Source organism: Hibiscus syriacus, unplaced genomic scaffold (assembly GCF_006381635.1).
Source record: "Hibiscus syriacus cultivar Baekdansim isolate YM2019G1 unplaced genomic scaffold, ASM638163v2 tig00110430_pilon, whole genome shotgun sequence".
Taxonomy (NCBI): Eukaryota; Viridiplantae; Streptophyta; class Magnoliopsida; order Malvales; family Malvaceae; genus Hibiscus; species Hibiscus syriacus.
Genome location: NW_024062734.1, coordinates 311,906 through 383,994, shown reverse-complemented (window position 1 = coordinate 383,994; position 72,089 = coordinate 311,906). Strand labels below are relative to the sequence as shown.

Below are 72,089 nucleotides of genomic sequence, written 5' to 3'. Positions count from 1 at the left end.
TCATCTTATATCATTAGCTAACATTTGGTGTTAGCAAAATTTCTGGGTATTTTGTTTTTGGTTCTTACCGTCGCAATAACGAGTAGGAGATCCCGGTTGTGTTTAAGTTTCCACGTATCTAAATCTCTCTCCAAAAACAAAGAAAAAATAAAACATTGGATAGTCCCAACAAAGCTGTAAAAAGAGGCCACTTTCATCACTTGTGGATAATGTTTGACGGTCCCCACCTGACAAAAACAAATGTTTGTGTTACTTAAAAGACACAGGAGAACGAGGTTTCCGGTAAACAAACCAAACACTGATCTTAAATTGTTGTTGTACCTGAATAATATTCCATATTGAAACGGACAAGTTAGCAGCCGCAAGCAAAATACCGCCGAGAACCCAACGATCCGGCGTGGAGTAGAAAACAAAAAGTTTAGGTATAGCTTGAAGCGGACGGGCAAGGGAAACAGGTGATGTTCGTATAAATGGGCCTCTTTATAGTTCTAAAAAAATGAATCCCGCGAGTGAGATCAAAGTTCCCATCATTTTGGCTTGGCTGCTTGAGCTTCTCCAATCTAGCTTTGTCGTCCTGTGATGATTATGAGATTTCAGCCAACACTGAAAGATGTTTATGGACATCATTTTGATTTATTTTCACTTTATCTAAGAGCCCTACTATATGATCGTCACGTAACATGGAACCGGATTAGTTCAAGATATAATATATAAATTTACTCTTAACGTTTAATAAAAGTCATTTTAGATTTTTTTCAAAGCACTTTTACTCCCGACATTTTATTTTGGGGTAAAATACATTTGGTGAGATAAAAATCGTTAGTTGATACTTATCGTGGATGTGACAAGTCTTATATGTCCAGAGTGATGACGTGATATGTTCTATATCATTAGTTTGAACACATGACATGTGTCATATCTTCACTTTGAATACATAACATACGAAACATCATCGTTTTGAACATATGACATCTATTACGTCATGACTTTGGGTATGTGAGTATGTCTGTATATGACAATGTTACGTCATCATTTTAGACACGTAATAATGTCATTCATCACTTTAGACACGTAATAATATCATATCATCAAAAACATAGATAAAAAAATTATTTAGTCAAATATTCGATGCATATTTTTGATATTATGTCTTAATTGAAATACTTATATGGTTTACCGTAAGAGTATTAATGTAACATCCTAAATCAGGGTCAGTGACTAAATTGCAAATTTTAAAAACTATGTGCTCGATTTCGAAATAAGTTAAAAGTTCATGGATTTAATTGAGGAAAGTTGATGTTGGATTTAATGGTAAAGTTTGGAAATAACAAGGGTATTATGGTCTTTTCTAAGAGAAGATTTTTATTCTCTTTTTAAGGGATATAAAAACGTGGGAAAGGAGATAATTTCTCGAGAGTATTCTTCAGTCTTCTTCCTCCTCCTCTCCACCATGAAGCCTTGTATAAGGTAAGTGGGTCTTCAGTTGGTTAATTCTTTCGTTTTAAAGATTGTTTTGATTCTTGGGATGCTAAGAAAGATTAAGGAAAGCTTTAGGTGGCTTAAAACTCAAAGATTAGCAAGTTATGAGAAATTAAGAAAAATGAGTTTTTAAGTGAATTTTTGAAATAAAAAGAGTTAATAGATTTTGAAGTTTAATTTGACTTGTTAAGGGTTAAATTAAGAGATATGAAGTGATAGAATGGGTTTTAGAACATGTTGAAAATTTAGTGTGATTCTTGAATGTCATGTAAATGATAGAATTTTGAGTTTAAAGAAGTGATTATGGAGTAGAAATGAGTTTAAGTATGTGTATGAAAGTTAGGAATATTAAAGGGAGTGAAGTATGAAGTGTTGAGCTGAAAATGAAGTGATTTTCAAGCTAAAAATATGATTTCTGGGCAAGGGGAATCAGTACCCATTCAAGGGGAACCGATACCCCTTCAAACGAACAAAAATTTCCAGAATGTCATGAGGGAATCGATACCCCCATAGTAGGGAACTGATTATCCCTAAAGGAAAATTATGAATATTGGTTTAATAAGTTTGTTTAAGTTGTTAGTATCAAATTACAAGGTATAGGTATATAATAATTGTCTTAAAACGTATAATTATGTAGATTCAGAGTCTAATCAAGTTCCGGAATCATTGACAAGTAAGATCGATCAAGGGGAAAGATAAGAGATTGGAATTGACTAGTGAGGTCAGGTGAGTGCATACAAGTTAGTTTATGATGTTTAACGGAAATAAGACTTGCGACATGTCTATTTCCTATATTAGAAGGCCTGAATGTATGATCATATGCATATGTTTGATTTGGGTATATGTGATATATATATTATAGTATGTATTAAATGATTTGTATGAATGCATGCAGTGTGATAAGTTATAGGAATTAATATGAATGATCTATATGATTACATGAGAATGTGAAATAGGTTATATGATAGGTGACCATACATGTTACATAGTAAATGTGATCAATTATAAGAATCAATATAATATATTTATATGATTACAGGAGAAGGGTGATGAGTTAAATAAGATTAGACTATAGAGAAATATGAGAATAATATATTAGTGAAGGGAATTGAGTATAAATGATGATGTCAAACTATAATATAAGTGTTATAGAGAAGAAGTATATTTAAAGAGAATTATGTTATAGGATTTAAGTAAAATTTAACTAAATAAATAGATTAAACTGGTATAAATGGAAAATGAGATAAGTTAGGTAGCATTTACCTAGGAGATAACATAAGATTATATGAATAAGTAGCATAAATGACATAAGGAAAACTTATGTGTTATATGATTTAAGCATTGAAATGAACAAAAGATATATTCGGGTGAAGTTATTCGGTGATATGAGTATATGCCATTATTATACAATTTAGATGAAATACTAAACATGAATAAATGTGATTGTGTGAGAAATGATATAAAATATATGAGAACATGTATATATGAAAGTAAACTATGTGATTATATGTTATATGAATACAAGAACCTGAGATATGTAACATGTGAATTATATGGAAATGATCTACGTGTAAGTGAACTATGTGACTATGTGATTATATGAAAATGTGATAATGAGCTATGTTAAAAAACTATGAGACTACGTGCCCAGGTAATATGAATATGTGAACATGTGAAATGACATAAATGATAATGCCCATTTTATGTGTCATGAGAGTTAGGGGTATAGTTGGCATGCCAAGAGTCAAGGGTCTACGCGGTCCTTCGGGACATATATATATTCTTTGGAACATGTGTGAAGTCTTGTGAGACACATACTTGATCCCTAGTATATGTATATGATTCTTAAGGAATGATATGTGGTCCTTATGGACATTATTATATGGCACTTCGGTGTATTTCTACACGACACTACAGTGCAATTCTATGTGGAACTTCGGTGCATTTATACGAGCTGTGGTGACAGCATTAGTGCACAACCTCTATAGACTCACATATCTATAGTTCTCACATGTGTTTATGGGCTAATAAAAATAATAAGATAAATAAACTTGGTATGATTATATGTTTATTTCGTGTGAACTGATATATGTGCTATGATGTGATAATTAAGGATATTATGGATAAGAGTATAAATTATAAGGACTAATGTACAAATTGATAATAATAGAAATGATTGTACATAAATGTATGTTTTGATATAATGAATATGTGTGTTTCTCGTGACATGGTACAAGTGCATATATATGTTGATGTATATGTAAATGAGCTATATGATTTGATAGCATAAAACAGTCATGAATGATTAGTGGGTATGAATTTCATTATATGTGTTTTTTATGCCTCACTAAGTCATCGACTTAGTGTGTGATTGTTTCACACGTAGATTACAGAAGCAAGAAGAGAAGAGAAGAAGAGTAAGACATGTCAGCACCTCTCTTACAAAATTTCAGATCAGAAAATAGAGGATTTAAATGTTTTTGGTTATTTTTAGTATAGTTGGCATGTACTAATTGGTTGAATTAGTTATGCTCTGATTGATTTTGGGTATTGCGGTCAATTTATGTAACTAAACCGCTTTTACTTTAATGAAAGATTTAAATTTTCTTTGAATTTTGTCAAGAGTCAAAGTTTGAAAAGTCAATGTGACACCTCAGACTCGTTTCCGGGTCGGGTACGGGTTGGGGGTGTTACATTTAATGGTATCAGAGCTAAGGTTTAGCCGATTCTCGGCATAAACCGAAGTCCAAAGTGTCATAAAATATGTACATGCCAACATAAGGTGAAAAATTCTGATCTGATAGTGTAAGGAGTGTGTTGTCTTGCTAATAGAATTAGATTGCTAAGTTATAATAGAAGTATGATTATAGTAATTTCGAAGTGAAGTAAGAGGTGATATTCCTGATTGTGATAGCAATTTACCTGCCCTGGCTAGGCAGGGGGAAGAGTGGACACTTCAGGAAGTGCCTCATAAGATCAAAGACCGATTTCAGAAAGTTGAAATCATATTAGAATAGTGATAGAAAGTTTTCACAGGTATGAATCGGAAAAGTGATATGAAGTATTCTTATTATTTCATGGATACGATTGAATATGGTGAACAAGTGTCACCATAAGAAAGTTAAAAGATCTAAGGATGTGGCTAGAATTGTAGAAGAGTTCAAGAATAAGTGAATCAGTGACCAGGTTATAAGATAAATGCAAACAGTGTGATGAATTTGAAACAAAGAGATTCTACTGTGTATAAGACAAAATGTGGATATTATAAGGGTTTGCATTCTAGATGAAAAGAGTTAGCGTTGGCTAACCAGACTATGTGACGAAAAGTGTATTGGAGTTAAAAGATTTGAAGATATTGTTAGGATAAGTTAACCGAATATGAAACGGATATGGATATAATTGTGTATCTCGATCATGTAATTGTGATGTAGTGAAGGAGATAAGAATTCGTATGGTTAAAGAAATTTATAAAGTACTAGAAAAGTTTAAGAATCAAATATCAGCAATCAGTTTATAAGACAGAGAAATTTAGAATGCTTGAGTTTGAAAACAAAGGAATCGTAACGTGTAGGGATATGAATGTAGTTTGATAAGTCGAATAAATTATTGTTAAGTTATTTGAAGGAAAAATGATGTATGTAAGTGAGGTATATAGGGTTTGTGCCTAGACGAAAAGAATATTATTGATGTTAAAATTGTTCTTTTCAAGAAGTGATGAATTGTATTAAAGATCTAGAGAGATCTCAGAAGAATTAAGAGAATTCGTATCTCATAAAAATCAACATTATCGAAGAGAGACATAGATTATGATTGTCAATTACAGACTCAATTTGAATTAGTTGTAATCCATAGCAAAGGATCAAAACTTGATGAAAGACAAATACGCTTGAATAGTAGAGTCTGGTACTAGAAGATTAAATAAGGAGTTAAGAATGAATATGAAGTTAAGTCAGAAGGGAAAGTAATGAATTGGATTAAAAGTTCTACTAGAAAATAAGTAAAGTAGAATTATTTAAAAAGGATCAAGTGATATAGGTGCATTGATGTTGGATTTATAAGATAAAGGAAATTGTAATGCCTGAGTTTGAACCTAGGAAATTGCATTGTGAATGAGTAAGAATGTGAGTTGAATGAGTCAAATAAATTAATGCTGAGTTAGTTCGACTGGAAAGAGTAAAGGATTAATATGTTTGAAGGAAGTCAAGTATGTGTGTATTATGATTTGAATAAGGACTTTATGAAGAATAAGGTATGTGCAAGGAGTGTTGATTATCAAAGTTATGAAGAGATGATAAAGATTAGTAATCAGTGATGAGCATAAGTGAGAGGAAAAGAGTATGTGAGCATGAACGAAAATATATATATGATTTGTGTATAAGGAGATTTTGATTTTTGAATGAATAAAGGAATAAGGAAATAAGGTTTATGAATGGAAAAAGTTTAAAGAATTAGATGTGATAAAAGTTATGTTTCTTGGTCAAGGAGTTTTAGTCAGAGGAATAAAGAATAATTTATATGTATTAATGAAATTTAAGAAGTAATTAAGCGTTGATGGAATAAAAGTTCGTTATTACTGCAAGGTAATTAAAGATTGATAAGGAATTTGATTGATTAATGATTTTGAGTGATAAGAACCGATGATATTGGTTATATGATAAGTGACATGATAAAGGATGTAAAAAAAAGGTAGTTGAAGAACTAAGGGAAAGAAAGATTAAGTAAAGGAAACAACATGAGAACATTAGCAGACATGTTCTTATCAATATGTGCAGTGAAAATTCAAGGACGAATTTTCTTTAAAGGAGGGGAGATTTGTAATATCCTAAATCAGGGCCAGTGACTAAATTGTAAATTTTAAAAACTATGTGCTCGATTTTGAAATAAGTTAAAAGTTCATGGATTTAATTGAGAAAAGTTGATGTTGGATTTAATGGTAAAGTTTGGAAATAACAAGGGTATTATGGTCTTTTCTAAGAGAAGATTTTTATTCTCTTTTAAGGGATATAAAAACGTGGGAAAGGAGATAACTTCTCCAGAGTATTCTTCAGTCTTCTTCCTCTCCTCTCCACCGTGAAGCCTGTATAAGGTAAGTGGGTCTTCAGTTAGTTAATTCTTTCGTTTTAAAGCTTTTTGATTCTTGGGATGCTAAGAAAGATTAAGGAAAGCTTTAGGTGGCTTAAAACTCAAAGATTAACAAGTTATGAGAAATTAAGAAAAATGAGTTTTTAAGTGAATTTTTGAAATAGAAGGAGTTAATAGATTTTGAAGTTTAATTTGACTTGTTAAGGGTTAAATTAAGAGATATGAAGTGATAGAATGGGTTTTAGAACATGTTGGAAATTTAGTGTGATTCTTGAATGTCATGTAAATGATAGAATTTTGAGTTTAAAGAAGTGATTATGGAGTATAAATGAGTTTAAGTATGTGTATGAAAGTTAGGAATATTAAAGGGAGTGAAGTATGAAGTGTTGAGCTGAAAATGAAGTGATTTTCGAGCTAAAAATATGATTTCTGGGCAAGGGGAATCGATACCCATTCAAGGGGAACCGATACCCTTTCAAACGAACAAAAATTTCCAGAATGTCATGAGGGAATCGATACCCCCATAGTAGGGAACCGATTCCCCCTAAAGGAAAATTGTGAATATTGGTTTAATAAGTTTGTTTAAGTTGTTAGTATCAAATTACAAGGTATAGGTATCTAATAATTGTCTTAAAATGTATAATTATGTAGATTCAGAGTCTAATCAAGTTCCAGAATCATTGACAAGTAAGATCGATCAAGGGGAAAGATAAGAGATTGGAATTGACTAGTGAGGCCAGGTGAGTGCATACAAGTTAGTTTATGATGTTTAACGGAAATAAGACTTGCGAAAAGTCTATTTCCTATATTAGAAGGCCTGAATGTATGATCATATGCATATGTTTGATTTGGGTATATGTGATATATATATATATAATAGTATGTATTAAATGATTTGTGTGAATGCATGCAGTGTGATAAGTTATAGGAATTAATATGAATGATCTATATGATTACATGAGAATGTGAAATAGGTTATATGATAGGTGACCATACATGTTACATAGTAAATGTGATCAATTATAAGAATCAATATAGTAGATTTATATGACTACAGGAGAAGGGTGATGAGTTAAATAAGATTAGATTATAGAGTAATATGAGAATAATATATTAGTGAAGGGAATTGAGTATAAATGATCATGTCAAACTATAATATAAGTGTTATAGAGAAGAAGTATATTTAAAGAGAATTATGGTATAGGATTTAAGTAAAATTTAACTAAATAAATAGATTAAACTGGTATAAATGGAAAATGAGATAAGTTAGGTAGCATTTACCTAGGAGATAACATAAGATTATATGAATAAGTAGCATAAATGACATAAGGAAAACTTATGTGTTATATGATTTAAGCATTGAAATGAACAAAAGATATATTCAGGTGAAGTTATTCGGTGATATGAGTATATGCCATTATTATACAATTTAGATGAAATACTAAACATGAATAAATGTGATTGTGTGAGAAATGATAGAAACTATATGAGAACATGTATATGTGAAAGTAAACTATGTGATTATATGTTATATGAATACAAGAACCTGAGATATGTAACATGTGAATTATATGGAAATGATCTACGTGTAAGTGAACTATGTGACTATGTGATTATATGAAAATGTGATAATGAGCTATGTTAAAAAACTATGAGACTACGTGCCCAGGTAATATGAATATGTGAACATGTGAAATGACATAAATGATAATGCCCATGTTATGTGTCATGAGAGCTAGGGGTATAGTTGGCATACCAAGAGTCGATGGTCTATACGGTCCTTCGGGACATATATATTATTCTTTGGAACATGTGTGAAGTCTTGTGAGACACATACTTGATCCCTAGTATATGTATATGATTCTTAAGGAATTATATGTGGTCCTTATGGACATTATTATATGGCACTTCGGTGCATTTATACGCGGCACTACGGTGCAATTCTACGTGGCACTTCGGTGCATTTATACGAGCTGTGGTGACAGCATTAGTGCACAACCTCTATAGACGCACATATGTATAGTTCTCACATGTGTTCATGGGCTAATAAAAATAATAAGATAAATAAACTTGGTATGATTATATGTTTATTTCGTTGTGAACTGATATATGTGCTATGATGTGATAATTAAGGATATTATGGATAAGAGTATAAAATTATAAGGACTAATGTACAAATTGATAATAATAGAAATGATTGTACATAAATATGTATGTTTTGATATAATGATATGTGTGTTTCTCGTGACATGGTACAAGTGCATATATATGTTGATGTATATGTAAATGAGCTATATGATTTGATAGCATAAAACAGTCATGCATGATTAGTGGGTATGAATTTCATTATATGTGTTTTTTTTATGCCTCACTAAGTCATCGACTTAGCGTGTGATTGTTTCACACGTAGGTTACAGAAGCGAGAAGAGAAGAGAAGAAGAGTAAGACATGTCAGCACCTCCCTTACAAAATTTCAGATCAGAAAATAGAGGATTTAAATGTTTTTGGTTATTTTGAGTATAGTTGGCATGTACTAATTGATTGAATTATTTATGCTCTGATTGATTTTGGGTATTGTGGTCAATTTATGTAACTAAACCGCTTTTACTTTAATGAAAGATTTAAATTTTCTTTGAATTTTGTCAAGAGTCAAAGTTTGAAAAGTTAATGTGACACCTCAGACTCGTATCCGGGTCGGGTACGGGTTTGGGTGTGTTACAATTAAGTTTCTTATACATAGTTACGTTTTCCTAAAGTTTCTGATTTTAAACTAATATAGGAGAAATTATTAAATGGTTTCGGCTTACCAAGTTATTTGTGGTCACAATCAATAATATTTTTCTATATCATTTTTTAAGGTGAATCTTCACCTCTTTCTTACATCTCATCTCTTTCCTATATGTAATTAAAAAGTGAGTGATTATTTAGAAGTTAATTTAAATTTTGTGGTTGCCATTCATTAGTATCATAGATAACATGATGAGCCGGGTATATGAAATAATTTCTCTTGAAATACACAAATTAAAACAAATAGATAAAATATAATATATTTGCTATGTTAAAAAATGATTAAAATATGAAGATGGGTTGGGAGAAAATTAAGAACCTGAGAATAATGGAAAGCAAGAAGGAAAGACAAGGCAGTAGGAGCCCCGTGGCGCATACAACGATCGGTGAACTATAGCTTAGCCCAAGGAATGCAAGGTTCTGAGATACAGCAATCCTACAAATCACGGCCCCCAGAAAAAAGTGGTAAACTTTCACATCGAAGAACATGAAGAAATAGCTTATGAAACCAAATAAAGGGAAGAGATAGTTTACCCTGTTAAACCCAGGAAAAATATACGGAGTGGGAAGGTGAAGAGCGACTGTTGTTTACTGCAACGAATGAGAGATTAACAAGCGGAATGGGAAAAAAAACTAAGTTTTTAATACGTTGATAAAGGAAGATAAAGACCTTTCCCTACGATGATAAAGGAAGGAGAAAGGGAGTAGCAAAGATGAGCCGATCGCATTGGTATAAACCACAAATACAAAAGGGCTAAGCCCTCCTGCTAAGGCAGTTTTGGCCAATATCGTCAATGCTATGGTGCATGCCTCCATTATTACCATCACCGTGAACGGTGCCACTTCTCTCATTCTCTCTCTAGTCTCCTCAACCATCTCTCACGTTTGGCCGCTAAATCAAAAAACAAACCAGGAAGAAGAAGAAGAGATGAGCAAGTAATGAAGTTGTTATTGTTTGGCCTTGTGCTTGGGGGGATGTAATTTATAAAGAAACAAAAGGGCTTTCTTTTGAGAGGAGGAGGCAGCGAGAGAGTAGCTTTTGGGACATGGGTGAAGCTGCTTGTTGGGTGAAATGGCGTCTCGGTTATCAGAGGTAGAGATGCTGACGAGGGATAATTGCCATTTTTTCTTTGTTTTCTATTTTTTTAAGTAACAAGAGTTGGCTACATGTTTTGCTCCAATTCGTCAGCAGTAATAGAAAAATATTAATAAGATGATTCACTGTAAATAAATACTATGATGTTAGTGTATTTGGAAAAAATGTTAATGTCTCGATCAAATATAAAGTATATAAACTGTGGATTGTTGTTTTATTCTTAGGTTAAATTACATCATATATCACCTAAATGTAGGTGGTCTATAGTTCACATCATTAAAATTTCGATTGTTTCAATTATGATACTAAACTTTAATTTTCGCTTCAATTATATCGTTGGATCGTTAACTCAATAATAATACAACAAAAACCTAAACGTTGAGAAGTATTATTTTGAGAAGATAAATAACATATATCAAAACTAGCCTTATCGAACACTGTTAGAGTAGATTGGTATATTAGAACTTTGAATCTTCAAATGATTTTTTTATTGATTTTGATCGAGTTTCGTAGAAAATCTATTAGAGAAGAAGAAAGAGAAGTGAAATACAACCGTTTCGATATTGATCTTTTCGTGAATGACAATGAATGACGGATAACGATCAACTAACATCAAAGATCCACGGAGTTAACAATCGTTTATAAGGACCAAAATGATAGGCAACCTAAAGTTTATTGCCTAATCATGTCATTAACGATTTAACATTCTAGTACTTACATTGAAACTAAAAAGGAAAGTTCAATATTAAAATAAAGACATTTTAAATTGTAGTGGTAAAATCAAACTAAAACATGGGGACTAAACCCTAAGGTAAACTAAGATGGAGTAAAATAAAAATAAACCCTACATTTGTAGTTAACCAAGGGGCCATTAACTAAACTGTTTTGGATTCTATGGTTGACGGTGCGGTTCACAATCAACATGACCCTACCTTAAAGCATTAAAATAATGCATAGTGACCCAAACTTGTGTTCCAACTCAGTATGATTTATCCTACAGGCCCAAGGAGATTCTCAGTAGAAGCAAACAATCTTAGGTGTGGAATTGGATTTCTTTTGTTAGGATCCACCTAAGATGGTCAGAAAAATAAAGATTAAATAAGGAAATTATTTAAATATTGCACTTCGAAATTACGATTTTCAGTATTTCATTTGCTTACATAAGTCAGTTCATTCTACTTTATGAAGCCGACACCTGCTATTATCCAGTTTTAGATAATTCTCGTGTGTCATCGTATTAATTTATAGTAAACATACGAAAGCAATTTTAATTATTCATTATGTATTAAAATCATGTTAATTCTTCGATTTCATTATGCATAATTATTCTACTTTTATTTCATTTCTAAAATTATCGAATTCAGTTGCCCCAATGATTAACTATTAGAGTTCGATTCGGTTAATGTTTAGTTTTTCTTATCGTATCTACTTTCCAATTCGTTTTAATGTTAATATGTTTATATAGAATAAATTTTGGAATTCGAACTCATACAAAATAAAAATATATATTTTTATTAATTGTATCTTAATGGGTTTTTTTATTCAAATAAACTATTGTCTAATGAAATGATAAATTATTCATGAATATATTAATTCTTTTATTATTAACCAATTGAGTTAGATGAAATTTTAGATCTTTTAAATAATATTAAAATTTTAAATCACGATGTTATGGATATAAAATATTAGGTTGAGAGGGTCACCTCGTAATGATTTATATAATATTCAATTTAAATTGATAATGATAATCAATGAATTGTATGTACAACTTGTCGCTAAACTTATGCTAAAATGATATTTTGGTCATTGAACTTTCAAAAGTTACAGAATAGTTGTTAAACTATTACAATTTTAAGGATGAAATAAATATTTTAGCATACAAATTAAATATTTACCTTTTTTTTAGTATTTCCACGTAATCAATTTAATGGAGGTAACGATGGGGTGATCATTTTGTTACAAATTGATAGTATTAGTAATCATTTGTGTAATTTACCCTAAATATATTTTTTCTTTCTAAATACTCTCAATCATTTCACAATGAACGCTCCATCACTTTGCTGCAGCCGCTAATACTCGAACTTATGACCTTTAAAAACAATAACGATTTCTTTAACCACTGAAATAAATTGGTTCGTGCTATTTATCTTATTTTTTTTATAAAGCAGATAAAAATCAGAGCTAGTTCATGGTTCGTAGTCGTTCCCTTAGAATAATACCAGACAGAATGTGGGGATGTGCCAAGCATACATCAATAGTGTTAAATATTCGAATGAATTAGCACCCATGCAATACAGGCTGCAGGGATGTCAAACTTATAATCCTTCAATTTCCATCATCTTTTCTTTTTATATTCAGAGTCCGTAAGTTATCTCTTTCCACAGCCTCTGAAAATTCCATCCACCAATGGAATTCAGTGCCGAAGTGAAGAAAACGAACAAAAGGACTAGGGTTTTCCCTACATACTAACGTTTGATCGAGTCGAGTAAAAAATTTTCAAATTAATTAAGTTGACGACTCTTATTTTACAACTCAACCTTGATTTGAATTTTTTTCGAGTTGAGTTGTTCAAATTTTTGTTTAAACTTAATTGTAAATATTTATAATATTATGATATTATTTCATTGCAATTTAAACTATCTTTTATAACCACAAAGAATAAATATATATTTCTTCATTTTTTTCATATGTATTATACATATATTGTATAGAATTAAGAGACTCAACTCAAACTTAAAATCAATCATTTAATTATTAAAATTTTTGAGTTATTGAAGTTATTTGAGTTATATTTTATAACTCGACTTGAATATGAAATTTATTTGAATGTTGAGTTTATAAAATTACGAGTCGAGTTGAATCAATTCAAATGGAATGGAAAAGATCAGTTTTCGAGTCGAGAGCTTTGCTCACCTCTACTACCATGTCCATGACCTGAAAGAAAATAACATGTTTATGCATTCACATTGTTTATATCATTAGACTTCTTCCTTACTTCAGCTACTGGGAAAATGGTAATACTAACTAAAACTTGGAAAAATGAAGTATGGGGAAACTGTTGACGTATCAGACGAGTCGTTATAGGAGAAAACATTCAGATTGTCAATGTGTTGACAAAGATATTATAATTCTAAATTTAGGTATTCAAGCTGTCTTCTCTAACCATAGAGGCAGGCCTGACCCAATACATGTGTCAGATGAGTCTTAGCCCAGAGCAGCATGTTTGAGTGGATCAATTTTCTAGTGCTTATAGTGTGTATATATATATTTGGCCAAAAAAAATTAGCAAGAGTGTTTTCTAGGGCATCAGCATAATCCAAGAACTACAAGACAAGACCGAAGTTTGCAGTTTTGTTTAGCAAGAGAGTGTGGCCCGCTGGTTGTGTGGCTGAAGACTTGAAAATGAATAAACTTCAGTTCAAATGGATAAGATTTTTAGAGACAATACTATGTGTCCATAATTCTTAGGCTCCCCAATTTTATCTCTGCTTTTGCTGCTGCCAGAAGCAAATGTTGTTTACTGTTTACAGTTTACTGTTTACTGTTGGAAATTCAGTTGAATTTGATGTGCAAATAATAGTATAACAACATTTAGTTTTCGACAATTCCATTAGATCAATGACAAAAAATATTCATCTTTCATGCATGCAAAATGATCATTCAAATAACCCCAGAATTATTACAAACTAGTCTGGCAGTCAACAACATTGTTGTCTTCGTTTGGCTTCTGACTGATTTGAATCAGAGTTCTGCCATTAATGGTGGGGTTTTTTTTCCTTCTTAAATACAAAGGCAGGTACCCATAAAAAATGAAGCAAGAACCTTATTTCTATACAAATTTATACATAGAAATATGTGTGTGTGGGGGGGGGGGTTTAAAGTTACATGGGGGAGTGTTGAAACTTTGTCATGCTGCTAAAAGTTTGTCATTCATCGTTTTAGGTGATATTTGTAGCCTTGTAGGTTTTGGTTTGTATTAGTATTGATATTGTTTGACTATAATTTCTATTACATTTTTGTTTTAAAAATATATTTATGTTTTGTTTATTATACGGTACAAGTATAAGGGCATAAAATTATTATATCGCCCAGGACTTTAAAACTCATTGAACCGGCCCTGCATAGAGGCGCCAGCCCATGTTTGAAATCTTCATACAATGGCTTCTGGCCTATGAACTAAGGGCAGAAAAAAGAGAGAGCCATTGTGGATTACAACGTATATGGGGACTGTAACATCCCAAATTAGGGCTAGTGACTAAATTATAAATTTTGAAAATTATGTGCTCGATTTCAAAACAAGTTATAAGTTCAAGGACTTAAATAGGAATATTTCAGTATTAGATTAAATGGTAATTATGGAAAGTTTGAAGGGTATAATGGTAATTTCATAAGAAAAGATTTTTATTTCTCCTTTATAAAGGAGATAACACATGGGGAATAAGGGAAAAAAAAGAAAGGTTTGGAAAGCTGGGTTCTCTTCTTCTCCATCGTGGCCATGAGCTTCAAGTAAAGGTGAGTTTTCCAGATGGTTAATTTCTCGTTGAATTTTTGATTTGGTTATGATCATTAGATAATACTTAAGCTTAAAGAAAGCTTAAGTCAACTTTAAATCAAGGGATTAAGGAGTTAAGAGAGATTAAAGATTAAGAGTTTTTGAATGAAAACTTGGAATATAGTTGATAAGTAGAATTGGAAGCCAAATTTGACTTGTCATTAGTCAAAATAAGAAATTCAAAGTGTTAGAAACGAATTTAGAACATGTTGATAAATTGATAAGATTCTTGGTTTCTAAATTTAAGATAAAAGATTGGATATTAAGATGAGTTAAAGTGATATAAGTTGGCTAGAATAAGAGTAGATAAGTTTAAAGGACATAAAAGAGGTTATATAAGAAGAATTAAGTGAGTTTGGGTAAATTTTCATGCTTAAAATTGATTTTTGGGCAAGAGTGTATCGGTATCCATTCAATAGGTACCGATACCTCAAAAGTAAAATATGGGGAAGATGTTCAAAGGGTACCGATACCTTGAGGAGTGTATCGATACCCCATTGAAAAGGAAAATTTCGAATGTAATTTGTGTACCGATACATAGGCAGTGTACCGATACACCAATTAAGGGATGTATCGATACCCTATAGTGTGTACCGATACACTTCAAAGGGAAAATGAAAATATATATTTCTTTTAGTTTAAGAAATGAAAATTAAAGTATGCCAAGTGGAATGCTGATACGTATATTATATGTGTGATTATGCAGATATCAATCGAGAGCAATGTCCAGACAAGGTGTCAGGTAATAGCCATCAAGAAGAGATAAGGAATTTATATTGATTAGTGAGGTCAGGTGAATGCACATTAATTAGTATATGTGGTTTCATGGGAAATAAGACTTGCGATAAGTCTATTTCCAATATGCATGAATTCATTGATAGAAGTATGTGTTTGTTATGATTTATATGTGTGCATGAGTATATGTGTTAATATGTTATTATGTATGTTATATGAATCGTATAAGTATATATGTTAGTGTGATAATTCATATGGAACAATAAAAATGATCTATATGATTATATAAATATATGAAATAAGCTATGTGATAAGGACCAAAGAAATGAAATGAACACGTGATATAGGATATAAGCTAAAGAATCATTTGATATAAATATAAGGGAGCATAAGATAATCAAGTATAAAGTATATTATATGGTATAAATGATGATATCAAATTATAGGACAAGTGTTATAGGGATGAATTATACTTAAAGGAAACTATGATATAGAAGTCATGTGAAATTAAACTAAATAAATAAATTAACTTAGTAAATAAATAATATTAGATAAGTGATATAAATTATATGTTATAGTATAGATTATATGATCTGTATAAATTCAGGATAATGTAATAAATTAAATGACTGGGTATAAATAATTATGTGAGTAAATGGGAAAGGGAGACAATATAAGTATTTATATATGAGATTATATGAACATATAGTATAACTATATGAGAAAGATTAATGTGCTTAGATGAACTATGATATATGAATTACATGGTAAAAATTTATGAAGTCATAGAAAAAGGTTACAAGAGTAATGTAAACTTGAACTAAGGGAATATAGCAATTTGGCATATAAATGAAGTATATAAGTGATATATGTTAGTATGCTACAATATATGTTATATGATCTATGTGAACAAAAGAAAAAAAAATATGAGCTAGGTGATATGTATATATAAATGATTATATGAACATGTAATATAAATTAGGGACTGATGATCTAGGTGTTTATATGTCTATAAGAAGACATAAGAACAATATATAAGCTATGTAATATAAACTGCGTGATTATGTAAATGCTATGTAACATTATCTATGTGAAATAAGCTACGTGATTACATATGTTTATATGTTAAGTGAAATATGTAACACCCCCAACCCGTACCCGACCTGGATATGAGTCAGAGATATTACATTGACTTTTAAAACACAACTCTTAACAAATAATAGCAAAATACTTGAACTTATATTAAGAAAATACGATAATATACATATGGTAATATAAGTTTACCAAAATTTACATAACAAAATGACCTACTGATTAAGTTGCTTCTGATCTGATGGTTGCAGGAGTAATGATGTCCAGCTGCTTAACCTGTCTCATCTACTTTCTCGGATCATACGTGTGAAACACTCACATGCTAAGTCATTGACTTAGTGAGGCAATGTAATAATAATAACAAGGAAATGTAATGAAAATGTCATAATGATATGAAATGGGATGAAAGCGTATACTTAATCCATGTAGTTTACATCACCATTATCCTTACCTGTAAGCATATAACTTTAACATTCATGAATTTGTATTAATAAATTTATTGGCCCATGATATCATATTGAGAACCTAAGGTATGTGAGTATTGTGAGGTTGTGCACTATGCTGTCACCACAGCTCGTATAAATGCACCGAAGTGCCGCATAGAATTGCACCGAAGTGCCGCGTAGAATTGCACCGTAATGCCATATAATAATGTCCATAAGGACCACATAGAATTCCTTAAGAATGATATACATATACTAGGGATCAAGTATGTGTCTCCCAAGACTTCATACATGTTCCAAATAATATATATATATATATATCCCGAAGGACCGCGTAGAATTTTGTCCCGAAGGACCGCGTAGACCCTCTACCCTTGGCATGCCAACTATACCTGTAGTTCTCATCTACATAACATGGGCTTTTACATTTCACGTAGTTTATATCGCGTAGACATGTAAATTCTTACCTTTTCACATAGCTCATATAACTTTTCCTGCACATTCATGTCACATAATGCATTTTATATGAATTCATGTCATGTCTCATAATACAAATATGATCATGTATCAAGATATAAAATCTAGACTTATCACAAGTCTAGAATTGAGTATATTTCTATAATCATACTATACATATGCACTCACCTATATTTCCTTGCTTTTTCCTCGATCGATCTTACTGGGCAATTGTTCGTGAACTTGATTAAGCTCTATATCTACATAGTAATTCGTTGATACTTAATAGTATACTAATTAATATATTCTAAACTATCATTTCTTAGGCTAAAAGAAAAGATATTTCCATCTTTTAATGAAGGTATGCATCGATGCACTATACAGTGCATCGATGCATTCCCTATCGGTGCATCGATGCACTACCTGTGCATCGGTGCATAAATGACATTCGATGTTTGCATTTTAAGGGGATGCATCGATGCACTCCTTCTGCATCGATGCAATATTGCATTCGATGTTTATTTATTTGAGAGTGCATCGATGCACATTAAAGATGCATCGATGCACACAACCCAGAAATCCCATTGCAAGCACGAAATTCACTCTTTTCATCTCAAATCTTCATCTTTCATCTCCTTTAATATTTCTAACTCTTATATACCTACTTAAACTGATTAATACCCATTTAATACCTCTTAACCTTACAAATCCAATCATTAATACCGAATTCAAGAATCTTACTCAAATTTCAACATGTTCTAAATCTAGTTCTAACACTTCATATCATTTACTTCCATTCATGACAAGTCAAATTTATCTTCTAAATCCATTTGTACATCCTTATTCAAGATTTCACTTATCCACTTCTTATCTTTAATCCTTCATAACTCACCAATCTTTGAGTTTCTGTAATATTTTTCATCTCCATAATCTTTCCTAAAGCTTCATAAATTAAACCCATACTTTAATTTGAAGGATTAACCAAAAGAAATCAAACTTACCTTAGTTTTGGGTGCTTCACGTTGAAGAAGAAAATGAAGAAGGAAGAAGAATCAAGAGTTATCTTGAAACTCTTGTTTCTTTCCCTTGGGTATTATAATACCCAATATCTAATATTTAATCATTACCTTTGCTCAATGACCCTTTTACCCTTTTAATTCCCATTCACTTATTAATTCATCCTACACCAATATCTTTTAATTAATTCCTTCACTTTTCAATTTATTTAATTTGATCACTAAAATTTTAAAATCTTACACTTTAATCACTAACCCGGTATTGAGGATGTTACAAATCTCCCCTCTTTAAGAAAATTCGTCCTCGAATTTTCATTGCACAAACATATGGGGGTATTGATAACACATATCCTCTTCACGCTCCCACGTTGCTTCCTCTACTTTGTGATTCCTCCAGAGAACTTTGACCAACAGAACTGATTTATTCCTCAACTGTTTAACTTCATAAGCCAATATTCTTACTGGTTCTTCTTCATAGGTCAGATCTGATTGAACCGCTACTTGTTCTGGTGCAACTATATGAGAGGGATCAGACCTATACCTTCGTAACATGGACACATGAAAGACATTATGAATTTTCTCCATCTCCGGTGGCAAAGATAACTGATATGCCACTGGTCCTATCCTCTTAACAACTTCATATGGCCCGATGAATCTAGGACTTAACTTTCCTTTCCGACCAAATCGTAAGACTTTCTTCCAGGGAGGTACTTTCAGAAATACTTTATCTCCAGCTTCAAATTCAATCTCTTTTCTTTTAAGATCAGAATAGGACTTTTGCTGATCAGATGCCACTTTGAGGTTATGCTGAACTTCACACACTTTCTTCTCTACATCTTGAATTAAATCTGGACCAAGTACACTTCTATCTTTGAGCTCATACCAGTTTAATGGAGTACGACATTTCCTCCCATATAACGCCTCATAAGGTTCCATTTTAATACTGGATTGATAACTATTGTTGTAAGCGAACTCTTCCAGTGGTAAATATTTCTCCCACGACCCTTTAAACTCAATAACACATGCTCGCAACATATTTTCCAATATTTGAATAGTTCTCTCTGATTGTCCATCTGTCTGAGGGTGAAAGACCGTACTAAAGTTAAGGCGAGTTCCCAACGCTCCATGTAGGGATTTCCAAAATCTCGAAGTAAATCAAGGGTCTCGATCAGAAACTATAGAAACAGGCACTCCATGCAATCTAATAATTTCTCTAATGTATAACTCCGCATATTTTTCCATAGAGAAATTAGTTCTGACGGGAATGAAATGTGCTAATTTGGTCAAACGATCAACGATGACCCAAATTGAATCTCTTTTGTTCGGAGTCAAGGGTAACCCCGAAACAAAATCCATCATCATATTATCCCACTTCCATTGAGGAATGGAAAGGGGTTATAATAATCCAGACGGAACTTGGTGCTCAGCTTTAACTTGTTGACATACCAAGCAATTAGACACAAATTCAGTGATACTTCTTTTCATTCCTGACCACCAATACCTATCCTTCAAATCCATGTACATCTTGGTTCCACCCGGATGCATCGTCAATGGACTACAATGAGCCTCTGTCAATATTTCTTTCTTCAAATCCTCATTGTCCGGTATCATAATTTTTCCTTTATAAAACAAATTCCCATCCGACTTAACCTCAAAATCCTTAATCTCTTTATTCTTTACTTGCTCTATTCTTTTCAAACACATTTCATCTTTACTTTGTAATTCTCCAATTCGTTCCAACTATTCCGGTTTAAACTTTAGTTCCGCACATAGACCACCGTCTCCAGTTAAAGATAATCTTGCGTCCATAGCTCGTAAGGCTACAAACGTTTTCCTACTCAAGGCATCAGCTACCACGTTAGCCTTCCCGGGGTGATAATCAATTATCACATCATAATATTTTAAGAATTCAACCCATCTCCTTTGCCTCAAATTAAGTTCTTTCTGAGTCATAAGGTATTTCAAGCTCTTATGATCTGTATACAAATAATATCGTTCTCCATACAGATAAGGATGCCAAATCTTGAGAGCGAACACTATATCAGCCATTTCTAAATCATGGGTGGGGTAATTCTTTTCATGTGGTTTCAACTGTCTCGATGCATACGCTACCACTTTCCCTTATTGTATTAACACACACCCTAACCCATTATAGGACGCGTCATTGAACACTATGAAATTCTTGCCAGTTTCAGGTTGAACTAAAACAGGAGTTTCTGTCAAAATTTCCTTTAAAACTTCAAAACTTTATTGACATTCAAGAGTCCAACTAAACAGTACGTTATTTCTCATTAGCTTTGTTAGAGGCAGCACAACCATCGAAAAATTCTTAACAAATTTTCGATAATAACCGACAAGTCCAAGAAAACTCTGAACTTCAGACACATTCTTAGGAACTTCCCAATCCATTATAGGTTTAATCTTTTGAGGGTCCACCCTAATCCCATCTGCGGAGATCACATGCCCCAAGAAAATTTCTTCATTTAACCAAAACTCACATTTGGATAATTTAACATACAACTTATCTTTTAAAATTTGCAAGACGATCCTCAGATGTGCGCTATGCTCTTCATAGGATTTCGAGTACACCAGTATGTCATCAATAAAGACAACAACGAACTGGTCCAAGTAGGGTTGAAAAATCCTGTTCATAAGATCCATGAAAGCAACAGGTGCATTCGTTACTCCAAATGGCATTACAATGAATTCATAGTGACCATATCTCGTTCTAAAAGTTGTATTCGGAATGTCTTTCTCCTGAATCTTCAATTAGTAATAACCAGAACGTAAGTCAATCTTCGAGAATACTGAAGCTCCTTTTAACTGATTAAAAAAATCGTCAATGCGTGGGAGAGGATACTTATTCTTGATTGTCACTTTATTGAGCTGTCGATAGTCAATGCAGAGACGCATTGATCCATCATTCTTTTTAACAAATAACACCGGAGCTCCCCAAGGTGATACACTTGGTCGGATAAATCCCTTCTCTAGAAACTCTTGTAATTGATTCTTTAACTCTTGCAGTTCTTTTGGAGACATTCGATACGGTGTCATTGCAATCGGAGCTATTTCCGACATTATTTCAATTTGGAACTCTACCTCTCTACTTGGAGGTAATCCTGACAACTCAGCAGGGAAAACAACAGGGAAAACATCAGGGAACTCTCGAACTATTGAAATCTCTTCTAATATTTTCTCTTGAGCTCTTGAATCTATCACATTTGCAAGAAAACCCTAACATCCTTGTAGCAATAATTTCTTGGCAGACATCACTGATATTACATTTACTAAGGGATTACACATTTCACTGATCACATTTACTTCTATTCCTTCTGTACTATTCAGGTTTACCTTTTTCAATCTACAGTCGACATTCCCATAGTAATGAAACAACCGATCCATTCCCAAAATCACTTCAAACTCGTCAAAGGGTAATTCCATCAGATTAGCATGAAATTCAATTCCCTGAATCTTTATGGGACACCCCTTACAGACCTTATCCACCCGAGCACTATGCCCTAACGGATTAGTTACTATCATTACATTACTCGTAGCTTCTAAGGGAATTCTCAATTCTTTTACTAATTTACTGGTAATATAAGAATAATTAGAACCCGGATCAATCAGCACAATCACTAATTTATCATACAACTAAAAAGTACCTGCTATAATATCAGAATCATCACGGTAATCACTTGTCTTTAAATTGTATACCCGAGCAGTGGATCGAACTTCCGGTTGCACAGAGGATTCAGACTGGTTCCTTCCTCTACCTCTTCCACGTCCTCTTTGTGAGGCAGAACCAACTCTTTCAAATGATGCAGGTTCACCAACTAATAACGGGCAGTCCCATATAAAATGTCCAGCCTCTCCGCATCGAAAACAAGTCCCTAATGCCATACGACATACACCAAAATAGTTCTTCCCACAATGCTGACATTGTCTCGCTTGACCTTGACTGGCTCTCCCAGTACCCGATCCCACTGACTGTATCTGTCTAGGTCTCACTTGACTTGCTCCTCTAGCAGAGGATGCAAATGATTCTAATCTAGCTTGTGATCGAAATCCTGAATCTCTTTCTCTTTTTGGTGGTACTGAGCTGGAAGAAGCACCCGTCCTCTTTGATGTTTGAACCCTTGAGTCCCCAAATCTTTCATTCTGAGCTCTTTCAAGAGCTTTTGCATGATTAATCACCTCTTGAAACGAGGACAAGTTTAATACTATCAATATTTCTTTAAGTCTAGGGCGCAAGCCCTCCACAAACCATTCATAAGCATCTTTTTCAGTAAGCACAAGCTCAGTTGCAAACCTACTCAGCATATTGAACTCACATTCGTACTCATATACAGAGCGACTCATCTGCTTCAAATTATAAACTCCTGCTTCATTTGCTGAATAAACTGATCTCCAATATACTTGTTTTTAAATTCTTCTATAAATAAAGACCAAGTCAACTGGTTGTTTGACATCCTCTTGGTGAGGTTCGTCCACCATATCCCCGCCTGACCCCTCAATAAAGATACAACTCCATCTAACTTCTCCACTTCGGAACAGTGGAGACCATCTAGCATGATTTTCAAATCATTCAACCAAAGATCCACTGACACTGGACCTTCCTCAGCTTGTCCCTTAAATTCGGGAGCTCCTAAACCTCTCAACTCTTTTGCTACATTCATTCTTCAAGTTAGTGGAACAGAAGGTTGAAGACGCATCAGAATAGCGTCTAACGTTCTGAAGAACGTATCCTGATCTTGCACAGGCACTCCTTGAGATGCCTGTTCTTCACATTGTCTGGCCAGGGCAGGTGAATTACTACTTTCAGCAGGCCTATCTTCTCCCGCTTCACTTTGGGAGCTATTATGTCCGGACATCTAATAAAATAAACACATTGTTCTATTAGCAAAACATCATACTCATACTATACCAGATCAGAATTTCTCACTATATGTTGGCATGTATTCCACCTAAAGACTCTATAGACTCTGGTTTATACCTAGAATCGGTTAAACCATAGTTCTGATGCCATTCAATGTAACACCCCAACCCGTACCCGACTCGAATACGAGACAGAGATATTACATTGACTTTTAAAACATAACTCTTAACAAATAATAGCAAAATACTTGAACTTATATTAATAAAATACGATAATATACATATGGTAATATAAGTTTACCAAAATATTCAGAGCATACACAACTTAACCCTTTAATTACATGCCAACTTCTATTTACATAACAAAATGACCTACTGATTAAGTTGCTTCTGATCTGATGGTTGCAGGAGTAATTGTAACATCCTAAATCAGGGTCAGTGACTAAATTGCAAATTTTAAAAACTATGTGCTCGATTTCAAAATAAGTTAAAAGTTCATGGATTTAATTGAGGAAAGTTGATGTTGGATTTAATGGTAAAGTTTGGAAATAACAAGGGTATTATGGTCTTTTCTAAGAGAAGATTTTTTTATTCTCTTTTTAAGGGATATAAAAACGTGGGAAAAGAGATAATTTCTCCAGAGTATTCTCCAATCTTCTTCTTCCTCCTCTCCACCGTGAAGCCTTGTATAAGGTAAGTGGGTCTTCAGTTGGTTAATTCTTTCGTTTTAAAGCTTGTTTTGATTCTTGGGATGCTAAGAAAGATTAAGGAAAGCTTTAGGTGGCTTAAAACTCAAAGATTAACAAGTTATAAGAAATTAAGAAAAATGAGTTTTTAAGTTAATTTTTGAAATAGAAGGAGTTAATAGATTTTGAAGTTTAATTTGACTTGTCAAGGGTTAAATTAAGATATATGAAGTGATAAAATGGGTTTTAGAACATGTTGAAAATTTAGTGTGATTCTTGAATGTCATGTAAATGATAGAATTTTGAGTTTAAAGAAGTGATTATGGAGTAGAAATGAGTTTAAGTATGTATATGAAAGTTAGGAATATTAAAGGGAGTGAAGTATGAAGTGTTGAGCTGAAAATGAAGTGATTTTCGAGCTAAAAATATGATTTATGGGCAAGGGGAATCGGTACCCATTCAAGGGGAACCGATACCCCTTCAAACGAACAAAAATTTCCAGAATGTCATGAGGGAATCGATACCCCCATAGTAGGGAACCGATTCCCCCTAAAGGAAAATTGTGAATATTGGTTTAATAAGTTCGTTTAAGTGGTTAGTATCAAATTACAAGGTATAGGTATCTAATAATTGTCGTAAAATGTATAATTATGTAGATTTAGAGCCTAATCAAGTTCCGGAATCATTGACAATTAAGATCGATCAAGGGGAAAGATAAGAGATTGGAATTGACTAGTGAGGCCAGGTGAGTGCATACAAGTTAGTTTATGATGTTTAACGGAAATAAGACTTGCGACAAGTCTATTTTCTATATTAGAAGGCCTGAATGTATGATCATATGCATATGTTTGATTTGGGTATATGTGATATATATATTATAGTATGTATTAAATGATTTGTGTGAATGCATGCAGTGTGATAAGTTATAGGAATTAATATGAATGATCTATATGATTACATGAGAATGTGAAATAGGTTATATGATAGGTGACCATACATGTTACATAGTAAATGTGATCAATTATAAGAATCAATATAATAGATTTATATGACTACAGGGAGAAGGGTGGTGAGTTAAATAAGATTATACTATAGAGTAATATGAGAATAATATATTAGTGAAGGGAATTGAGTAATAATGATGATGCCAAACTATAAGATAAGTGTTATAGAGAAGAAGTATATTTAAAGAGAATTTTGGTATAGGATTTAAGTAAAATTTAACTAAATAAATAAATTAAACTGGTATAAATGGAAAATGAGATAAGTTAGGTAGCATTTACCTAGGAGATAACATAAGATTATATGAATAAGTAGCATAAATGACATAAGGAAAACTTATGTGTTATATGATTTAAGCATTGAAATGAACAAAAGATATATTCAGGTGAAGTTATTCGGTGATATGAGTATATGACATTATTATACGGTTTAGATGAAATACTAAACATGAATAAATGTGATTGTGTGAGAAATGATAGAAAATATATGTGAACATGTATATGTGAAAGTAAACTATGTGATTATATGTTATATGAATACAAGAACCTGAGATATGTAACATGTGAATTATATGGAAATGATCTACGTGTAAGTGAACTATGTGACTATGTGATTATATGAAAATGTGATAATGAGCTATGTTCAAAAACTATGAGACTACGTGCCCAGGTAATATGAATATGTGAACATGTGAAATGACATAAATGATAATGCCCATGTTATGTGTCATGAGTGCTAGGGGTATAGTTGGCATGCCAAGAGTCGAGGGTCTACGCGGTCCTTCGGGATATATATATATATATATATATATATATATATTCTTTGGAACATGTGTGAAGTCTTGTGAGACACATACTTGATCCCTAGTATATGTATATGATTCTTAAAGAATGATATATGGTCCTTATGGACATTATTATATGGCACTTCGGTGCATTTCTACGCGGCACTACGGTGCAATTCTACGTGGCACTTAGGTGCATTTATACAAGTTTGTGGTAACAACATTAGTGCACAACCTCTATAGACTCACATATCTATAGTTCTCACATGTGTTCATGGGCTAATAAAAATAATAAGATAAATAAACTTGGTATGATTATATGTTTATTTCGTTGTGAACTGATATATGTGCTATGATGTGATAATTAAGGATATTATGGATAAGAGTATAAAATTATAAGGACTAATGTACAAATTGATAATAATAGAAATGATTGTACATAAATATGTATGTTTTGATATAATGATACGTGTGTTTCTCGTGACATGGTACAAGTGCATATATATGTTGATGTATATGTAAATGAGCTATATGATTTGATAGCATAAAACAGCCATGCATGATTAGTGAGTATGAATTTCATTATATGTGTTTTTTTTATGCCTCACTAAGTCATCGACTTAGCGTGTGATTGTTTCACACGTAGGTTACAGAAGCGAGAAGAGAAGAGAAGAAGAGTAAGACAGGTCATCACCTCCCTTACAAAATTTCATATCAAAAAATAGAAGATTTAAATGTTTTTGGTTATTTTGAGTATAGTTGGCATGTACTAATTGGTTGAATTAGTTATGCTCTGATTGATTTTGGGTATTGTGGTCAATTTATGTAACCAACCCGCTTTTACTTTAATGAAAATTTTAAATTTTCTTTGAATTTTGTCAAGAGTCAAAGTTTGAAAAGTCAATGTGACACCTTAGACTCGTATCCGGGTCGGGTACGGGTTGGGGGTGTTACAGTAATGTTGTCCAACTGCTTAACCTGTCTCGTCTACTTTCTCGGATCCCACGTGTGAAACACTCACACGCTAAGTCATCGACTTAGTGAGGCAATGTAATAATAATAACAAGGAAATGTAATGAAAATGTCATAATGATATGAAATGGGATGAAAGCGTATACTTAATCCATGTAGTTTACATCTCCATTATCCTTACCTGTAAGCATATAACTTTAACATTCATGAATTTGTATTAATAAATTTATTGGCCCATGATATCATATTGAGAACCTAAGGTATGTGAGTATTGTGAGGTTGTGCACTATGCTGTCACCACATCTCGTATAAATGCACCGAAGTGCCGCATAGAATTGCACCGTAGTGCCATATAATAATGTCCATAAGGACCACATAGAATTCCTTAAGAATCATATACATATACTAGAGATCAAGTATGTGTCTCCCAAGACTTCATACATGTTCCAAAGAATATATATATATCCCGAAGGATCGCGTAGACCCTCTACCCTTGGCATGCCAACTATACCTATAGTTCCCATCTACATAACATGGGCTTTTACATTTCACGTAGTTTATATCGCGTAGACATGTAAATTCTTACCTTTTCACATAGCTCATATAACTTTTCCTGCACATTCATGTCACATAATGCATTTTATATGAATTCATGTCATGTCTCATAATACAAATATGATCATGTATCAAGATATAAAATCTAGACTTATCACAAGTCTAGAATTGAGTATATTTCTATAATCATACTATACATATGCACGCACCTATATTTCCTTGCTTTTTCCTCGATCAATCTTACTGGGCAATTGTTCGTGAACTTGATTAAGCTCTGTATCTACATAGTAATTCGTTGATACTTATTAGTATACTAATTAATATATTCTAAACTATCATTTCTTAGGCTAAAAGAAAAACTATTTCCATCTTTTAATGAAGGTATGCATCGATGCACTATATAGTGTATCGATGTATTCCCTATCGGTGCATCGATGCACTACCTGTGCATCGGTGCATAAATGACATTCGATGTTTGCATTTTAAGGGGATGCATCGATGCACTCCTTATGCATCGATGCATTAATTGCATTCGATGTTTGTTTATTTGAGAGTGCATCGATGCACATTGAAGATGCATCGATGCACACAACCCAGAAATCCCATTGCAAGCACGAAATTCACTCTTTTCATCTCAACTCTTCATCTTTCACCTCCTTTAATATTTCTAACTCTTATACACCTACTTAAACTGATTAATACCCATTTAATACCTCTTAACCTTACAAATCCAATCATTAATATCGAATTCAAGAATCTTACTCAAATTTCAACCTGTTCTAAATCTAGTTCTAACACTTCATATCATTTACTTCCACTCATGACAAGTCAAATTTAACTTCTAAATCCATTTATACATCCTTATTCAAGATTTCACTTATCCACTTCTTATCTTTAATCCTTCATAACTCACAAATCTTTGAGTTTCTATAATATTTTTCATCTCCATAATCTTTTCTAAAGTTTCATAAATCAAACTCATACTTTAATTTGAAGGATTAACCAAAAGAAATCAAACTTACCTTAGTTTTGGGTGCTTTACGTTGAAGAAGAAAATGAAGAAGAAAGAAGAATCAAGAGTTATCTGGAAACTCTTGTTTCTTTCCCTTGGGTATTATAATACCCAATATCTAATATTTAATTATTACATTTGATGAATGACCCTTTTACCCTTTTAATTTACATTCACTTATTAATTCATCCTACACCAACATCTTTTAATTAATTCCTTCACTTTTCAATTTATTTAATTTGATCACTGAAATTTTAAAATCTTACACTTTAATCACTAACCCGGTATTGAGGATGTTACAAAATAAGTGACATGAATTATTATTATAAATGATAAGGATCATGTTATGCGTTTAAGAGAGCTAGAGGTATAGTTGGTATGCCAAGAGTCGAGGGTCTACACGGTCCTTCGGGACATATATGTATACTTTGGAACATTTATGAAGTCCTTTGAGACATATAATTGGTCCTCGGCATATGTATATGATTCTTAAGGAATTTCTATGTGGTCCTTATGGACATTTCTACGTGCCACTTCAGTGCATTTCTACGCGGCACTTCGATGCAATCTTACGTGGCACTTCGGTGCATTTATACAAGCTGTGGTGACAGCATTAGTGCACAACCTCTATAGACTCACATATCTATAGTTTTCACATATGTACATGGGCTAACAAAGAGATAACAATAAACATACTACATGTGATGTATAGATTTTTATGATATGAATGGTATTACATGATTTATATGATGATGGATGTATTGATTGATCAAATGTATGATATGACATGATGTGTATAAATATGATGGACAAGACCATGTGATTAAAGGAATGAATGAAAATCAATATTGATAACAATAAAGATATGAATAATGATAAGGATATTATATATATTTATATGTGTGCAAATGTTATATGTATTATTATGTGAATCTGTATGATAGTAATAATTGTTCAAGCATTGTGTTGTATCACATGATATGTATATGCATTAATGAATTAGTTATAGTTTATATTAGGTCTTTTTATATGCCTCACTAAGTCCACGACTTAGCGTGTGGGTGTTTCACACGCAGGTTTTGCTGAGCTGATGGGTCGATGAGAAGCAAGACATGTCAGTTCTTCTTATTGAAGGTCAGATAAGAAGAGAAAAAAATAATATGTATTTTAGTATATAAAAATTTTGTTGGCATGTATTTAAAAGAATAAATTGTATAAGCTCTGATCAGTTTTGAAAACGTTTTGAATAGTTATATGTAAATTATTTAGTATGTTTTAAATTAAGTTTGAATTTTTCTCTATTTGAAATAAGAAGATGGTTTGAAAAGTCAATGTGACACCTCAGACTTGTATCCGGGTCGGATACTGGTTGGGGGTGTTACATGGACAAATAGAAAGGGGGCATTTCAGATTTGAATATTATGAGCTGAAACAAGACTTATGAGCAATGTTTCAACATGACTTATGAGCAATGTTTCAGCGTCATACAACAGATGAAGATATGGCTAATTCAAACCGACCTTCGATACCAGCCTGATGTAATCCATTGCTGACAGTTTAACTTATATCTGAACGACTAAAGAACATATGTAATTAAATATGGTTGATTTTTATGCTTTGTGATAGAATTTTAAATCATGATGCAAGTCAATAACTATAAGGCAAGGAAGAATACTCGCAGCAGTTAGCTCTTCTGCTCTTTCTTAGGTCAATGGTTTACTGTGTCCATGATTTCACATTGTTTCTATTGGTCTTCTTCCTTGGTTTTGGTACAGGCAAAACAACTAACTAAAACTTTTGGTACAGACAATTTGACCTAATTTCTTCTAAGGAATAGCCTGATTTGGGTAATCGATCGGTTGAGGACTTGAATGTAGATGGTAACATCGAACAAAGACTCTTGAAGCTAAAAGTTAAAAGCAATTACCAATGTTGTTCTTCAGATAATGATGACGCATGGATAATGATATACAAAGAGCGTGGAAAAGTAGTTAACTTTAGGCCATTATTCATACATTAAGCATTACAGAATTGAATTTTGTGTTGCATGGTTGTGGTTGGATTTTCTGTCATATGGTAGTGGAAGTAACATGGATGCAATGAATGTTCTGAAAATTTTAGTCGAACGTAGCTTGATGGCTGATAGCGATCGAATGAGCTAATAATGAACGAGTGCAGTGTCTAAAAATTTCGATTGTGATAATATTTCTTGATCCATCACTGATTCGAATATTTGAACTTTATGCACACCTCTTTGAGGACATTGCTCGGGAAAATTCCAACTTCATTGTGTTTCCAGGTCAGCTAGTATGGATTGCCACCATTTACACGACCAAATGAAAAGAAAAAGGTTCAGTTGTGCAGCCCTATGAAAGTGACATTAGACAGAACAGTATTTCAAAATATTGGCACTCTGCCGTATGGAATTTCCCTTGTGATTTAAGACACCAGACTACGTCCAAGCATAGGTTAAAAAGATGTCAATTATTTGAGGTTTTGTCTTTTCCTTAACAATTGGGCCGAGTCGGTTGTTTTCCTTTTCCCACTCACATATATGGCATCAAAAGGAAAATATTTAATTTTTATTGGTCGGGTCTGTGACTCCGTTCCGAATCTAATATTTTGGAATACTCTTAAAGATCGAAAGATAAAAGTTTTGGACTATAATTACACATTAGTACTCCGAAAAGATAATATTTTCGATTGTTAGAGATCCCGACCAACTTAAAGAGATGGTGTATGCATGGATGATCAGGAAAAAACATGTCATTTCAAGGTAACTAGCATATCAGTGCTGAGGTTAATGGTTGCGAGAAAACTTCCAGGGAGCACTACTTTTGTTAGCAGAGACAAATCAGAACTGAATAATACTGCCCCATTGTAGCTATACTGAAGGCACGCAACATTATTATTGATGAGGTACACGGTCCCTTGTGCCCCGATGGCTATCAAGATTTCAGTCGTCTTTTCCTAGCTTTACCCATATGTCATTGAATTTGCATGCCCTTTAATACACTCAAAATTTGGTGATTCCTTGATGTTATTATTGTCAACCATCAGAATGGAAATTTAACAAATAACTGGAGTTTAAATTTCTGAGTAGGTTACCTAAAAGATTGTATCAAATGATTAATATCATAAGCGATCAGATATTTTCTTTATCAGTATGAGCATATTACATATATATGCTTGGATCAATGATCTGTAAATTGTTTCGGGAGATCAACGGTTTAGATCTTTTAAGATTATATATTAACTCAAATTCTAACTATAAAGTTCCAACGAGTAGTATTAGAATCATGATTTTATTTATTTATTTATGAGTACCTAACAATTAGAGTGACGTGTATTATATGGGAGGTGTCGTGTATCTATTAGGTAGAGAGCTACAAAATATGAATGGACATAACAAGCACTATGTTATATAGATTTGTACTCTTAATGTTTAATAGTTTACAAATTCCCTAACATGGCTTGACATTAGAGGATAAGACGTGGCATGTTTGAACCCAAAGTTGAATTGAGTAACGAGTAGAGGTAAGAAGAAACTAATTAAGCTTATGGATGAAAAATAAAGCTTAATTATAAAATAAGTGTTTAAACAATATTGTTTTTCAAAAATAGGTGTTCAAACTATTATTTGAATTATCTAGGTATCTAACGTTACAAACGTTACCATTTCAGGTGCATAGAATGTAACGGCCGTTAAAAAATCTTGTTAAGTGACACACATCACGCTCTAATAATTTCTAACCTCTCCTAAACCTTTTATTGTTCCTTTCCTACTAGATATAGTAGATGTAAGCACAAAAAGCAACTTTAAGAATGAACAAAATCAAGGATTTACCCTTCAAGTCAGTCATTCCCCAAGCAATCTCATCATCCCAACTTCTTAGCTCTCTCCCAACATTGCATAATCAAAGAATACCCTTCCAAATCTTCCTTGCAAAATTACACTCGAAAAACATATGGTTCCTAATTTTCAACGTATACTTATAGCACCTACAAAGTTCATCAATAGGCATGCCCATCTTTCCCATCATGTCAGTAGTGGGCATCCTATCCAGAAGCGTCATCTAGACAATAACTGAATGTTTTGGGACATCAAGGAGAACCATAACATCCTATGCCACCCCACCTTTTCCTTGCGAACTCTGATCTTCTCCCAAAATCATCTAACATTCAGCACATCCCAATCCTCACCTGTAAAAAATACAGAAGCCTCATTTCTAAAGTTCATAATCTTCCTCAGCCCCCAGCTAAAATTAGGCCTAATGACCACCTGCCACACATTTGTCCCTTTAAGCACATACTCCCTTATCCAAGCCACCCACAGGGATCCCTGCCCAACAAGGATATTCTTTAGCAGAGTTAGCATGAAGGTTTTATTCCAAGGCTTCAACCTTTTGAGTCCCAATCCTCCTTCATCATTAGGGAGACAAACCATCTCCTAGCTAACTCTATCCCCTTTTGCTGGAGTATCTTTCCCCTTCCATATAAATCTCACACAAAGTTGCTCAATCTTGTCCATCACAACAGCTGGCAACACAAGCTCCCTGTACCAATAGCTTACTACACTAAAGAGCAATGTTCAAATAAGTTGTACTCTACCAGCATAGATCAAAAACATATTAGACCACTGACCTAACTTTGATTTCACACTTTCAACAAGACTGTCACAATCCTTAACAGGTAACTTCTTAGATGTGAGGGGCACTCTTAAGTACCTCACAAGCAGCCTCCCAACCTGAAAACTAGTCACAGTTTGAATGTGCCTTCGATGGTCCTCTGAAATTCCTGCAGCAAATAGCTCAGACTTGGCAGCATTCAATATAAGGCCAGAGAACTCATAGAACTTCCTGATCACACATTGCACCCCCACAATGGAAGCAAGAGAACCCTACAAAAGATTAAGAGATTATCTGCAAAATATAAATGGGTTAGCATAATTTTCTTGCATTTAGGGTGGTAATTAAAGACCCCCTGTCCAATAGCTTTATCCATAAGCCCAATCAAAACACTCATTGTAAGGACAAAGATATAAGGGGAGAAAAGGTCCCCTTGCCTAACTCCCCTCCTACCTTTAAAATACCCAATCAAGCTTCCATTAAGAGAAATTAAGTACCTAGGGCTGGTAATATAGACCTTAATCCACTCCCTAAACCGCCCAGCCAGCCTTAGAGCATCTAAAACCCCTAAAACAAAGTCCCAATTGAGAGAGTCAAAGGCCTTCTAAAGATCTACTTTAATATCACATATTGGAGAAAGAGTACTTCTACCATAGCCCTTCACAATTTCTTGGGAAAGGAGAGTGTTGTCTACGATACTCATTCCCTTTACAAATGCTTACTGGTTAAGAGGAATCAATCCAGGGAAATAACAGGCAAATCTACTAACCAAAATTTTTGTGATGGTTTTATATATCATTGAGTAGTATGAGATAAGCATGTACTCCTTAGCTTTACATGAATTAGGCAACTTAGGCACCAATGTTATTACAGTTGCATTGAAAGTAGACAATAGGCTAGAGGTAGTATAAAAAAATATTTGACTGCAACCACAACATCACCCCCAACAATATCCCAAACTGACTTAAAAACCCTAGAGTAAACCCATCAGGACCAGGTGCCTTTATTAGGTTCTCATTACCCTCATCAGGAAGCCTCACTTTGAGTAAACCCATCAAAGCCTCCACACTACAACCACTGACATTGTCATCCAGATTACCAATTTGCTTAGTAAAGAATTGAGTAAATTTAGTAGCTATAGAATCATAAGTTTCCAATTTTTTCCCACTCTCATCAAGCAACATTCTAACAATGTTCTTCATTTTCACAACCACCTAGGAGTGAAAAAAACCTAGTACACTGATCCCCCTCATGAATCCAGTCAATATTAACTTTTTGTTGATAACACATCTTTTCAGAATGCTCCAGCTCAACTAATTCTAACCGCAACTGACTTTCCACCCCAATATTATCCAGGTTAGGCTCATTCAAGACTAGAATATGTTGTTTCTCCAACTGATCTCTCTTAGCAACAACCTTTTTAAAAATTTCAGAAATATAAACTTAAATAAACTCCCTTAACCTAGGCTTAAGCCTCTTTAACTAGCAGAATAGAACCTATATTGGGTCACCCCTGGCAACCTTACACCAAGAAGCGTTAAATGTCCCCCTAAAATCAGGATACAAAGTCCAAATAGTAAAAAACTTGAAAGGCTTTGGCTTAGAAGCCAAATTCCCTTGATCACACCACATAATAACCAAACAGTGATCAGAGACACCTGGAGCCTTAAATTCAACCACATAATTTTCAAACTGCTCACACCAACAATCATTTACTAACACCCTTTCAAGCTTCCTAAAAAGGTGGCTTTCATCCTGGTTAGTGGTCCATGTGAAGAGTGGTCCAGTAAAAAGGTGATCCACTAAGCCTAAAGTCCCTAAACAACTCTGAAAATCTTCCATATGTGAATTAAGATGTACACCTCTTTCCCCAGAGTTAAAGCTTTCCTCAATACTGACAATAACATTGAAATCCCCTCAATCAGCTAAGGGATACTCCCAATCCTAACAACAACATCTTGTAATCACTCCCAAAGATCTTTCCTTACTCTTCCATCATTGTTGCCATACACAGCAGAAACCACAATATCCTTCCCCCTAAACTCCCTTTAATGGTAACAATTTGACTAGCAACTTGCATAACATAAAATTAAGCCCTTCTTCTAGAAAACCCAAATTCTACCATTCTAAAAATATTTAAATAAAAATTATGGCATCCCCCTAAGTTTTTTCATTTTAAATAAAAATTTTCAAAATTACCAGAGCTCTACACATGTCATTTAATGGTAGAATTTAACGACCGTTATGTCCCGAGTATTTAAAATGGTAAGTTTATAATGTTAAACATCTGAATGATTCAAAAAATAATTCTGGAATACTTATTTTATAATTAAGCCAAAAATGAAATCAGTGTGCGTAATCAAGCTAGCTACGGCTTTTGCTGCCCCATGTCTAGCCCATATGATCATAATTGTACAAATGAATAATACACATGGCCCACATGCGCTAGAAGTTTGGAATAGGGAATTGTCGATTAGACATCGCCCACATGGCAACATTACGATGGATGTTACATGCGTTAGAGTGAGCCATGAAGGGAAAGTACGTGAGTTCGATCCACACCTTCGATCGTGAATTGTTTACATAAAATTTATTTATTAAAATAAATAAATTTTATATTCATTTAATAAATGAACAAATATAAATTGAGTTCTATTTGATTAATTTACGAATAAGTTTTTGAAAAAATTGCTTATCTATTCATTTACATACTAGTTTAATTAGTTTATTTTTTTTACATTTTAAATATTAATGAAGGTATAGACTAAATTAAATATAATGTGAATTTTAAAGTTCAAACTATGAAGTATAAGAAATTTAAAGACTAGTGTTGTTATTTCATTATTTTTTCTATATGTAAACAAATACGTTAGCAAAGAACAATTGAACATGAATATTTCTAAAAATAAATAAATAAACAAACTACGAATTAAATATGAACACTTGTAAAAATAAAAATAAAAAAACGTATAATTGTGATACAAATAAAGAAGAAGCAGAGAGAAACAAAAGAAAAGAGAGAGAGCCTGTGCTTCTGCATTAAAGGCTGGGGTGGGGCAGTAGGTCCACTTCTGCAATTTTTTAATGTAAACGGCTTCTTCTTTTTGAGCTTGGCTCTCTTTTCACACTCTATAATTCCTATTCAATTTCTGCATATGTATCTTTGCAGAATACAGCTCTTACTGTAATGTTTTAATCAAATAAAATTACAGTTGTAGTTATAACAGTTATTATAAGCTAACATTAAGACCCATGTTTAAGTGTTGTGTACTTCATCTTCTTCCCTTGGAAAAAGTAAAACTCTATCCTCTATAAAATTTTAATAAATATTCAACCAACTGAAATCATTCTTATTCAGTCCTCCATGAAAATTTTCAAGAGCAATAAAGTCCTAAACTACCACGTTTTCGAAATGTGAATGTTCTGGAAGCAGAAAGTAGAATAAAAACTCAATGGATATTACATTGACAAAACAAAATGAAAATTATGTCCCCCGGCAGCAACCAGAATCCATTTGTAAAAATATTGACTGTTGCCTGCTAGGGGTGTACAAGAATTCGGGTCGGTTCTTTTAATAAAGGATGAATCGAACCATATTATACTGTTTTTTTAAAAAAAAATCGAAATCGAATGGTATAAAAAAATGGTTCATTTGATTTTATTCAATTCGGTTTTATAATTTTTAACTATTCATTTTCAAACCCAATATAAAAAAAATTAAGCTTAAAAGGAGTTTAAACACAATTTTAATTCATAGAAAATGATATTATTAATTTTAAGAGTTTGTTTTGTAAAAAATTCGAAATAATTTTGATTTAAATCATTATTTTCTTAATTTAGTTTGATTTGAATATACATATTTCATTAAAAAAAACTGAAATCTAACCGTGAAATTATATATCTAAATCAAATCAAAACTAAACCATAAAATAAAACATTCAAACCAAATTAAATCATACAATTCATTTTAAATCAATTTTTTAGTTTTCTCGATTTCGTGACTTAACCCTATTACCTACCATTGTTAATAAATTATATTTTATTAAGCTAAGGTGATTATAAATAAATATTTATTCTAAATACTCCCAACTATTCAACAATAAATGTTTCATCACCCTACTGTAGTCTCTGATACCCGAACTCGTGACCTCTAATAATAACAATTATTTCTTTAGCAATTGAAGTAATTTGGTTAATGAAACCGGTCCATAATGTTGACAATCCATGGTTGGCGTGTCGGTGCACCGAGTCACCAGCCAAATTAGATGGCACATCGTAATGGAGGAGGGGAAGTTCTATTGTAAAATGGTAATACGGGTACCATGTTTAAATCAAGGGTAAATTATATTAGATATCACTGAATTTTAAGTATCGTATCATTTATATTATTGGACTTTTAATTTTGTTAATTATAGTATTGAACTTTAATTTTCGTTTCAATTATAGGTCGTTAGATCGTTAACAGTTAAGTCAAAATCTATCGTTTTGATAAGATGTCTACGTAGCCGTCAACCAAGTTAATGTGCCGTTATGTATAATTGAAACGAAAAGAATAATACAATTGACAAAATAAAAAATTCAGTAATATACATAATACAACGATTAAAGGTCAGTGGTATCTGATAAAGTTTACCTTAAATCATTTAAATAAGAGTGGAGAACAGCCGATGGCGGACCCCCTGTTGAAAATCAGAGGGCCTGATATAAGGGAGAAAAAGAATCTAATCAGAACCATCATCCAATAGAAATCAAAATGTGTATGAGCATGTAAGATCCAATACCCAATTACAATATATTCCATTTTTTTCCTTTTCTAAATTTTGGTTTTGAGAAGAGAGAGCAAAGAGCATCTTGCCTACATTGTGGTCATGCCCCCATGTGCAATCCCTTCTGTAAAAGGAAAAATATGGCAGAGTAAGTGCTATTATTTTGCATTGAAATGACATTGTTGGGGACAGCTTAATGCTAAATATACTTTTATATATTTATGATGAATAATTCGCAGACATACTATGGTTGGTAGTTAGGGAGAAGATGAAATACGGTGTCACATATTTTTCTTACATCACATCAATATATATATATATATATATATATATATATATATATATATATGTGTGCGTGTATTATGCTTCGAGCATATTATTAAACATTGACTCAAATTGTATTATTATAATTAGAAATTAAATTGAATTTTATTATAATTATATTAGTTGAAGTTTAGTTTGTGATTAAATTCATTTAGCTAAAAACTGTTAGAAGAAAATATTTTAGAGATACAATCATTATGTAGTATATGTAATTTTTGGGTTTACGTTGTAGATATAAGTTTGATAGAAATATTGAGGGATTAATTTGAGATATATCAGCTTTTAGTATTGATATTAAGTTTTGAGATAAATGTGATTCTATATTTTTGTATCCTTCATGATTTTTACATTTATGGTGAATATTATTTTATTTATAGGTGCATTTAGGCAAATTTCAACCACATTAAATCATCTATCTTACATATGTCTTATTTTATGTTAATTTTGATTTATTGTTTTTGCGCTTAACAAATTCAGAAGGGATGGGGTCACTTCCTTGTTTGATTGATCAAATGTCTCAATCTCTCTCCTTGGATGAAATCTGAGAGTCGTGTTGTCCTCAACCAAGGAACTTTAGACGCCTATTCAATCTCTCCATGATTGTGTGTCACTTTCAGTACTCTGTTTGTTAAAGAATCCATCATCATCAAAAGCTAGCCACCCAAGTGGTGCAATCATATTTCCCTTTTCTTCTTCTTCTTTCCTCACTCGACTCAAACAAACCTTTTATGATGATTAAGGACAGCTTAATCAACTGCTTAACCTTAAGCACACATTTGCATGGCTCTAAGAATAGCAGTTCAAAACCCTAAACACACTAACTTGGTACCCGTTTTTTTTTCTTTTATTGGTGTTGGGTCATGATTAACTTTATTTATGGTGATGTTAATGGATGAGGGGTATGAAGGGAGGAAGATGGCCAGATCTTTACAAGCTCCAATGAGAAGATCTAGTGTTTGAACAGATGCATCCACAATAAGAGAAGGTTGGACCATCGTCAAGTCGACCAATCACTTTCCATTTCTTCAGAAGAGGTGGGAAAATACATAAGTTTTATTGGATCAAAGCCTATGAATAAAGCATTGAATGGGAGCTTGAAATGGTACAATAGTGTATATAGGGGACTTTTTGGCAAAACTTTAGAGATAATATTCAAGAAGAAATTAATTCATGAGATAATGCACTCCCAAGATTAATTGCTTAAATAGGGTGAAATCCACAGTGTTGATTGTAGATCACTATGCCTTTCGGACGACCTACTAGGTCGCCATGTCTTTCTGGTGAGCTACGAGAGATTGCATGTGCCATGTACGTGCCTAGGCCATCCGACCGAGTTATGTGAGAGCATCCGAGGTTATCCGAGCGAGCTATTCGAGGGCAGCCGAGCGAGCAATGCGAGGGCAGCTGAGCGAGCGAGCAAGGGTAGGTCTCCCGGAGTGCATGGCGACCTACAAGGTCGCCCGGAGGGCATGACGACCTATGTGTTGGTACGTGCATGTGCCATGCAACACGTTCATTCTCTCTGTGAGTTCACCGGGAAGCTGCCACGTAGTAGGTCGCCCGAAATGCATGTCGACCTACGGCCAACACTGTAGATTTCACCTTATTTGAGCAATTAATCTGTGGAATGCATTATCTCGTGAATTAATTTCTTCCAAAACATTGTCTCAAAAGTTTTGTCGGACTTTTTCCTACATTCATGATAAGGGAAAAGTTGGGTGTGGGCAGGAAGTCAAGGGTTACTCGAGTTCTTATTTATTTATTTGGAGGAACTATTATTGGTTTTACTTACGGTGCTGAAAAGGTTAGAGAAAGTGCCTAAAAAGGACCGTCTTTATTTCAGATTTGTATAATTTTTTCCAATATTATATTTTTACTGGAGAGTTTTTAGGTGGGTACACACTACACAAGCTTTTGTAGGTCGTAGATAGTGACCACGATGCTTCACGTGATGTCTTGGAGTTTTTCTCTTCGTTGGAAAGCTAGAATCCCCAGTGGCTTTGATAGATTTGACCAAGGTTTGGTTCCCCTCTTACAGAATTAAAATGCCTTAATATATTTGGTGTAGGGCATCCCTAATCATGCAAAACGTGTATGTAGATACTTTGGTTTGCGCATTGAGAAATATTCATCCTTTTTCCCACCTTATCCAACGACTCATTATAGAAACGTTGAGAGCTAGGTAGATCCCCCAATAATCAAAGAACAATCACATCATGCAATACAGCTGCTTCAAAATGTTGTTTCCACTAATACTGGTTGTTGGGGAAAAAAGGGCAGAGATGACTTCAGCACGAAGTTGTACCTCTGCTCACCAAACATCAACCCATAATTAAAGTTCAAACCATATGTCCCTCACCGTGAAAAAAAAATAAATACAAAATAAAGAGGTTAGGTACTTAACCACTTGTTATAAGATCCACAATCAACCGGACTTAAAGTTTCATAATTGTAGGTGGCATGAATGGAACTGTGATGATGTTTCACGATTCATTCTTTCTGCTTTAAGTAAAAAGTCGTAAACAATGAATTAGAAGGTAGAAAGAAATTATGAATAAAAGAGAGGAGATTAAAAGGAAAGATATATTTTTTAGCTTTACATGATGATTTTTATATATATTTTCGCTGTTGGTACCATATATAGGATAATAATGGTTATTTTTATATTAATAGATTTTATAGATCTGAAGCAGGTCATGAAAGTCAACTAATAATCATATTAAGAAACTATAGTCGTCTGAAAAATATATGATAGTCGTCTGAAAAATATATGATGTTAAGGTAAAGTCGTCCTACATCAACTGGTAAGGTGAACATGCCATAAACATGTGGGCAGATAAGTATGAGGATTGAAGATGCATGCATCATGCAAAAAAATTGATTGGGAAGATCTTAGCAGGTTTTTTTTTCAGACAAAAACCCGTGTCGGGAAACGTGGATTAAATTAATATAGTAAAATTAGTACATCGATCAACTAAAGGTAACAAACAAAGTGCTCCGTTAAGATGACAATATATATTTCATTACTTCAAGAAAAGCACTGAAATTTAGACCTTTTGGACATCATGTGTATGATCCATGTTTCTCAAAAGCAAGGACATGAAACCTATTATGCATATAATATTACAATCAAACATTCCAAAACCAATATTAAACTAATTAGAACCCTAAACATCAAGGCAAGAATTATGGGAGGATAGGGATATTCTGCCTGCTTTGAACTATGCAATATTGGATTGTGTTTCATTGTCTGATATTCAACCTTTTAATATATATATATATATATATATAAACATTGTTCATGGTCTTCAACTCGTAACTAATCCTAAAATTATTTATTACAAATTTTCATCCAAACCAAGATAGATGAGTCGTGTACAATGATTACACCCAACATTTCTCCACAAACATAATATAAAGTAAGAGGGACGATCCTTATAATTGTTTCACCCCTCTAGAATAATGCTTCTTACTGTACGAGTAAAATCCAAGCTAGTTTCACTTGGGCTTTTGCTGACATCAATTCATCAGACGCTGTCCCAAGCACTGCTGTTTTCACCTCGCAAAAAGCGACCGTACATTTACCAACCGCACAAACTTTAAACAGAAACACCAGCTTTGAACCTACTAGGGATTGTCATGAATATAATAATAAACTCCATGAATGAGAAGATAGACATGGCCTGTCGCTGTCAAAAGAAATGAAGTTGGTCGATGAATTATAGGATGATTAGAGTTGGTAATGATCTCGTCTTGTCATAAACAGACGGTCAAAGCACAAGCGTATAATTGCCTGTCGAAAAAACTTTCTCGGTGTCAGGAAGGCTGAATTGAGAGCTCATTTTAGTCATCATGTAAACTGCAGAAGAGAGAAAAGAGAGATCCCAAAACTAAAGAAAATCTTACTAGTAGAAAAGTACACTGGTTCTCATACATCTTTGCTTCAATATCCGCGTATAGTTCAAAGCGTACAAAAACTGTTTGTGATTATCAATTTACCATATTCATTTCTCAAAATTTACAACGAAAACTCTCCATCTCTCTTGAGCTAAGCTAGTCAAACATACCACTTAATGAACCTGTCGAGAAATGAACAGAATCATGTGAGTTTTGTGCTCTAGCACTTCCATGTGTGGGGTCCCATCGTGTTTTTTCGACGCTCACAACCTTTACATACACATACATATATATATATATATATATATATATATATATCATCTGATCGTCCATCATGCTTATGTTATCTTTTTCTGAATAATTTAAGGTGATTATAAAGTAATATTTAATTAAAATCTTTCTTAATTATTGATAATGCGCACCTATACAACTGTTTGAACTCGTGTACTCTAGTAATAACATATTTTTTCATTCATTAATACTAATCTTGTTTTCATGCATGTATAGTAGAAAATAATTTGGTTGTTGATCTTGGATGCACCAAAATGATGGTGAGAAATGGAATATTGAGAGTGAATAAATAGAGAAGGTGGCAAATATAAGCGTCGATCTTGGGACTGAAACGAGTGGTTATACCTAGATGTGTCAGAAAGGTAAAGAAAATTTTAAAAGATGTTGAATACAAAGAGATATGGGTCCTCAGAGAAATACTCAGAAATGGATCAAAACTCAGGATGTTTGCATAAGAATAATAAGGGTATATACAGAGAAGAAATAGCAGTAGTATACAACTAGTACAAGAGAGAGCAGTTTCTTGAAAACGGAGGCTTGAAATTTGATTGATAAAAAGAGAACCGTTGGGAACAGAGATTGCAGAAACCGTGGGGCCTCATAAAATCATTTTGGTAAAATTAAAGCATGATTAATGCAAATACAGTAACAGAGAAAGAGAGAGAGAGAGAGGTATAAATGTGACATTTCCATGTTGGTTTGCTTAAAGCAGATTAAGGTGAAGCTATTCCCTTCTTTTAAAGGAAAAAAAGGAGAATGAAAGAGAGGGTGTAAAGGAAAGTTAATGGAGGAACATCTCAGTCCATTAGCTGTTACTCATCTTCTTCAACACACACTGAGAAGCCTGTGCATTCATGACAACTCTCAATGGGTTTATGCAGTCTTTTGGAGGATCTTACCCAGAAATTATCCACCTCCCAAGTAAGGAAGCAAATTATACAAGAAACAACTAGTAAAAGTTTCTGTAGGTTTCCTTTTTTTTTATCTTCCAAGATGAAGGATCTATCATGTCTGACTAATGCGTATTTGTCATAATCACTCACTAGTTTTATAATTTTTAATACCTTTTTGTGACATAATTGTGTTTTTTTTTTATTACTGTGATGATAGATGGGATGGTCAAGGAGCTTATGACAGGTCAAGAGGAAACAGGAGAAACTGGTATGCCAATCCATGCATATTTTTTATAAATTATTTCTGGTATAAACACCATTTCATAGTGTTGCATATTTGAACAAAATTCCAGGATATTAGTTTGGGAAGATGGTTTCTGCAACTTTGCTGCCTCGGCTGCTGATATCAACTCCGGCGACTGTCCCAGTTCATCGGTTCATGGCGGCGGTGAGTTTCAACACTGTCAAGGTCTTCAACCGGAGGTTTTCTTTAAGATGTCACACGAAATCTACAATTATGGAGAAGGGTAAGAATTTTCCATAAGATATTTCAATTATTAATATCAAGCAAACTGATTTTTTTGATCTGGTAACGTGGGCAGATTGATAGGAAAAGTGGCTGCAGATCACAGTCACAAGTGGATATACAAAGAACCAAATGAGCAGGAAATCAACTTCTTGTCAGCATGGCATAACTCGGCAGACTCAGTAAGCATATACTTATATATGTTTGTTCATCAAATCCATGCTTATACCCTTCGGTTTTCTCACAAAATCTTCTTTCTGTAGTTTCCTAGGACATGGGAAGCACAGTTCCAGGCAGGAATAAAGGTATATACCATAACATAATCATCTTCATCTCAAAGAGGGTTAGGTAGATCTAAATCTACTTTTACTTGCTTTGAATTGAATTAATATGTTTGCAGACCATCGCTTTGATTGCAGTTAGAGAAGGTGTTGTTCAACTAGGAGCTGTTCACAAGGTCCCCTCTCTCTTTCTCTCTCAAAAGCTACACAATTTGCTTTGCCATCATGTTTCACTGACAGTATCATATATATATGTATGTATGTACGTATATAAATCTCCATTAAAGGTAATTGAAGACCTGAGTTATGTTGTGCTACTAAGAAAGAAGTTCAGCTACATAGAAAGCATTCCCGGAGTACTCTTGCCCCACCCTTCCTCTTCTGCTTACCCTTTCAATGGCACACCGGAACCATGGGGGCATTTTCCGTCAGGGTCATCGATTGCGCCACCACCTCCACCTGAATTCTACGATCATTTCAGTCAGCCAATGAAAATAACTCCTTCCATGAGCAGCCTCGAAGCCCTTCTTTCCAAGCTTCCATCAGTCGTGCCGCCACAAGCTTCTGCCGGGTACTGCGAGTCTCAGCCGGTACAGTCGCAGTTCTTATCATCGCAAAGGTCTGTCGAATACCATATGGGAATCGAGAAAGTGGCGAAAGAAGAAATCGATGAAGAGTATAGGCCTGAACAAGATATGGGTGAAAGCAGCACCTCCATTTCTGCTTATCATCGTCAACAGCATTATCTTCACCAACACCATCACCATGATCTCATGTAAGCAGCTGTAGGCCCAACAATGGATTTTGATATCATATAAACATATGTGGATTGTGCATGCGAACGGTGCACTGATTTCCTCTAACGTTATCAATTAGGCGATGATCATTTTCCCTTTTGTTAATTTCTACCAAAATATAGCAGCTTTCTCTGCTGCTGAAGCTTTGTTTAGTCCTAGATTCCGAGCTAGCTAGTACATATACTATTATTCATCTATAATGAATCTTCTTCATCTTTCATCCCTCCATTTATATGAGCTTAAATTCCCTGTTAGTATAAGATTCTTGAGAAGATTGTTTCTTTGGTGCATATTTATATGACAATAAGGATCATACTTCACTGCAATTCTTCCAAAATCATCATTGCTTTAGACGTATAGTTTTTTTTTTGGAATGATAAGTGTTAAAATCAATTAATGTTGCATGAAGAAGCAATTAATACACAAGGATATTGATAGGGTAATTAAATCAACCAAATCAAGCTCATGGCATAATTATTAAGAATTACAGTAAAAGAAATGAAAACTTGATGATTCCATTATGATAGTTGAATATCCTAAAATCAAAAAATAATAAATGTTATCCAATTTCAATACTGTATAATCCTCAATTCGCCTTGTGATGATATCAAGACTTGTTTTATTCTTATGAAAGAATCAAAATCCCAAACCATAGAGTATTCTTGTTTTCTTTTAAGAGAGAAAAAGAAAGAGCCTTTAGAAAAAAAACTGTCTGCTACGTCAGATTTAAAAAAATGATTTCACTATATTTTTTAAATCACAAAATAACAGAAAGGTCAAAATAACTGAACCTCTACTTTTCAGTTATATATAACACCACTCAATCTTATATTTTCACGGTATGGGACGGAGGGATTTACACCTGATAATTGCCTCCTCAATACTACACTAATCATCACCGTGTGTACAACAACATCAATTATCAATTACTTAAATTATATGAATCAATGTTAGAAATCAAAATTTCTAACATTCTCCCACTTGATTCATATATGACAAGTATATAACATATTAACATAATTTGAGCTCACTTAAATAATGTAAAAGTCACAACTTCGTAAGAACTAAACCGATCGAATCATGGCGGTCACGGGCCTAGCAAACGTCTCGATTCCTCCCATGTATTACAGGTCAATCCAATTCAAACAAACACAATTTAATAAGATAGACACATGAAAATATCTTATTTGACAATGTCTTAAAATAAGATACAACATCTATAATCATAACAAAATATGCATAGCTAAAATATGATTCATAGATAAGCAAAATCCAAAAAACATCAATATCTAGAGTATCAAACAAACATAAATGTGCAAGACATATATTGATACATGTATGAACAATTATCCGCTATATAAGGACTTCGCGACTACTCCAATTTCACTAACATGGCCAATAAATATATTAGGAGTTAGTCATTTAGTCAACTGATTTGCAATCATATTATTAGTGCCAATGTGGACTATTTGAACTCTTTGATTTTGCATCTCTTCTTTGACAAACAGATACTTTAAATCCATATGTTTGGCACCCTTGGAGTATATATCATTCTTAGAGAAGAATACAACTGTCACATTATCACAATAAATCCTCATCGATTTAGCAATGGTACCAACGATCCCTAAATCATCAACAAAATTGCGCAGCCATAACGATTGAACTGTATCTTCAAAGCATGCTACAAATTCAACCTCCATAATGGAAGTAACAATGACAGACTGCTTATCACTCTTCCATGAGACAACTCCACCAACTAGAAGGAACACATAGTCGAATATGGACTTCCGGGTATCCGAACATCCGACATAGTCCGAGCCTGAGTAACCAACAACCTCAAGGTTTCTAGTTCTTTTATATGTGATCATGTCATCCTTAGTGCATTTCAAGCACCATAAAACTTTCTTTGCAGCTCTCCAATGAACCATCATAAGATTTGATTGATAACGACCCAACATACCGACCGCAGAGCTTATATCCGACCTAGTATAGGTCTGAGCATACATCAAACTCTCAACTAATGAAGCATAAGAGATATTATCCATTTCTTTGCACTCCATGTCTTTCTTGGGACATTAGGATAGACTGAAATTGTCTCATTTCTGGATGGGAAATGGATTAGGTGTACATGATTCCATCTTAAATCTTTCTATAAATTTGTTGATGTAAGCCTTTTGAGATAATCCCAAAATTCCTCGTAATTTATCTCGAAATATTGCTATTCTGATCACATAAGAAGCCTCATCCATATCCTTCATCTCAAAGTTGCTAGAAAGGTAGCCCTTAACATCATGTAATAATCCACGATCACTAGCAGCAAGAAGAATATCATCTATATACAACACAAGGATTATAAATTTACTTCCCACAACTTTCATATAGATACATCGATCAACGATCATTTCTACAAAGCCATATGACAATACATTATCATTAAACTTTAATTACCATTGTCGGGAAGCTTGTTTTAATCCATAGATTGATTTCTTCAACTTACATACTAGATTTCTGTAACACCCCCAACCCGTACTCGACCCGGATACGAGTCTAAGGTGTCACATTAACTTTTCAAACTTTAACTCTTAATAAAAAGTCAAGGAAATTTAAAACATTCACTAAAATAAAAGTGGTTTATTTACATAAGTTGACCAAAGTAAAACAAAATTGATCTAAGCATTCATAACTAACACTTTTCTTACATGCCAACACACTATACACAATCAAAATACATATTTTATTAGTTACTTCTGATCTGATCTTCTAGGAATGATGATGTCCTTGCTACTCTTATTTCTGCTCTTCTGGATTCTTGGTACCTACGTGTAAATCACTTACACGATAAGCCACATACTTAGTGAGACATAAAATAAATATATATCAATAATATCATGAACATATACTATTCTCAATCCAATATAACATTACAATGCACATGTAGATACCACACTATGACATATAAGTATTATATGCGTGAAAGAACAATTATGTCTCATAAGAGTTTTCCTTTAATTTATCTTTGAATGCCCATGTACATTATTGAGAACAGAAGGTACGTGATTACATTGAGGTTGTACACAATGCTGTCACCACAGCTCGAATAAAATCCCACTAGGGGCACTGAATATTTATCCCGAAAGACCGTTATGTCCTGAAGGACCACTGATAATCCCTCGACTCTTGGCATGTCAATTATACCTATATCTCTCACATTAAGTAACATGGGATTAATTATAATACAATTCTAATTTTCATATATCTTCTATCACTTTTCACATAACCACATAATTCACTTCATAGTACACATGATCATTTTCATTATTCCCATACCTGAATGGATTCTCATATAATTGCATTCATTCATATAAGTTCATATTAAAGCATGAATGAATTATGCATAAAATCACTATAACAATAATACATATATAAGTATGCATGTGCATGAATATGAAATCATAAGTTTAACTATAAGAGATAGACTCATCGCAAGTCTTATCTCAATTCAATTTCATCTAGGATATGCACTCAACTTAGCCTTGCTTGCTTTGACTCGATCCTAATCTTTCGATTGTTCTGGAATAAGATTACGTTCTATATCTACATAGTAATGCATTGATACATATCTGTATACTAATTAATATATTATAATCTATCACTTCTTAGACTAAAATAAATGGCACTTTCATCTCTTAAATAATGTAGGTATCGATGCACTCTATAGTGTATCGATGCATCCTTTAACGAATGCATCGATGCACTACTTATGCATCGGTACACAAATTGCATTCGATGTTTTCATCTTAAGGTGGTGTATCGATGCACTAATGGCATTCGATGTTTTCATTCCATTGATAGTGCATCGGTACCCATTGAATGTGTACCGATGCATACAACCCAGAAATTACATTTTGAGCACGAAATTCACTTCTTTTTTAGCTCAACACTTTATATTTCATCTCCTTTAATATCCCTAATTTTCATACACCTACTTAAACTAATTAATACACATTCAATACCTCTTAAACTTCAAAATCCAATCCTCCACATAGAATTCAAGAATCTCACTCAAATTCCAACATGTTCTAAATCTAATTCTAACACTTCATATTCCTTAATCAAGTTGGTGACAAGTCAAATTCAACTTCCAATTCTCATTATGAATTATTTCAAAATTTCATTCAAGAACTCCTAACCTTTAATTCTTCATACACCCTTTATCTTGTTGCTTTAAGATAAATTAAGCTTTCCTTAAGCTTAAATATTGTCAATAATCAAAACCAAACTTAAATTTCAGCTAATAACAACTAATAAGAATTCTTACCTTTACCTTGGCTCACACGCACGAAGAGAAAGGAGGAGAAGAGAAGTCTGGAAACTTCATTCTCTTCCATGTGTAGCTAATATATAAACCAATCTTTATTTTTCTTGCAAATGACCATTCTATCCTTCTATTCCTCATTCTTTTCAATTTGATCCTACACAACATTTTTCATATAAGTCTTTGAACTAATCAACTATTCTACTTAATCACCAAATTCTGTAACTTTATAATTTAGTCACTAACCCAGTATTGAGGATGTTATAATTTCTTCACTTGTGGTCTTAAAACCTTGAGGTTGGTCCATATATACATCTTCTTTTCAAATCTCCAATAAAAAGAGTCTTTCCTTAATGAGCCACCAAGCCATTATAATCCTTAAAGAGTCTTTTCAAGAAACAGGAGAGAAAGTCTCTTTACAGTCAATTTCATCCTTCTGAGTATAACTTTCGGCAACAAGTCTGGCTTTATACCTCTCGACATTGCCTTCAGAGTCTCGCTTGCTCTTAAAGACCCACTTAAAACTGACTCTTTTAGAATCCTTTGGAAATCTGTCATTTCCCAAACATTTTTATCATCCATAGATTTCAACTCTTCCTTCATGACCATCAACCACTTGTTAGAATTTTCACCATTCATGGCTTGGTCAAAAGAGACTGGGTCATTATCAATACTCAAGTCATTTCACGCTCAAGTGCATAAACTATATACTCATTTGAAATAGCCGATCTTTCTCTTTAGTATACCTCCTTAATGTTATTTTTCTTGAGGTTGCACTTGCTATTAACATGATAATTTTCTTCATCTTCTTGAACAATGGCACCCTAATTGGATTTGGAGCATTCATTTGGTGTTGTTCCATATTCATGCCTTGTGGTCGTGCTATAATAATAGGAACATCAACTTGAGATGGATCACTTGATGGGTTTTGGTCCATCAAGAGTCTCTCATCTCTACATTATTGCTCCCATACTCCCATGGACTTTGTCGTTTTCAATAAAGCGATCATTCTCAGACTCTATAATTCTCGTACTATGGTTAGGACAATAAAATCTATACCCTTTTGACCTCTCCGGATATCCAATGAAATAACCACTAATGGTATTGGAATCCAACTTCTTTCATATGGATTATATATCCTCACTTCGGCTTGGCATCCCCACACGTGAAGATGTCTTAAACTAGCTTCGTAGATGTCCACAATTCATAAGGTGTCTTAGAAATTGCCTTATTAGGTACCCTATTCAAATATGTATGCGATAGTCTCAATGCGTACATCCATAATGAAATAGGTATAGAACTATCATTCATCATAATTCTAACAATTTTCCATCAATGTACGATTACATTTCCTCTTTGGGCAATTAGCCTTCTTGTGCCCAGTTTTGCAAAAGAAACATTTCAGTATCTTGTCAACCCTCCTTTTCCCTTTACCGGGTTGCATCTTAAATGATTGTTTCCCTTGTTCTTTCATTTCTTACTTGGATCTTTGTCACCAATAGACCAACGTTTGAATTACCACAATAGGCAAGTTGGCTTGGGGAAGTTTGACCTTAAGGTCTCTCTTTGCCTTGCCTCCTCTTCAAGAGTATTCGAAAGAGACCATTTTTCCTTAAGTTGGTTGTATGTTCTCCGAAATTGTTTGAATCATCACTCTTACATGATTTAGCATGAACTCAACCACACCCTCTCACCAAGATCCATATCCCAACTTTTAAGCTGGTGTAGGTATTCACCATGTGAGTAATGTGTTCTTCCATTGGCTGAGCTATAGTGTACTCCTATTAGATAAATCATCATAAGAGCAGCAACAATAGACTTATCCACAATGACATTCATAATAATTTCTTAATTTCAGCCACAAATTCCCTCACATTCTTAGTATTGGGCTATGAAGGCTTAATATTAGGCACTATGCTAAGCTTAAGAAAACTCATCATAAGCCTATTCGATCTCTCCTAGTTCTCCATAGTTTCTTATTGCCTTTAGACTGGTATTGGTTGGTTTAGTGGGATCATCCATAACTAGAGCTAAATCTAGTTTCAAAAGGCCAACATTTAGTTTGACATATTCGATCCAATCATCATAGTTCTGCCTATTAAACTTGATACCATTGGCAGTCATATTTGACATATAGAGACCACTGCAAACATTTACATCTTATATTAATTACTTTGAATTTAAACCACAATCAGACTATAATATACCAAAACATTACATTTAAATTCACCTTTGGGCTAATCAAAACACAACCAACAATCATCAAACATGCTCATTCTTATAACATATAAAAGGTCAATCATTAAGTTTACTTTAACATACAAGTCCATCTTTTGATGTAACTATATATTAATTAAACAAAGTTCATAACCTACTTCAATTATTATTAATCATGAGTAAGATCTACATTGGGTAATCGTATAACTACATGTTAATAACTATAAATGTTTATATTATTAAATGTTATTTATGATGCTACATCAAATAAACATTTATAAACATAAATAAATCATTTAATGAATTCGATTGGGCCACTTTTGTGACTAACGCACTCGCTAAAATATTAAAGATTTAAATCATGATCCAAATTGTTTGATGTGATCCTATACTTGCCATGGCAACGTCACTTGCCACGACAACATCATTAACTCTTGCCTTGGCAACTTCACTTACCACGACAACGTCATTAACTCTACTTGCCACGGTAACGAATTCATCATCAAACCGGGATCATATCATTGTTCTTTATCAATTAACAATCAATCTAACATCAATATCATAATCAATTGTCAATTTGCAAATTCAATAAGAAAATACACAAATTTCTTATGAAACCTTTAATAAGAAAAATACCCAAATTTCTTATGAAACTTAAATTGGTGATTTAATTCCTAAAACATGCTCTGTGGGCAAATGTTAAATCAATTAATCTTGCATGCGGAAGCAATAACACATAAAGATCTTGATTGGGTAATTAAATCAAACTAAATCAAGCTCATGACATAATTATTAATAAATACAGTAAAAGAAATGAAAACTTACTTGATGATTTCATTATGATAGTTGAATATGCCAAAATAAATAAATGATAAATGTTATCCAATCCTAATAGTGTATAAACCTCAATTCGCCTTGAGATGATATCAAGATTGTTTGATTCTTGATGAAGGAATCACAACCCAAAGAAAAGAGTGTTCTTGTAACATCCCAAACTATGGGTTAGTGACTTATTTGTAAAGTTTCAGAATTTGGTGATTAAAGTAGAAGAATGGATTAGTTTAATGATTTATCTAGAAATAAATCCTAAAAGATTAGTAATTATTAAAGGAATTAAAGGGCAAAATAGTCTTTTTATCTAAAAGATAATTATCTTATCTCTTTATTAAGAGATAAACATGTAAGGATCTCCTGAACTTCTTCTCCTTCTTCTTCCTCTCTTCCGTATCTCCAAGCTCAAAGGTGAGTCTTCTACTTAGTTAATTATTTGTTAAGTTTAAGATTGGGTTTTGATCATTAGATGATAACTAAGCTTAAGGAAAGCTTAAGTTATCTTAAGATCAAAAGATAAAGGAGATAGAGAAGATTAAAGATTAGAGGTTCTTGAATGAAATATTGGAATAGAGTTCATAAAAATTGAAAGTTGGATTTGACTTGTATCATCTAAGTAAGAGATATGAAGTAATAGAATTGGATTTGCAACATGTTGCAAAATTGATGTAATTATTGAATTACATATGAAAGATAGGATTTTGAGGTTTAAGATGAAATAAATGAGTATAAATTGGTTAAGGATGTGTACTAGAGTTAAGAATGAAAAAGGGGATTAAACATGAAGGATTTAATCCAAATGAATGAACTTTCGGGTTCAAAGAGGATTCTGGGCAGAGTGCACCGATGCACATTCATGGTGCATCGATGCATCAATGTTAAAACCCAGAAATTTTTGAATGTGCACCGATGCATTGGTAGTGCATCGATGCACTCTTTAAAATAAAGACATCGAATGCAATTCGTGCATCGATGCATAAGTAGTGCATCGATGCATCCCATTAATAGTGAAACATCGAATGCAATCGATGCATCGATGCATAAGGAGTGCATCGATGCATCCAGCAATAATACTACATCGAATACCTTTTATGCACCGATGCATCAGTAGTGCACCGATGCATACCTTCATTAAAAGATGAAATTGACTTTTCTCTTAGTCTAAAGAGTGAACCATTAGAGTATATTAGTTATAATAATGATATAGATCCATGTGTGATTATGTAGATACTAAAGTAAGCTTATTCCGGAACGATCGAAGGATTAGAATCGAATCAAAGCAAAGCTAAGGTAAGTGCATACTATATGTATAGTATAATGGAATAAGACTTGTGATAAGTCTAATCCTTATGTTGATTTTTATAATACAATGATTGTGAACATGCATACATGATAATTATGGTGATATGATATGTGATATGAGAACATGATATGAATTAAGTGATATGAGCTAATGATCTACGTGAATGTATGCACTGTGATACATGTGATATGATATGAAATATATAATTACACACATGTGGTATGTGACAGAAGAGAAAGAACAAGTGATATGAAAGGTATAATGCCCATATAACGATATGAGAACTATAGGTGTAGTTGGCATGCCAAGAGTCGAGGGTTTACATATGTTTAAAGGCACATATGAACAGTTTACATATGTTTAAAGGCACATATGAACAGTTTACATATGTTTAAAGGCACATATGAACAGTTTACATATGTTTAAAGGCACATATGAACAGTTTATATATGTTTAAAGGCACATATGAACAGTCTACATATGTTTAAAGGCACATATGAACAGTTTATATATGTTTAAAGGCACATATGAACAGTCTACATATGTTTAAAGGCACATATGAACAGTTTATATTGTGACCTCTGGATCGTGGTCCTTCGGGACGAATACTGAACTAAGGTTCGGTGCCCCATGAGGGAATTGATACGAGCTGTGGTGACAACATTAGTGCACAACCTCAATGCACTCACATACCTCTATTCTCAATAATATACATGGGCAATGCAATTGAAATACCGAATTAAAGTGAAAGTGATACAAGAAGGTAAGTTTCGTATGTGTATTATATGATTATATATGTTATCGTGTGATAGATACATGCATCTTGAAATGTCATGATCCAATGGTAAGTATGAACATTCATAAGTTTATTGTTATATGTTTATTTATTGCCTCACTAAGTCAACGACTTAGCGTGTGATTGTTTCACACGTAGGTTTCGAGAAGAGTAAAGAGTAATGCGGAGCAAGACAGGTCAGTTCTCCTTACCAAATGTCAGATCAGAAAATATATGTACTGTATATAGAGTGTAGTTGGCATGTAGTCTAAAGATATAAATTGTATGAACTCTGATATATTTTGTAAACGTTTTGAATAAGTTAAATGTTAAAAGTTTTTAAATTACTCACTATTTTATACGAATAATGTTTGAAAAGTCAATGTGACACTTCGGACTCGTATCCGGGTCGGATACGGGTTGGGGGTGTTACAATTCTTGTTTTCTTTGAAAGAGAAAAGAAAGAGTCTTGAGGAAAAAATGTCTGCTACATGAGATTTTAAAAAACTGATTCCACAATATTTTTTAAATCACAAAATAACCAAAAGACCAAAATAACTGAAATGCCCCTCTACTTTTCAGTTATACATAACACCACTCAAACTTATATTTTCACGGTATGAGACGGAATGATTTACACCAAATAATTGCTTCTTCAATAATAATACACTAATGATCACTGTGTGTATAACAACAGAAATTATCAATTACTTAAATTATATGAATAAATATTAAAAATCAAAATTTCTAACAGAGGATAACAGTACAAGTAAGAAGACTACTCATGATAATAGTCATTAGAAAACGCCGGAGAAATCACTGTAGGAGGATCGAGATAAAACTGAATTTCCAAAGGAAGATTCCAAGCTATTCGAACCATTATGTCGGCCACTCTATTATATTCCCTTGGGACGTGAACAAACTAAACTCTCCAATCTCTCTTGAGGATTGCTGCAATCCGATAATACAAAGAGGCTCAGACGCCCTCTCCTGGTTCCGAAATAGTCTGAAGCACCTGTTTGTTGTCAGATTCCATCACGACCAATCTGAAACCCAAGTCACAAGTCAACAACAGCCCCTCAAAAAATGCACAACTTCGCCACAGTCGCAGATCATCTTTCGATAAATTTTGCAAATCCCGAATTCCAAGCTCCCTCGCTGTCACGCAGTGCCTCACCACAAGAGGCCAAACCTGAAAATGGGCGATGGCTTCCATCAACATTGATTTTAACCCATCCAAGAAGAGGACGGTTCTATGTGGAATCATGATTCCCCCGAGTAGAGCGTATTTGAAACAAGTCCCTCGTTTCCAAAAAAATAATGTGTTTCAGCTTGCAACCAGAAACTCTGGGCAATAATTGTTTCCGTAGCACAAAAATTTCGCTAAAAAATCATATGGTTCCTTCGACTCCATAAACTCCAAAGAATAGAAATAAACAACATATCCCAATTATCAGTTACCATCGGAAAAACATTTGGATTTACCAATTTCACTTCAATCCAACGATGGATATCCAACCGAAAAAATTGACTAATAGTATCTGACTTCACCACCGCATGCCAAGTACTCCGAGCAACAATAAAGTCTCTAAAAACGTACGAATATGAATCCACAATAGCTCCATAAATAGTACCTTTAGGATCATCCATCATCTGCTAACAATCTCGCTCTTCGTTTGTCAGTAGCCGATCTTGACAATCAACCACAATAAAACCTAAGTACGAGGAAGCCCACGAAACTTACGAATAACTTTCCAAATCGGCAAGTCATCTTCACCAGAGTAGTTCACCTACCTTTATAAGCTCTCTTGGTTGTAAATCAATGATGTGCATCCTAACGCCACCCCAGCTAATCAACATATCTACCCTCAACGGGAGGAGGCGTAGCAGCAATGGAGAGGAGAATTTGTTGGGGCAGTAAATTACTCAGTAGATTCCAATTCCACTCCCATGATGGGAGCGTCATATCCTTGACAAGAACAATCGAATCCATAAGCTCAATGTGAGGGAGACACACCTGCTCAAGGGGACCAATGTCACGTAACCAACAATCCCGCCAAAAATCGATCCCCTACCCAGATCCCACATGCCAAACCTTCCCGAACCTCATTCCACACAACTTGGACTCCTTTCCAAAGTCTTGAACACCCTTGACAGAAAATAGAACTCGGTATAAGTTCTTGGACTTTATACTTAGCTCGAAGAACCCAAGCCCACATATGATCACATTGAGAAATTAATCAAAACCCAATTTTCATTAAAAACATTGCATTCTACGATTGCATTCGTTTTGACACCTAAACCCCCACTTTTAATAGGTTTGTAAATTTTCGACTACCTAACAAGATGGATCTTATGTTATCATCCGTATCTCCCCAATAAATCTCCGAATGATAGATTTGACATCCTTAAAAGTCTTCTTGGGCAGATAACATGACTGCATTGCATAAGACGGTAATGCGTCCAAGATCGATTTGACCAGGACTACCTGACCCGTTAACGATAGGGACTTCGCCTGCCAACCACCCAGTTAATCACACACCTTTGAGCAATATACTGGTAAGTGTTACAGGAAACACGATTATGGAGGAGGGGGACTCCCAAATACTTCCCAGATCATTCATTCTAGTAAATTGAAAGTCAACACTCAAATCTTCCAGCAAGCAACTGTCCACATTAATAGATAAACAAATATTTATTTTGTTTATACTTACTCGGTGTCCAAAACTTGCATAGAAGTTCTCAAGGACTCTCTGGATAACATCAAGAGGGATATAGGTGCTTCAACAAACAAAAATTAGGTCATCAGCAAAGAACATGTATGAAAGTGGAGGACCATTCGACCAAGTCTCACTGGCTTCTGAAGCCCCTCATTAACCGCACGTTGAATCCCATAGGCAAGACGATCCATACAAAGAACAAATAAGTATGGGGAGAGATTATATCCCTATCTGATTTCACGGAATGGCTTGAACTCCTCTGACGTTAAGCCATTCCAAAGGACTTGAGTCGAAGTTGTGGTCATACAATACATAATTAGCCGTCTCAAATTTTTCAGACATTTGATTTCCCCAAGAGTATCATCAATGAAGCCCCACTCAAGCCTATCATAGGCCTTCTCTGGGTCGATCTTGACAGTCATCCAGCTTACCCGACCTCTCTTCTTCCTCTTGGAGTGAATGACCTCCTGCGCTATAACAATATTATCTATTATGCTACTCCCTGGGACAAAGCTTGTTTGACTCTCCGAGATCCACTTTGGTAGAAAAGGCTTTAGCCTATTCATAATCGTCTTAGTGACTATTTGAGGAGCACAATATAGAGACTAATGGGGAGGAACTAGGCAAAACTCTCAGGAGAAGGGATCCTCGGTATAAGAAACAGTAGAGTGCGGTTAATCTCACTCGAAAAGTAACCCTGAGAGAAACTACCCCTAACCAAACAGCAAATATCTGGGCCAACAATTTCCCAATTTTACTGATAAAAAACAGCTTGAAAGCCATTTATCCCAGTTACCTTGGAATGATGCATCTCCATAACAACATGTTTCACCTCTTCATCAGAATCCATACAATTGAGAGCATTTAACTCAGAAAAAAAAACTCACATTGTAAGTGTATCCCCCATTTCCTTCACTGGTGAAGAGTTACTGAAGAACGACACTGCTTGATTTTTTATAACATTCTGATCTAAACATTAACTGCCATCATCAGCTTTCAAAGCCAAAATAGAATTTCGCTTACGGTGACCCTATGCGTAATTATAGAAAAAAAGTTGTATTTCTGTCACCCTGTAAGTTCCAATCGCATCTAGATTCCTGAAACCAAATGCTCTCCTCAATACGCAACACCTCTTACAATTCCTCCTTCAACACCAATTCCAGCTTCAAAAGGAAATCCGATTGGCGAGAGTCTAAAACTCTAGAAATCCCACGCAATCGGGCAAGAAGATATCTCTTTCTTTTTCCAATTGCACATATGTTCGAGGAGTTTCATTCAATGAACTTCGGCTGTAAAACGAGAAGATTCTCCATAACACTTGTAGACACACTTTTTCTAACCAAAATAAACATATATATTTATATATTATATATATATCACATATATATATATATATATATATATATATATATGAGAAAATAACCTCAGTGACAAAAAATCTCAGATAATATACGATTTTGATCAACTTTTTTTGATTTGCGAAAATGACCAACAAAATCGCAATCCGATCTCTAATTCGCATTGCGATCTCTAATTCGCATTGCGATCTCCAGTATCGCAAATTCGCGTTGCATTTCGCGTTGCGATTTTCCATTTCGTGTTGAGATAGTTGAAAATCGCGTTGCGATTTTCCATTTCGCGTTGCAATAGTTGAAAATCGCGTTGCGATAGTCTACAGTTGTCGTTGCGATTTTTAAAATTTGTTGCGATAGTCTACAGTTGTCGTTGCGATTTTCCAAATTCGTTGCGATAGTTAAAAAAAAGATTTTGTTTCTTAAGAATTTTCTCTAAAAAGATAGTATCTGCGCGGACGTGTCGAAGACACGTATTACCACGACCACGACCACGACCCCGACCCCGACCACGACCACGATAACGACCACTACCAATAAAATCGCAACGCGATTTTCAACTATCGCAACGCGAAATGCAACACGAATTTGCGATACTGGAGATCGCAATGCGAATTAGAGATCGCATTGCGATTTTGTTGGTCATTTTCGCAAATCCAAAAAAAGTTAGTCAAAATCGTATATTATCTGGGATTTTTGGTCACTGAGGTTATTTTCTCATATATATATTATATAAGTATTATTATTGTTTTATTAAACTAACACATTTACATTTATTTTGTCTCTGTATCAGGCCCGAAAACAAATTACATGCAGCCTAGCAGAATTGTCCAACCCAGACCCCACAACACACAGCCCAGCTGCACCAGACCCAAACACTTGAACCCACCACACTGACCCAATAGCCCGACCCGTTCGATGATCCACTGGAGCGAACCAAGTCAACAGCCCAACCCGGTTCAAACCTTAAAGTAGATTAGGGTTTTAAACTCTCCTTTCAGCGCCATTTGTTCCACCCGAGCCTTCCTCGCGCCGCACGCAACCATCGCCGGAAATCTCGGCGCCCACATCAACAACCAAGGCAACCAACGATTATTAGGATTCTTGTTCGAATAGAAGTCTTAAAAATAGGTTTTTGCGATTATAAATAAGATGTAACAACACATGAATCAGACACGATTACTAGGCACGAAAATCACACAAAGCACAAGAGAATCACGACATATTTTGTAAACTGTTCGAAAAGAAATAAAGGTATCATTTTGTTCTTACCTTGCTTTCGATTTCCTTTGGCTTGTATGCTTTGTTTTCCTTTGATTTAAGACCCGAACGCCGATGAAAATGGGGGGAGAGATTGAGACTTTCGATCTCAGATCTACTCTCCCTCGAGGTATTTTTGAAAAAATGAATTTGATATTTGGGTTGGGGGAGAGAAAAGCTCTCGGTATTTTTTTAAGCTTTGCCACTGATGACTGGCGACCGGCAAAGCGGCACGCGGTGGCCAGATTATGGGATTGTCACCGTGTTCTTCGTATTTGAAGAACAAGGAAGAACAATTGAGAGAGTTTTAAACTCTCTCGTTTGATCTGTTTTGAGAGAGAGAGAGGAAATGAAGCTTGTTTCTGGATATTTAACTTATATAGTAAATCGATTTGACCGATCGACCCGACCCATACCCGCATAGGGTCTGCGTGTTTTTTTAATCCTTTTATTTTTTATTTGTATTATTTTTTATTTGTTCATTTTATTTTTTCTTATTTGCTAATATTATTATTTTTTATTTTATTATTTTGTTTATACATTATTATATATTTTTTTTTATTTATTTCTATTTTGTTTTTATCCTTTTTTTATTAGTTTTTGTTTATTTTATATCTTATTATATATTTTTATTTATTTATTTTTATGTTTATGTATATATATACACATACTTTTATTGTCTTTTAATTAAATATTATATATATATATATATATATATATATATATTACTAGCCTAACTTGGACTATCATCTCTTAGAGGGGGCCGTTTTTGTCTTTAATCAAACATCCCCAACTTTCGGTGGAGTAATTGTGGGGTAGTTTTTTTAATATTTAATATTTATTATATATATATATATATTTTTATTAATAATTTGATGTATATATATATTTTTATTTTTTATTTTTCAAATATTACTATATATATATATATATATTATTTCTTTACTATTATTTTTTTCTTTATCTTATTTGTTTTGTTTATTTATTTTTTTTCTCTTTATTTATTTATTTTTATCTTCGATTTATTTACCCATATTTATTTATTTATTTATTGTCTTTATCTTTATTTTCTTTATATTTTTTTATTTATCTTTTAACTTTACTCTATTTTTATCCCTTTCTTTATCTCGTTATATTTATTTCATTTTTCCCTTCATTTTATTCTCTTTGTCTTATTTGTTTTCTTTACCTTTTTTTCTCTAACACATTCTCGACTTTTAAAGGGTAAACTTTTCAATCTAAGGTAAGTAATTTGGATCAATTTTTACGTCTTTAATTGAACTTGCAATTTTCTTAATTAAAGACAAATGGAAATTTTGTAGTACCGAAAGGACAGTTCAAGGGTGCTAACTCTTCCTTGACTGTAACCGACTCCCGAATCAGACACATCTTTGGTAGGACGCAGATCAGGTAAAAAATAAGGTATCCGATCAACCCATTTGTTTTAAAATAAATGATCGGTGGTGACTCCTAATCCATTTTCCTAAGTCGAAGCCCAATTTCGGGCCCAATCGAAAGAAGGTCGCGACAGCTTGGCGACTCCACTGAGGATAGGTAAGTGAGTCAGGCTAAGGTAATTTCCAGTTGTCTTTTTAACGAAAAGGGTAAGTTTAAATTTTATGGTAAAATTTTGATCCTTATTGCTTACTTTTGATTATATTTTCGAGTAAATAGTTGTACTAACCGTTTTCTAATGATTTCAGCCTTCCAAAATTATTTTTCATCTAAGGCTCTATACCTGAGCTCTGAACCCTATTTAAGTAGGGGTGATAACGACCACTTCATGTGAATTTATTCACCGTGCGGGCATAGCAAGTAGCCTTCGGGATTCTTATACCTTATGTCTTCGTGTGAATTTATTCACCGTGCGAGCATAAGGGAATGTTTTCTCTCGAGTTTAACTTAATCTATAAAAACTTGTAATAGGCTTAGGACTAAGGGTCTGGCAGGCCCAAGGGGGCACCAGCAAGGAGAACTCGGGTACCGTTTTTAGAACCTAAATCGAGAGACTATGAAGAAATTGAGCCTACCCCGAAACCCCATTTCAAACTATAGGATATTTTTACCCTAATCATGTTGTTTGCTTGTCTTTATACTTTTCTTCCTTTATTTCATCATTTATATTTCTTTTATTATTTTTACTAACTTTTTGCTTTAGTGTTTATCTTTTTCTGTCATTTGCATCATTTAAAAAAGGTGTTGATCCACCAAAAATGTGTTTTTAAACATGAATAATCTCCATTAATGGACAAATGGGTTATAATACTAGAGATGAAAAGCTCAGAAGTCTAGATATGGTAAGAGAATACTCAGGATGGACCGGGATTTCCATTGTGCACATCAAACGTCAACTTTTTGAGCTGGCAAAGGTTGCAGGGGCAAGACAAGGAAAATGTTACTGACCTGGAGAGTCTTTTCAAAAACTACGAGAACAAGATGGTGAAACCCTAGCTAAGTTGGAGACCATTATTGACGAATTCAATAAACAAGTCGATAAACTTCAGATGGAGGGTTACAATGGTACTTTCGTTAGGAACAAGCTCGGCAGGGAGTGAAAGCCGGAGATACAATCCTTAGAGATCTTTTTTTGGGCAAGCAGCTCGTCACTTACACAGTTTAGCCAAAGGAACCAGAACGGTTCGACAGGATATTCAACCGGTGACAGAAAAAAGACGCAAGACGAATCAACTTGTCAGATGTTGTTCGGGATATATACCATCAAAATGTTTTTTTGTCTCTTAAAGATGTAACACTTTTGTCCCCAACAAGGATTATTTATAGTAACAGACACATTTTTTGGATCAATGCCTCGAACATTTCATGCATCATGCATTCTTGCATATTCCGCGTTATTTTTATTTTCTTTTCCGATTTTTTTCATTACATCCACATTAACTAACAAGAGATGTCTCATAAAAAAGGAACAAACCAACGTTGAAAGCAAATTGAAGATTGCCTGAAGCGTGTCTGTAAGAAGATCTAAAGCGATGAATGAGATACTCGTGCGAGTTAGCAAGATTGAGAAAATTAAAGAGCAACTCGTAAAAACCCAACATGAAATGATCGACGAAGCAAGAAGATTTCAGGATGAATCTAGAGAACAAATGACCAAGTTAATAGACATGGTAAATATTATGATCCATGGAGAGAAGCCACCAGTGGATCCCATTTTGGATAAGACTATGAATGCTGGTGTTGAAACTGAAACGACAGGGGCAAGAGAACCTGTTAAGGAGCCAAATATTTCAGGTCAACTCCAAAAGTCAAATATGGTTATAGAAGGTCTCACTGGACCGACAATGAATGAAGATATAATGAGGGATGAAATTTTCATTGTGAGAGATAAGCTTCACTCAAAGAATATGGTCATAGAAGATGACCAAATGTTGACCAAGAAAGCTAAAAAGGATCAACCTCTCATGATTAGAGGTCCTATCCCTCTACAATCATTGAATCAGGACACTCAAGTTCTATATGCAAAGCCATTATTAATTAGTCTCTCATCATGGGGACTAGATGAGAAGAAAAAGAAAGTGCAAGGCTTTCAGTTCCCTCCCTTTCATTTTTCACTCGAAGAACTACATTCAAAAATGCTTACGGTCAGATTGATTACACCAAGATATGTCCAGCCACAATGGCCCCCGAATGAGAAATGGACCTACAAGGAGATTCCTTGGGTAAACCAGGATAGAACCCCAGTTTGTTCAGCTAAGGTTCCTGACAACCCTGAGGATCATTTAGAATAAGCAATCCAGGAGTGCAAGGTAAAAGAGAAAGGGATGAAGGTCCAAAACTCGGAAGTCGTCAATTCAACGGAGAATGCATGCGAAGAGCATAAGAGGCAAAAGAATGAAAAAGTAAATTTAAGTAGAATGACATCCGTGAATGTAATCCAAGACTGGCCCGTAGGTTTGAGAATGGATGGGGTGGATGTAGCCAAGAAGATACCTCAAACTGCTTCAACAGGATTCTTGTGAAAAACCTAAGGCGCAAGAGGATCGGGAAAGAAATCCAAGAAAAAGAGCTTCCATGGATATAGTCCGAGACTGGCCCGTGGGTTTAAGAATCAGTGGGACAGACGCAAATTCGAAGACACCTCAAACACATATATCAGATTTCTTAAAGGCAAGAGGGATTCTGGGCAACTCAGGAGGCTTGACGAATATTACTCCAATCAAAACTGCCATATGCGTTCGAGATCCGACCAAAACTATCACCACCGAGGAATATCATTTTGGATCTAAATTTGGGCTCGATTTCCAGCACCCAAGAAAGGAGAAACTGATAAATCTCAAGGAAGTAGGATCTTCCCAAGAAGCTGCTCGAGAGGAAGCAAAAGTTTGTGCGTCTGAGAGTACATCAAAAGGAGCCCCGACAAGTGAAACAATTGAAAAATAGGGAGCAAGTGCAGAAGAAGGTCCAAATCCAACTAGTGGGGCATCTTGATGAGGCCTCATTGCATTTTGCGGCATCTTGTTTGAATTTGTTTTTAAACTTTCTCATATTTGGAACTTATTTATGAACTTTCTTTTTATGGATATTTAAATGAATTTATGTTGAATGATTGAACCAAATTTACAACTTGAAATTCTTTGAATATCAACTAATCAAAAACTCTCTAAATGATCGGAGTTATAGATTTTTGATAAAATGACACGATCAAATAAAGACACTTGGTTTTACCCCAAAACATACGCTCGAACTCCATACTCTTCTCTTTTAAGAACCGATACAACCCTCTCCTTTCATAAGGGAATGAACAAGTGGCGTGGTATTAGATATACATAGGAGCGGACAACATGGGGCATCTCTTGTGTATGACATTACTATACTTTTATTGAGAAAATTCAGTGATGATAATGATCTTCACAAATGGAATAGTCGAGTAAACAAATTTAGTTTAGGTTAGTTGTTTGGAAATTGAAATCTAAAGATAAGATTCCTTGACTCTCAAGAACACCTAGGCTATAACAGATTCTTCTTGACAAACTTAAGAAATTGGACCCGTATACCCAGATTATAATATATATACAATAAAGCTTGAGTTGTCCCTCTAAAGCAGTTGGTTAAACGCCCCAGCTTTATGGATAAGATTCAGCTAGCCTTATAAAGGTGATTATAATAAAGCTTGAGTTGTCCCTCTAGAGCAATTGATTAAACGCCCCGACTTTATGGATAATATTTAGTTAGTCTGATAAAGGTGATTATAATATCTATACAATGATATTAAGTATCCCTCTAGATTTATTGGTTAAACGCCCTGGCTTTATGGATTCAGCTAGCCAGACAATGGCAAATTTAAATAAGGAGGTTCAGTAAAAATAGATTAAGGGAGTTAAGGAACACCTGTTATAGTCAACTTTACATAAACACTTAGGAATTTCATTTTTAGACTGATATTTCTACACTACCTTTGTTAGAGGAGCCTACAAAGCTTGAACAAATGGAAGATTTCAGAGGATTGAAATAGAAGGTCTAGTAATTGATTATGCTTGTTACGTCATTTTGTTCGCATCGGGTTAAAATACCGAGCCTATACAGGCATGTGGCAGTGTCTAAAAGAACAGATGAAAAATGACATTTTGGTGGCTGAAACCATAGAAAATAGAAAGCCAACTTAAAACCAACTCATCAATTTTGGACATTTGTCGAAGAGCTATAACTTTGAAAGCGATAAAGAGCTAGTGATTCTTTTGATATTCTTTGAACTCATGTTTATGATTTGATTCGATTGCGAGCCTAGATTGATGGGCAATGTTTTACAAAATTTTTATATTTTTATATCCTTTTTTTCCTTTCCTCCTAAAATACGAGAAAGGATAAAAACATTTTCAAATGGGACAATCTCAAATGTGAACAGTCCTGGAAGCTGTTGAGACTCATTTTGCCCATATTAGAGAAAAAACAAACAATGCTCTTGAAAACAATCAGTTCGAGAGACCAGATAGAACTTGTGACATCGTCAACATCCTGAAAAGAAAATGGGGCATGGTCGATTCCAATGACAAGACCAGCAGACAACAATGAGGCTCCATCCAAGAGATAAAACATAATTAATTCATGTTGCATGCATCTTAGACATACTTAAGAGCATCACATTTATCATTTTTAGCATGCATAATTTTTTGTAGCTTTTTGAGTTAAGTTTCAACCTCAAGACGAAAGATAATCAATTCAAAACCACATTCAAAAGTTGATGGAGGTTGCTCGACCTCACAGCGAAAGAGCGACTGTCTGACGACAAAATAACTTTCCGAGTCTCGTTCAGAGTCAATTTCAACTTCACAACGAAGGATATTGAACTCGAAGCGACACAATTTACTCGAGATTGGATTTCAATTTCACAATGAAGGATATCCAACTCAGAGCAACATACAAGCTTGGATTTTAACTTCACGATGAAGGATATTCAAGTCAGGGCTCAACTTCACAACGAACGAGCCATCCACGATTTCAACTTCACAACGAAGGATATCGTGCCAACTCTAGATTGGATTTCAACTTCCCGACGAAGGATATCCAATTCAAAGCTCAATTTCACGGCGAAGAGGCTTCTCAATTTCATTCAGAGCTAATTTCAACTTCATGGCGAAGGATATTGGACTCGAAACAATACAAGCTTGGATTTCAAATTCACGACGAATGATATTTAAGTCAAGGCTCAACTTTACAACGAAGGGGCCATCCACGATTTTAACTTCACGAAGAAGGATATCGTGCCAACTCTAGATTGGATTTCAACTTCACGACGAAGGATACCCAATTTAAAACTCAACTTCACGGCGAAGGATATCCAATTCAAAGCTCAACTTCACGGCGAAGAGGCTTCCCAGTTTCATTCAGAGCTAATTTCAACTTCACGACGAAGGATATTGGACTTGAAACAATACAAGCTTGGATTTCAAATTCACGACGAAGGATATTCAAGTCAAGGCTCAACTTTACAACAAATAGGACATCCATGATTTCAACTTCACGACGAAGGATATCGTGCCAACTCTAGATCGGATTTCAACTTCACGACAAATGATATCCAATTCAAAACTCAACTTCACGGCGAAAGGGCTTCCCTGTTTCATTCAAAGCCAATTTTAACTTCACGGCGAAGGATATTGGACTCGAAACAATACAAGCTTGGATTTCAACTTCATGACGAAAGATATTCAAGTCAAGGCTCGACTTCACAACGAAGAGGACATCCACAATTTCAATTTCACGACGAAGGATATCGTGCCAACTCTAGATTGGATTTCAACTTCACGACGAATGATATCTAATTCCACGGCTCAACTTCACAACGAATGGGCCATCCACAGTTTCAACTTCACGACGAAGGGAATCGTGCACACAATCATCATCCATCTCTAGATTGGATTTCAACTTCACGAAGAAGGATGTCCAACTCAAAGAAGGAGTGTCTGCCAACAAACTTTCCAGTTTCAGAGTCAATTTCAACTTCACAACGAAGGATATTGGCCTCGAAACAGCGCAACTTACATTGGATGTCAACTTCACGACAAATTATATCCAATTCCAAGGCTCAAATTCACGACGAATAGGCCATATACGATTCAAACTTCACAACGAAGGGTATCGTATCCCAACAGATTGACCCAACTTCGCGACAAATGAGTCATTTGTAACACAACAACACTGAAGTCTTCAGGACAAGTTTCACCTTCACGACGAAGTATCTTGAGCCAGAAGTATCTGAGATCGATTTAACCTTCACGACGAAGGTTTCGTGCTCATAATTTCCAGTTCAACTCAACCTCACGACGAGGGAGTCATTTTGTGATTTAATCCAAATATCGGATTTCAACTCTACAACAGAGGATATTCGATGGGATTTGACCCCTATATGGATGTTGTTAAATTTGGATACGTTTATGTTAAACGAAAAGTGTGTCTTTTAATCTTTGCTTTATCCCTGTTACACGACTATGGGCAAAGATGGGCAGCTGTAGAAACATTTTTTCTAACCAAAATAAACATATATATTTATATATTATATATATATATCACATATATATATTATATAAGTATTATTATTGTTTTATTAAACTAACACATTTACATTTATTTTGTCTCTGTATCAGGCACAAAATCAAATTACATGCGGCCCAACAGAATGGTCCAACCCAGACCCCACAATACACAGCCCAGCAGCACCAGACCCAAACACGTGAACCCACCACGTTGACCCAACAGCCTGACCCGTTCGATGATCCACTAGAGAGAACCAAGTCAATAGCTCGACCCAGTTCAAACCCTAAAGTATATCAGGGTTTTGAACTCTCCTTTCAGCGCCATTTGTTCCACCCGAGCCTTCCTCGCACCGCACGCAGCCATCGCCAGAAATCTCGGTCCCCACATCAACAACCAAGGCAACCAATAATTATTAGGAGTCTTAAAATAGGTTTTTTCCGATTATAATTAAGATGTAACAACACACGAATCAGACACGATTACTAGGCATGAAAATCACACAATGCAGAAGAGAATCACGGTATATTTTGTCGTTCGAAAAGAAATAAAGGTATCATTTTGTTCTTACCTTGCTTTCGATTAATTTTTCTGATAAATGAAGCTTGTTTCCGGATATTTAACTTATATAGTAACTCAATTAGACCGACCGACCGACCCATACCCACATAGGGTCTACGTGTTTTAAGAAATAAAGGGTAAACTATGCTTTGGCCCCCCGTATTTTCCTTATATTTAATTTGCCCCCTAAATTTGATTTTTTCACGTTAATTTACTTCTAATTTAGCCACCCGATTAACTTTCATTTCAATTTAGTCCTTTTATTATTTTTTATTATTTGTATTATTTTTAATTTGTTCATTTTATTTTTTTCTTATTTCCTAATATTTTTTTTATTTTGTCTATACGTTATTATATATATTTTTGTTTATTTCTATTTTGTTTTTATCCTTTTTTATTAGTTTTTGTTTATTTTATTTTTATTTTATATCTTATTATATATTTTTTTTATGTTTATGTATATATATACACATACTTTTATTGTCTTTTAATTAAATATTATTATATATATATATTACTAACCTAACTTGGACTATCATCTCTTAGAGGGAGCCCGCTTTTATCTTTAACCAAACTTCCCCCAACTTTCGGTGGAGTAATTGTAGGGGTATTTTTTATTTATTATTTATTTATTATATATATTTTATTTGTTTTATTAATATTTTTATGTATATATATATATTTTTTTTATTTTTTTCTTTTTCAAATATTACTATATATATTATTTCTTTACTATTATTTTTTCCTTATCTTATTTGTTTTGTTTATTTATTTTTCTTCTCTTTATTTTTTTTATTTTTATCTTCGATTTATTTGCTCATATTTATTTATTTATTATCTTTATCTTTATTTTATTTTCTTTATATTTTTTTATTTACCTTTTAACTTTACTCTATTTTTTTCCTTTCTTTATCTCGTTTTATTTATTTCATTTTTCCTTCATTTTATTCTCTTTGTCTTATTTGTTTTCTTTACTTTTTTTTCTCTAACACATTCTCGACTTTTAAAGGGTACACTTTTCAATCTAAGGTAATTAATTTGGATCAATTTTTACCTTTTTAATTGAACTTGCAATTTTCTTAATTAAAGACAACTGAAAATTATGTAGTACCGAAAGGACAGTTCAAGGGTGTTAACCCTTCATTGACTGTAACTGACTCCCGAATCCGACACATCTTTGGTAGGACGCATATCAAGTAAAAAATAAGTTATCCGATCAACACATTTGTTTTAAAATAAATGATCGGTGGCGACTCCTAATTCATTTTCCTAAGTCGAAGTTGAAACATCCCAAACTACGGGTTAGTGACTAAATTGTAAAATTTCTGAATTTGGTGATTAAAGTGGAAAAGTTGAATAGTTCAATGACTTATTTAAAAATAATATCTGAAGGGTTATTAGTAATTATTGAAAGAGTCAAAGGGCAAATAGGTTATTGAACAAGGGAAATAATTAAATAATAATTAGTGGGTATTATAATACCCATGTAGTGCATGTTTGAAGAGATAAGTTTCCAGACTTATCTTCTTCATCTTCTTCTCTTCTTCAATGTGAAGTCCCAAGGTCAAGGTAAGTTTGATTTATTTTGGTTAATCCTTAAAATTCAAGAGTGGGTTTTGATCCTTAGGTGATACTTAAGCTTAAGGAAAGCTTAAGTTATCTTAAAATCAAAAGATAAAGGAGTTGGGGAAGATTAAAGATTTTGAGTTCTTGAATGAAATCTTGGAATTGAGTTCTTGAATGAAATCTTGGAATAGAGTTCATAATTAGAAGTGGAAGTCAAATTTGACTTGTCATAAGTGGAATTAAGAGATATGAATTGATAGAATTGAAATTAGAACATATTGAAAATTTGGGTATGATTCTTGATTCTATAAGGAGAAAGGAATTTTGAGGTTAAAGATGATTTATATGGATATAAGTTGGTTTATGTAATGGTAGTTTGGTTTAATGACATGATAGGGGTTTAAAATAGAAGAATTGAGTGAAGAGTTGATGATTTCCGGGCTTGAAAATGTGATTTCTGGGCAAAGAGTATCGGTACCCATTCAATAGGTACTGATACCCTCTTGAACAAAAAATTATAGATTTCAATAGGGGTACTGATACCCTAGGGGAAGTATCGATACCCCCTAAAGGAAAAGTTGAAGATTGGTTCATTAAATTCCCTAGGGGAGGTATCGATAACCCCTAAAGGAAAAGTTGAAGATTGGTTCATTAAATTAGTTTAAGTTATTAGTATCAATTTATAAGGTTTAGGCTTCTGATAATTGTCTCAAAAATTATGTTTATGTAGATATTAAGCCTAAACAAGTTCTGGAACAATTAAAGAATTAGGATCGAATCAAACCAAGGCTAAGGTGAGTACAATTTAATTGTACTTATGTTATTAATCAAGCATTGGCTTGCGATGAGCCAGTGACGGAGTTACTACGGTAAGAAGTGACTCCTAAAATATTATTCAATTTATGATTGATATGATGCTTATGTGGCATGAGTGTATGTGATATATATTATTGCATATGTTACATGAATTGTGTGAATACATGCACTTGTGATACAGGTGATATATATATGTTTATGTGAAACCATGCAAAGTGATACGAGCTATGTGATTATATGCACATGTGATATGTGATCATAAGAGCAATTATATGAGTACATGAATATATGAAGCATAAGAAAAATGCCCATGTTATATGATACGAGAGTTATAGGTATAGCTGGCATGCCAAGAGTCGAGGGTTTACGCGGTCCTTCGGGACAAATACCTTCGGGACAAATTTCATATGCCACTCAGTGGACTTATACTAGCTGTGGTGACAGTAATAGTGCAACCTCAATGTACTCGAATACCTTAAGTTCTCAATAATGTACATGGGCCTATAAAAGATATCAAAAGTAATTTACAAGATTTATATGTGATATGTGTGTATTCCTAAGTGAAATGTATTTGTTATATGAGATTGGTAATTGTTTATGCATTAGTGTGATTTAGAGTTTATATGATATGCTGATATGGTATAAAAAGAAATTAATGATGATAAAATGAGAAATGATAAGCATGTTAATGATGTTATGTTACATGATATGTGCACGTATGTATATGTTACAGAGAAGAATATATGTTTTGGTATGATAAGGTAGTACCAATGTTCATGCATTGTAGAAGTTACAGTTAGCATATAATTATGTTTTATATGCCTCACTAAGTCTATGACTTAGCGTGTAATTGATTCACACGTAGGTTTCGAGAAGAGGAAGATTGATAAAAGTTATGTAAGATAGGTCAGTTCCTTCTTTCCAAACATCAGATCAAAAAAGAATTAAATAGTATGTATTTTGTAATAATTATAGTGGTTGGCATGTAAATAAAGAATTGAATCCGATATGCTCTAAATGGTTTGTAAAATCATATGATTGAGTTTTGTAATGTTTTAAATGTGTATATGTAAATGGAAATTTTATATGGATGAAACCTTAGATTTTTATGAATTTATATGTATTTTATGAAAGTTACTGTAGCAGGGTATCGGTACCTGTAGCAGGGGTATCGATACCCCTGAAGCAATCTGAAAAAATTTTAACATTCAGTACTGTTCACGGTACTGCTCATTGTATTGTTCACGGTTCTGTTCATACCGTATAGTACTGTTCATAAATACGTTTTTGCTTTAAAATTTTATAGCGGACATAATTCAATAATATATTATCGTATTTTCTTAATATAAGTTCAAATATT

General features: G+C 33.8%; 2 protein-coding genes and 1 pseudogene across 2 annotated transcripts; 1 reads left to right on the top strand and 2 right to left on the bottom strand.

Moving 5' to 3' along the window:
* Window positions 1-10,200, bottom strand: part of LOC120125281 — a 10,647-nt pseudogene extending 447 nt beyond the window's left edge.
* Window positions 10,201-26,972: 16,772 nt separating this feature from the next.
* LOC120125214 (protein RICE SALT SENSITIVE 3-like) lies at window positions 26,973-45,105 on the top strand. The gene is made up of 9 exons (XM_039143694.1): window positions 26,973-26,984; window positions 31,740-31,742; window positions 43,312-43,451; window positions 43,641-43,691; window positions 43,777-43,950; window positions 44,026-44,131; window positions 44,213-44,254; window positions 44,350-44,406; window positions 44,518-45,105. The coding sequence occupies exons 3-9, from the start codon at window positions 43,315-43,317 to the stop codon at window positions 45,007-45,009; spliced, it is 1,059 nt and encodes a 352-aa protein (XP_038999625.1). The 5' UTR covers window positions 26,973-26,984; window positions 31,740-31,742; window positions 43,312-43,314; the 3' UTR covers window positions 45,010-45,105.
* Window positions 45,106-46,445: 1,340 nt separating this feature from the next.
* LOC120125298 (secreted RxLR effector protein 161-like) lies at window positions 46,446-47,087 on the bottom strand. The gene has a single exon (XM_039143764.1). The coding sequence runs from the start codon at window positions 47,085-47,087 to the stop codon at window positions 46,446-46,448; it is 642 nt and encodes a 213-aa protein (XP_038999695.1).
* Between the last annotated feature and the right edge of the window lie 25,002 nt (window positions 47,088-72,089).

Bases quoted from the DNA above. Each gene is read 5' to 3' on its own strand.
- LOC120125214 (XM_039143694.1), top strand. From the start codon at position 43,315: ATGGAGGAACATCTCAGTCCATTAGCTGTTACTCATCTTCTTCAACAC. The intron at 43,452-43,640 runs GTAAGGAAGCAA...CTGTGATGATAG, and splicing joins AGAAATTATCCACCTCCCAA to ATGGGATGGTCAAGGAGCTT. The intron at 44,255-44,349 runs GTATATACCATA...ATATGTTTGCAG, and splicing joins AGTTCCAGGCAGGAATAAAG to ACCATCGCTTTGATTGCAGT.
- LOC120125298 (XM_039143764.1), bottom strand. From the start codon at position 47,087: ATGGAGTGCAAAGAAATGGATAATATCTCTTATGCTTCATTAGTTGAG.